General features: G+C 37.3%; 1 protein-coding gene across 1 annotated transcript; it reads left to right on the top strand.

The window, feature by feature from the left end:
* Positions 1-10,059: 10,059 nt before the first annotated feature.
* Positions 10,060-45,049, top strand: MYSM1 (Myb like, SWIRM and MPN domains 1; the record flags this gene model as incomplete). Its single annotated transcript, XM_084243187.1, has 20 exons — positions 10,060-10,142; positions 14,969-15,044; positions 16,583-16,653; positions 18,161-18,238; positions 18,332-18,355; positions 19,674-19,752; positions 22,373-22,471; positions 24,485-25,245; positions 26,374-26,504; positions 27,561-27,664; positions 29,069-29,146; positions 30,769-30,857; positions 33,284-33,338; positions 33,670-33,720; positions 34,409-34,483; positions 35,039-35,227; positions 35,960-36,092; positions 43,521-43,626; positions 43,806-43,863; positions 44,891-45,049. 20 exons carry the CDS (start codon positions 10,060-10,062, stop codon positions 45,047-45,049), a joined length of 2,499 nt encoding a protein of 832 aa, XP_084099313.1.
* Positions 45,050-72,089: the final 27,040 nt, after the last annotated feature.

Below are 72,089 nucleotides of genomic sequence, written 5' to 3' on the forward strand. Positions count from 1 at the left end.
CCTGGAGGGAAATTATTAGACCCCCCACTTTTTTTTTTAATCATGTTGTAGTTTTAGAGTCTGCCAACTCATTGAGCAGGGGAGGATGTGGGCATAGTGGATGATCTCAGCCGTAAAGTGAGTGGTGAGACCTTGCTATTATCTCAGGCTGCAAGTGGCCAACAAAGGGCCCTGCTGACTAGAAATCACAGACACGTCCTCCCTGGACAGGCAGCCAATGTCTTCTCAGCTGCACCTCCCAGACAGAGCTAGTGTCCATTCGAAGGAGGGCTTTTCGCACAAGGACCTACAGCAGATGTTATGGTGAAAAACTGAGGCAGTGAGTACAGAGCTCTGCCTTGGTCAAGAGCAGCTGTTGCCCGAGGCGGTCAAGAGCAGCTGTTTGCCCTGTGCAAAGCTATCAGAGTGCAATTTATTAAGGTTAAAAACTAAGCCTCAACTCCTGACCCAGCAGGCAGGTTTGGGAGGCTTGAATAGATAGGGAAATGAATAAGGTTGCCTCAGGGACAAGGCCATGAGGACAGACGGCCATGTTCAGAAAAACCAGCCCAGCTCCAGGAATGCAGAAACAGAGACTATATTTCCGTGTCAAAGGCAAGCGCCCCAGACCAGACATCCCAGCAGAGAACTGGTGCAAACTGGCACCCTAAGTTAGAAAGCCCATGAAAGCAGAGTATAAGAACCTCGAATCCTCCTTCGGGCTCAGACCTCACCTGTCTCACCTTAGCAGTATTTTTCAATAAATCCACATTTTCTGTTCTCCACTCTGTCTCTGGTGAATTCTATCACCCTCGTGCCTCTGGTTTCACCCTGATATTTCTCCCCACTACAAGACCCTGGACTAGACCTTCCCATGTGCATCACCTGTTTCATTTCATTTCATATTATTTCAGCCTTCCAATAGCCTTCTGTCACCTGGATCTTTACCTACCATTGAGATGGTAAAACTGAGATACAGTGTAGACAAGCACCACTGAAAAGCAAAGCCAGCATTCCATCCTGCTCACTTTTTGCTCCACCATTCGCTCCATCATGCGAGCAAACATCACCTTTTCCATTCTGAGAATCCACCTAAGCTATTAAGTTAGGATAAGTCATGAGCAAACAGCATGGAAATAGGAAATCCCTGCAGCTAGTGTATAAGTTATGGGGTGTCAACACTCTCTGGGTGGCACCTCAAGGTTCTGGGCTGCCTTCCTGAGGCCCAGGACAGGATGGGAAGATGTGGATCTCTAGGGAGAGGGGGAAATGGAGTCCCTGTTTTGGGGCTAATGAAGTGTAACCACTGCACCCCAGGCAGTGGGGCCTTCCAAGGTCTTGATTCCTTTTATGCCAGGTCCAGACTAAGGCTGAAAATTCCTAGTGGTCATAGTAAATTTTCAAAGGCTTAGTTGGATCAGTAAAAAGAATGCCTCAGAATCTTCACTAATGCAGCGAGGTCTGTTTCCAAGACATGGGGCTTAGAGGCCAAGAATCTTACTGAATATCATCTGGGTTGCTCAACAGAGGGAAATCACAGCAAGTTCAAGGTGTCGGTGACTGTGATGGAAATGGGCTTCAGTGAGCATGAAATTAAATCAAATAAAAGCGTGGAAAACCTTGAAAAATCCCTTCCTTTCTTAAATGAAAACCACAGAAAATGCATATGAATAATTCCTTGATGTTTAATTTTTTCTCTCAAAGTAAATCCTTTCAAAGGGTTAGAAGATTTAAGGGCAGCATGTGGCCTTCCAGACACACCCCACGTGTAAATAATTAAGCCAGTATCTATACTTTCAAAATTATTTTTACTACCATGTTTACCTAAACAATGACTTTTCAAAAGTGACCCTTGGTTTTCTTATAAATGTGATAGAACATGATCTATGGCATAAAGACAAACATACATAAAACATTGTGGAAATATTCCTATACTTACTTTAACTTCTTGAGTTAGTTTGAGCCTGGTTAATATATTTTGTTGATACTGAATATTAGTAGGTCCATTCCATAATACTATGCAGGGCTCTAAAATGAATGCTGAAATTCTCATCCAATGAAACATTCTATGTCTGAGGAAGAATATTACAAGTTATATTTACGTGGGTAAAGAGAAAGATCTGCTCAGTTCAAAAAATTGTATTTGCTGAACACCTATGAGTCACACAGGTGCCAGGAATTGCATCAAATATTAGAAATAGTCAAAGCTGAACAAGTTAAAATACTGCCTGTTGTGCTCCCCAACTTCTGTCCTCCAAGCTCAGGCAGGAAGAGAAAATGACATTTTAGGCAATGATTTTCTTTTTAAAGATTTATTTATTTATTCATACAAGAGCTGGGTTACAGGCCAGAAGTGTGGGAGGTGACAGGATTCACCAGAGACAGAGTGGGGAACAGAACAGGCAGACTGACTGAAATACACTGCTGAGGGGAGCAGCGGGCTAGTTAGGGGAGGTCTTTTGTGCCACATGGGTAGCTCCCTGGCTGGGGATTGAACTCGTACTGCTGAGGCTGTGGCTAGTTTCATGGGTTGCATCTTTTTTTTTTTTTTTTTTTTTTTTTTGTCTTGAGAAATATGCTATTTTATTTATTTATTTATTTTTTTTTTAGAGATTTTTTTTCTTTTTTTTTTTTAAATAAATTTTATTGTTATATTCCCCATACAATTGTAGCCCCCCCATTCTGACCCCAATCCCTCCCCTCCCGCCCCCCTAAAAGTGTCTCTGGTTCATAGTTTTTTGTTGATTTTGATTTTCACTATCTTATAGTTATTCATTTTCCTGGTCCCTTATTTAAGTTTTCTAGATTCCTGCTATGAGTGAGACCATCCGGTATTTTTCTTTTTCTTTTTGGCTTATTTCGCTGAGCATGATCCCTTCCAGCGCCATCCATGTTGCTGCAAATTGCATGTGTTTATCTTTTTTGAATGCTGAGTAATATTCCATGGTATATATGTACCACATCTTCTTGATCCAGTCATCTATTTTTGGGCATTTGGGTTGTTTCCAAAGCTTAGCTATTGTAAACAATGCTGCTATAAACATAGGGGTGCAGGTGTTCTTTGGAATTGATGTTTTGGAGTGAGTTGGCTTTGCAGGTGAGGGAGGGGCGCTGCTTTCCTCTCTTCTCCTCTTCTTTTATTGCAACTTTCTTCTTCAGGCAGCTTGCCAGCATCAAAGGTTTTTCTTAGGTGTCCCGGTTTTGTTTTGTTTTTTTATTCCCCATACAATTAAAACCCCCTTATTTTGACCCCAATCCCTCCCCTCCCCGCCCCCCACTCCCCATAGTGTCTCTGGTTCATAGTTGTTTGCTGATTTTGGTTTTTGCTTTCTTATAGTTATTCTTTTTCCTGGTGCCTTATTTAAGTTTTCTAGATTCCTGCTATGAGTGAGACCATCCGGTATTTTTCTTCTTCTTTCTGGCCTATTTCGCTGAGCTTGATCCCTTCCAGCTCCATCCATGTTGCTGCAAATTGCATGTGTTTATCTTTTTTGAATGCTGAGTAATATTCCATGGTGTATATGTACCACATCTTCTTGATCCAGTCACCTATTTTGGGCATTTGGGTTGTTTCCAAAGCTTAGCTATTGTAAATAGTGCTGCTATAAACATAGGGGTGTAGGTGCTCTTTGGAATTGATGTTTCTGTGTCCTTTGGGTAAATACCTAGGAATGGAATTGCTGAATCATATGGAAGCTCTATGTTTAGTAGGTCCAGAAATCTCCACACAGCTCTCCATAGCGGTTGGACCAGTTTGCACTCCCACCAACAGTGCAGGAGAGTTCCTTTTTCTCCACAACCTCGCCAACATTTGTTGTTGCTAGTTTTTTTAATATGTGCCATTCTCACTGGTGTAAAATGGTATCTCATGGTAGTTTTGATTTGCATTTCCCTTATTACAAGTGATGTTGAACATTTTTTCATATGCCTGTTGGCCATTTGCATTTCCTCTTCAGAGAAGTTTCTTTTTAGCTCTTCTGCCCATTTTTTGACTGGATTATTTTCTTTGTTTTTGTTGAGTCTCATCAGCTCTTTGTAGATTTTTGTGATCAGTCCTCTATCATTAGTGTTGTGTGCAAAAATGTTCTCCCAGTCGGTGGGGTTTCTCTTATAATTCAAGTTACTTTTAAATCTCTCTTTGCATGTATTTTTTTTTTTTCATTTGAAGCAGCCATTTGTTATGGGCTTATAAAGTAAGTTTTCTGTTTTTTAAAATTTGGGCCTTATTTTTCCAGGTGATTCACTCATTCATTAAACAAGCAGTTAAGTGTATATACCAGGCATATCCACAGGTATTGGGGATAAAAAGAACACAAGCACGTTGCCTGACCTTAAAAAATGTTGAATAGTAGGACAGGCAGATATGTGAAAACATAAGAACACAAAAGCGTTGCATATGGTGTGAGAGAAGGATTCAGGGCAACAGCCACAAATTCCAGATCAGATGTAACCCACACAGTGTCTGTTTAGTACAATAGGGTTTTTGAAAATCATGAATTGGTTTTTACAAATTAATCTTGATTTCTGGCTTCTCTTACAAGAAAAAACCAGAAGATCTGGCAACTCTGAGCCAGAGTTCCAAAATGGCAACAGTAGGCTAGAGCTGAGTCAGAAGCCACCCTTCAGCCCTTTCAGAGGGAAGGTGGGAAGGAGAGGAGGGAGACAGAATTGCTCTAAGAATGTGGAAATGGGAGAAGCAATGCAGAGGAATATTTTGTTTGTGGTCCATGCTTAACTAACCAGCTAACCATATACAAACCCATCAAGTGCCGACACTTCCATCCCCTCGTTCTGCCCAGAATGAGGTCAATGTCTGTCAATTGACCATTGTCTCAATGGTCAATCAATGTGAGATGCATTAGAACATTCTCAAAGAGTTTACCATTGGAGGAGACTATTATATAGGTCATTTTACAAATGAGGAAGCAGGAGTCTAAAGAGGGTGACTAATTTGCCTGATGCTAACTCAAGTCTATAGTGGCTGACAGGTCATATTAAAGGCTGGGGAGGAAGGGGCATTGTGACACAGAGCAGTATAGTGGGCATCTGTTGTTTGCCTGCCCAGAATCCATTTCTCCTCTCTCTGGAGACAGTACCTTTATTTCACCTGGGGAGCCTCCTCTCTTTCTTATTCTGTTTTGGTCCTGGTGAAATGGAGTTCACTTGTTTCTGGGATGGCATGTGACCCAGGCCTGGCCATCTTTACCCATCCTCCTGCAGTTATTGAGGAGATGGGGGTTGAGAAGACAAGATGCATTTCCGAATGATGCTGTTGATACCCAACCTAAGGTAGCACAATGTAAAGAAAAGCTTTTTCTTTTTCAATTCCTTGAGTAAATTTCTTAACTACTTTGAACTTCAGTTATCACATCTGTAAATGGAAACAGCATCTTTATCTCAAAGAGCTGTAACAAAATAATATATGTAAAATGCCTGGTACACAGTGGGAGCTCATTAATGTTGGCGTCCTTTCTTTTTCTTCCAAATAAAGTCAGATGGATGTAGCATTACTGTAATTAAAATGTAAGAAGTGCATTGGCAGACTTTCCTTACAACATATTGAGAACAGCTTTTTCAGTAGCTACCTTATGTGATTTCAGGGAATTGGGGAGGGAAAATAAAATAAAAAATGTGGCCTGCTTTCCTGGAACAATTCAAGCCCTACCCAGTGCCTGCCAAGCCTAGCCCATAAGTCTATGTCTGCACCATCTATTATCTCACCTCTCTATAGATAAAGTGGTTTTTTTCCCCCACTCACTGGCCATTTTATTTTTAAAAATGTTACTCTTTTAAATCCTTGGCAACCATTAGCTGACAGTTTGGATCATAACGTAATAATAGCGTTAGTGAGTACTTGCATGACACTTCCCTCTTTTAAAGCACTTTACAAATCTGAGCTAATTAGCATGAATGCAAACACACCAGCTTTTTATGGATTAATATTTCGATTATACTTTGCTTTTTCAATAAAAATTCAGTGATCTTTTTTCACCAGAATTGGGGAAAAACGAGAAATGGATAAGATGCCTATCCAATGAATTCAAACACAATGTAGTTCAAATAAGAGACAGACATTGTATTGACTCAGTGATCCTCTAGCATCCTCTGGTTTGTAAGGATTTGCAGGTATGACATCTCCTCCTAATTCTGTTTTTAAGATCAACAAAGGAAATACAGTGTATTAATGGGAAATGGAAAAGGAATATGTAAACCCAAAACAAGGTTCCAACCTTTAATATACACTTTCTATCATTTTTAAACTTAAGAATGTCAAAGCAATCAAAAAATTGTCTTCTTGTGATTTATCCTTAAACCAAATGAGAAAGTACAAAGTTGGCTCACACTACCTGAAAGGCTTGTAAGATTGATGTGGCCACCAGCCAGTCCCATATTTCCTTACCTTGAGAATTACAACCACCACATGTCTATAAAGCTCACATCAGTGTAATCAGTTCATTCATTTTCTTCTATGGGAAGATAATTCACAAAATGTGAAGGTTACTTTGTGCATGTGGAGTTTGAACAAGGAGAGTCAGAAACTTTCCAATGTAATAACTTGGTGCTATTAGTCATGGTTTTTTGTGACCATATATTCAACAGATATTTGAGTGCCTGCTATGCAGCCAGTGCTGTTATGGACATAGGAATAGAGCAATGAAAAAAACAAAATAAAAATCTCTTCTTTCATGGAGTTTACCTTATCATGGTATAAGTAGTTTAGCTAGTGGGATAGAAAATATTAGAAACTTTTCTCTACTTCTATTGGAACCAGAAATCTGTAATACTTCCTTCTTCTTAGACATTGCTTGGGAAGGCACAACCACTGTGAATTTAGATGGGTGAATTCATTCAGGCCTGAATATTCTCCCATTTCTTTCAGTCTACTTGGCTATCTCTGCTGTGACGAAGTGATTTCATCAAATTCAGAAGACAAGCTGATGTTCTTTATTTACAAGTCATGAAGGTCAACTATATATAACCCTAAGAGTATAAAACATATATAATACATACAAAAACTAGATAGACTGTCTGATATGGGAAAAATAGCACTAGTTTTGATGCTATCTTTGGTGTGACCTCTTGCTTCATTAATTCTAATCTAATTTTATATATGTCCTTTAGCAAGTTAGTGAAACCTCTCCTTTCTTTGCTTTAAAAAAAAGTAGTACAAATAATACACGAATAAACTTTCATTGTTCACAACTGCTATTTTGGTGATTACTTTAGAGTTTGTAGTATACATTTTTAATATATTACAGTGACAACAAATTTAAGTAATATTATACCACTTAGTATACAGCAAATGAATAAAATAACCTGGTAAAACATGTTTATGTTTCTCCCTTTCCAGAAATTGTGTTATTATTGTCATATATATTTCTTATGCATTATAAATCTCATGTTATATTATTATTATTTTGTTTAAATAATCAATTTCCTTTTAAAGAAATTTAAATATAAAAATAAAAATCTTGATATCTATTTACCATGTAATTATATTTTCTTGAGCCTTTTCTTCTTTTATGCAGATTCAGCTTTCCATCTGACATCATTTCATTCTAAAGGAAGGACAAAGAAGATGAATGTCCTTTAACATTTCCTGTAGTAACTATAGGTTGATGATGAGTTCTTTCCAATGATGTATATTAAAAGGTTTAATTTGGTCTTTATTTTAGGAAGATTTTTTACTAAATAATTATAATTCTCTATGTTGACTGAATGTTTCAGATGTGTGAATAATTTTTAAATGTTGACTTAATGGTTTTATTGCTTCTTCTTCATCTTCCACCATCACTTTCATCATACAGCTGATCTTACATCCTGAGTACAAACAAAGGTGAGATAGGACAAAGTAAGGACAGGTGGCATGTGATCTCATTTCATTCAAAAATACGTTGGTCTCTTCTGGTAGCTCCTGGCATAAAGTCCGTAAAATCCTTGCAATTTTCTATGATAAGAGCACTAGGAGCATCTCTTGTTCTAATATTAGGTCTTTGATCATGTCCCTGACACAGAGTTCCTAAAACCCTTGTAAATTCCTAAGTATCTGATAAGAACACTAGGAGCATCTTTTGTTTGGAGGCAACTCTGGATAGGATCCTGGATGGGGACTAGTCACCAGAAATACCAAACCATGATTAGAAACTTGAAAATTTTCAGTTATGCTGTCCACACTTCTAGAGAAGGGAGAGAGACTGGAAATCGACCTAATAGTTGGTTATGGCTATATACTGAAATGTCCATAAAAATCCCAAAAGTATAGGATTGGGAGAGCTTCTAGGTTGTGAACACATGCAACTCCACAGGGGTAGAAGACCCTGTGCTTGAGGCCCCCCCAGACCTTGACTCATGTATCTCTTCATCCGTATCCTTTATCATATCTTTCAATAAACCCTTCAGTGTGTTTCCCTAAGTTCTATGGCCTGCTCTTATAACTTAATCAAACCCAAGGAGGGAGACATGAGAACTTCCAATTTGCAGTCATGTTTAATAGAAATTGTGGGTAACCTGCTCCTGTGTGTGGCATCTGAAGTGCAGTTGGAACAGTTTCGTTAGGCTAAACCCTTAACCTATAAATTCTGACACTCTCCAACTTGACAGTGTCAGAACTGAATTAAAATAGGACAGCCACGTGGTGTAATGGATGTCATGGAGAATTGTGTGGTCACCAGAAGTGTCTGAAGTAAAGTACCCTATGAGAAAATAAAGAAGAAAACAAGGGAGTAAGTGCTGGATTTTCCCCACATCAAAGGAAAAACTGGGTTTTCCTATTACAGGCACCATGCATAATGTTTGTAATATACAGGCTAACAGTAGTCTTCATCCTTAAAGAATTCACTGTCCAGTGATGAAGACAGACAAGCAAACAGTTAAAATAATGTAAGTAATAGATGCTAGGGTAAAATAATCCAGAAGGCAGATATCTAATATCTTGAGATAATAAATTCTCTAAAAGAAGTGGCACTTATCTTTCACAGTTTCCAACAACACAATTTGTAGAAGATGAGTGCTCAGTGAAAAGTCAAAAAAGGCTGTGTCCTTTGACAGACATTTCAGCCTCCTGAGCCTCAATTTCTCGCTCTCTTTTTTTTTAAAGATTTATTTATTTATGCATACAAGAGCTAGGGTACAGGCCAGAGATGCGAGGGGGTGGTGAGAGGATTCACCAGAGACAGTGGGGAGCAGCGGGCAAGACCGGAGAGGTCTGCTTCGCCATGTGGGGAATCAAACACGTGCTGCAGAGACTGAGGATGGCTTCATATTGCTGTGCTTAACTCCTTGGGCCACTAGGGAGGCCCATGAGCCTCAGTTTCTTCATCTGTAAAGTGTGACTGATGATACCAGCCCTGACTATTTCACTGGGTTAGCGTATAAATCAATGGTCATGAGAGTGATTTTTAAAATTAATTGTAAAGATCTCTAAAAATAAAATATGCTAACACAAGTTATTCATAAACGCCTGTTAAATTTTAAAATAGAAGTTGTTCAGCAGTCTACGTAAGTTCCTTTTTTTTATTTCATACATTTTTTACATTATTTTTCATTTTTGCACAGTGTATGCATTTTCATCTTGGTTATAGTCCCCATACAATTCCCACCCCCCTTGTTTTGATCCTACTCTCTCTTCCCCCCTCCCCCTACAGGAGTGTCTCTGGTTTATAGTTGCTTGTTAAGTTTGCTTTTTACTTTATTATAATTAGGTTTTTTTCCTGATCCCTTATTTAGGTTTTCTAAATTCCTGCTATGAGTGAGACCAAGGGATGGGAGGGAAGGAGGGGAAAGACCTTTCTAGAGTTCCAGGAATATATTTTCTATTATCCCTATTTCACAAATGCGAGAAATGAAGCGCCAAAGAACTTGCCGAAGAGCACGATCTCTCCCAAAGCCCAAGGCAGGGACACGCAACAAGTCTCTACCTGCCGGCTAAAGTCAAAAGGACGTGCCGCTGGGGACTACGTACCCCCGGAAGCCCCGCCTCCCCGCCAAGGGAAGGGCTGAACCAGTGTTCAGCCCCGCCCCGTGACGTTTAGGCCCCGCCCCCAGGCCTTCCACCTCTCGCGTGGACTCTCGGGAGGACGGATGGGGTCAGGTCCCATCATGGCGGCTGAAGAAGCGGATGTAGATATCGAAGGGGACGTGGTGCCCGCGGCGGCACAGTCTGGGTGAGGCGTGGAGACCGGGTCTCGCAGGGACGGGGAGGGGTGTTTGTGCGAGGAGCTTACCCCAGAAAGGCAGCGGGTCGGGCAGGTGACAAGGGAGTGGAAGCCTATTCTCTGGGCCAGGATCTTCTGACGGCCTGGGAGGTGTCGCGCCCGTCTGGCCTGCCGGCTACTTCCTCTGCCTAGCAGGCGGGGATCCGGGCTAGTATCTCGTGCATCTTTCACCTTTGCCTGGATGCTGTGAGAGTGCCGACTTCACCTAGCACGTTACAGTCTTTAACAGTTAGACTCCTCCTTCCGTTATCTCCACCCCAGAATCCGCCCCCCTGCCCCCGCCAGACAATAACTAGAAATAGGGCGGCTCCTGGACGGGACCACAGCTCAGGGATCCTTGTTACCTCGCTCGCAAGCCTTGTGTCCTTCGGCGAATCATTTCTTCCCTACTGGCCATAGGTGTACTCTTCCTCCTATGGACAATTGTGAACAACTTGTGAAAGGCAGCTCAGCTGAAAGTGAAAGGACAGGACTTGAGAGTTGGACAGTTCTCGGTTCTCAGGTATTGGCTGGCTGTGCCAGTTGCTGTCAGTGTCACTTTGTGCCAGACATTTAGCTCGTCAGAGCCTCAGATCGTACATGTATAAACTGAGAATCGGGACGTGTATCTCATGGTGGTTGTAAGGATGAAATGAAATAATTATGGGATTTATTTTAGCTTATAGTAGGTGCTCTGTAAATGTTTTATTTTATAATCTGTTACTCTTCGGGGTGTTGTTAGAACCCAGTGAGGGGGGTCACAATTTATTTAATATCAATTAAGTAAAGCCAGTGTGGTTTTAAAGAACAACCTCCAGCTTAAGAGATCTAGTCCTTTGACTTCTTGCCTTCTGCGTAAGAAATTGTTATATACCACTTTTACAGTGTACTTCCAGAATCACCTTTTCGTCTAGACTGTTTGGGAACAGAAGGCCCCAGTTCTAAATTCAGTTGACTGTGTTACTTGTAGCTATGAACAACTCCATTAGAACTCTGTTAGTTTGAACCATGTGAAATTGCCAATCTGGGACCATTTTTGACCTATAAAATGGCAATTTCATATGGTTTAACCTAATAACAAGGCCTCTTTAAATTATGGAAAAGAGTACCAACCCTGCCCTTGAGAGACTAAAGTAAGGGATTTAAAGTTCTCCTAAACTCTAAAGCACTATAAGGATGTGAAGTGTAATTCAAATAGTTTCTTGAGGCAAAGCTTCCAAAAGCTATATAGAGAGTAGAAAGCCTGTAATAGCAATCATTGTTCACATTTGTGTAGCTGAAATTAATTTTGACCAACCACTTTTGCATAAATGATATAATTTACTTTTCCCAACAAGTCTATGAGGTAAGTAGGCAGGAATACTTATCTGCAGTCCAGAGAGAAATAAATTGGTCTTGAAAACACTAAAGATCACTGGAAAGCATTAACTCTATCCCTTTTTAATAATTTGGTTGTAATTTTTCTAATTGTGTATAAATTTTCTTCCTTTTCTTTCTTTCCCTTCCTATTGAGGTCTCTGGTTATACCTGTGATCATGTTAATCTCATTCAGTCAGTTTCACCAAAGTTATTCGTCCCTGATCTTCAGAGCCATTGCCTTATACAACTCCAAAGATCATCATTAACTTTATTTTGGTGAATGGCACCCTGTGATGTAGAGCTTATAGAATTTAGTGTAACTGGTGTTCCCTGAAGTATGGTGTTACAGATTATAGCAATTGTGGAGACCCTTGAAGGTTGTTTTAAAGAACACTTTTAAAACAAGAACATACTTGCTGAGTTCTCAGTACCAAAACTAGAAGATGGCCTTGAAACTTAAGTTTCCCTTTTACTTTGACCATTCCTTGTCATCTGCCTTTTCGTCTGTTTATTCTTTAAATCATAGTTTCCAAAGGATGTTGTCATAAGACTTTTACTAGCACATACAGTCCCTGGTGATACTACCTCTCAGGACTTAAATTTCCATCTGTTAGCTTGAACCATATGAAAATTTGCCAATATTTGATCCTTTTTTACCTACAAAAATGGCAGTTTCATAAATACCACCTAACACATGCTGTTTCTCAAATCTGTCAACACCCAACTCTCCTAAATTTTAGGATCAATTTTTCCAACTCTAGTCTGTCTGTACTTGGATTTTTTTTTTTTTTAAAGATTTATTTATACAAGCACTGGGTACAGTCAGAAGCACGGGAGGGTGAGAGAATTCACCAGAGCCAGAGCGGGGAGCAGATCAGGCAGAAGGACCGAAGCACACTGCTGAGGGGAGCAGCGGGCGGCAGGAGAGGTCTGCGCGCCATGTGGGACCCTCCTCGAACCGGCGTCTCAGAGGCCGCGGGCAACTTCGCAATCCAGCGCTCAACCGCTGCGCCACCGGGGAGGCCCTGTACTTGGATGTTAACACTGGTACCTCAATCTCAGCTTATAAATTTTCCCCAGCAAACCTGTTACTCCTACTCCCCTAATTCAGTAAATGGCACTATCCAGGCAGTCACCCAAGATAGAGACCTAGACTCTATCCCTTTCCTTGCCTTTCTCTTTCCATTCCTTTTATCCTATCAGTTATTTAGGATTTGTTTATTCTAAGTATTCTTTAAAAATAAATTTACTTCTTCCTATTCGCGCTACTGATCCACAGGTCTAATGTTCCTGCAGTTTTATGTCTCTATTCCTTATTTAATTACTTGCTCTTAACTGCTCCTTTGTCTCTTTGCCCCCTTTCTACTCTTTCTGGAAGTTAGAGCATTCTTCTTTACATTCAGATATGATCATGATATTTCTTTCAATCCTCGAATGGTTTTAGGATAAAATCCTTATTACTTAACTCCTAGAGACCTATGTGATCCTTGCCAGTCTACATCATTCATTCAATTATTCAACAAGTATTGATTAAGTACCTTTTAAATGTCAAACTTTACATATATAGAAGTTTTCAAAACTAAGTCCTTTCTCCCCAGAAGTAATGTTCTTATTGAATGAGACAGTACCCTTAGATATATGTCAAATGGAGGTAAGTGGAAAAGATAAAGGAGGAAGGTAAGATAGCTTGTTAGCTTTTATCTCTATACTTACATAGGAAAATCTTAAGTTCTGAAACAACAGGACCTCAGATGTCAGTGTGAATATAGTGGAAGGACTTTATTTGAAAAAGGGAAAAGCCACAAGATTGGCAACAAATTGAATGTGCCTGGGGGCCAGGGGCGAGGGGAGGGCAGGCTTAGATTCCTGGCATGAGAATCTAGAGGGCTGGAGATGTTATTGAGTGAGACAGGAAACAGTGGAAGAGTAGCAGTTTTGAGAGGAAAGATGATCCCAATCTGAAGCACGTTAATATGTGGTACCTATGGCGATTCAGGTATACAGAAGCATGCACCAAAGGTATGCATGTTGCCAATCCTTATTGAGGAACACTATCTAGAAATATTTCTGCAGTAAACTTGAGGTAATACTAGTCCCACCCTGTGTACTCTTGGCAGACTTACTTAGTTGAACAAAGGTTTCTTTCTGCTAGTATAAGTCTCAGTTCTTTATTTAGCATTTCTGGTAGCCTCTACCAAATCAAAATGTTAGAATCTTTTTGCCATCAGCAATTGAGGGAAATTATTGCTTTTAGCCCATTAACCCTACAATTTATTACCACTTTAGGACTAATTGAAGATTCAAAAGTGTAAACCTATTGATAGGTTTTTGCAGTTTAGAAATACAGAATTTAAATCAGTAACTTAAATAGGAAACTTTAGAAATTCAGAATATATAAAAGCAAATATTAAATTATGATAGATTGGGCCTCTCAAAACTTCAGCTTTTTTGCATATAAGGTAAACATTGTGACTTTAGAGAGTTCTTACTCAGTGAAAGGAGCCGGAGAATTAACAAAGTTCAATACCCTTAGGCATAGAAAAGCCCCCAAATAAGTCCTTTTTATTATATGAATTGTTATTAAAATGTTGCATTTTCTTATCTCTAGTCTGTATTATCCTTCAAGTATTTTCTCTTTTAGTTATATCATTTGTCTTCATTTTCAGGGTAATACGATTGATGATGGCTTTTATGCTTTAGATATAGCTAAAGGAATGTGTTGTAAAGTTGAATTTCTGTGTACATAAGAATACTCATCCAAAAAGAAAAATAATTTAAAAAAAATACTCATCAAAAGAAATCTGAAGTGGGCCTCCCCTGGTGGCTCAGCGGTTGAGCACTAGGGTGCGAGGCTGCCCGCAGCCTCTGCAGCACCCGTTCAATCCCCGATCCCCAGCCGCCGCCAGCGAGGGTCCCACATGGCGTGCAGACCTCTCCTGCCGCACAGTGCCCCCTGCTCCCCTCAGCAGTGTGTTTCGTCAGTCTGCCTGTACTGTTCCCGCTCTTGCTCTGGTGAATTCTCTCACCCTCCCATGCTTCTGACTGTACCCAGTGCTTGTATAAATAAATAAGTAAATCTTAAAAAAAAAAAAAGAAATCTGAAGTGTTGGCTCATGGGCATAGATGATATTATGGTTGCTACTGTGAGCTGTGGGAGTTTTTTTCTCATGAAGTTGTTTATTCTTGGGAAGCATAAGTGAGCTGTCAGTCTTGATGTTTACCAATTGAGACAGGGATGATTTAGAGTCCCTATATAGTTCACAGACCATAGAGGTAGTAGAGCAAACATCTTTGCGATACTAAATATGTTTGTTAAGGGGAAAAGGGAACTAAATATTATTTTAACATCTATAACTTGCCAATCACTGTGCTTTGTAAATTATATCCATTAATGATATGATATATCGGTTTCATACCCAATTTCTTAATTATTATAGAAGTGATGAAAATACAGCATCTGTTCTACAAGATCACTATCTTGATTCATCATGGAAAACTGAGAATGGCCTCATTGTGAGTATGTTATGAAAATGCCTGATGCATTAAGTTATTATTTATTGCCCAAAGTACTTTTTTTTTTTTTTTTTTTTGATTCTGGGTCTCAGCAGTCACAGGTAAATATTGAACATTTTTCTTACTATAAAAACAAAAGAGAAGAAACTTAGTCTTCTTTTGACTTGAAAGATGGTCTGTTGGAGAAAACACTTGGAGCCAGCCAAATTTAGATACAAATCTTTTCTCTACCACTTAACAGACTTGTGAACTTTAGTCTCTTCAAATGCTGGGTTCATTTCTTCATTTAGTAGCTAAGTACTTACTGTGTGCCAGACACTATGCCAGGCTTGGTGGGGAACAACTATAACCGAAATAAGCATGGTCCTGCTCTAAATATGTTTCTATTTTAAGGGAGTCAGTTATGTTCTAAGGGAATCAGGCAATGAACAAGTATACGAACAGATTCTATAAGATGAAGTGCATAAGCAGGATACTGACTAAGAGTAACAGGATAGGGAACCTGCTTTAGATAAAGCTGTCATTAAGGAAACTAAGGAGGGGACATGTAACTTGAAAAGTAAAAGAAAGGACTAAGTATGTGAAGAATTGAGGAGAAAGTATTCTTTGCCAAAGGAATTGCAGCATCAAGTCTCTTTTAATAGCCAGTCTAGAATGTAGTGGGAAAGGAGGGAAAGATGCTGTGACAAGTTTGCAAAAGCAAATGAAAGCTCTATTATACTCTTAGGAAGCCAGGGTAAAATTAGATCTGTTTAGAAACATTTGTAGTAATCCAAGCAAGATTTGGTGGTAAATTGGCCTGAAGTTGTGACAGAAGAGGTAGGGGTGACCAGACTTGGATTACATTTTTGAGGTAGAACTGTTTTGTAGATTGGATTTGGGGATTGAAGAGAAAAGAAAAGGACCTAGGATGATGCCAAGCTTCTAGCTGGAATAACGTGATAATAAGTAATGCCATTTATAAAGTTGGGAAGGCAGAGGGAGAAGCAGGTAAAGATACAGGATGGCGAATTCTATTTTAAATATATTAGGTTGAGAAACCTAGTAGATAGGTAAATGGAATTTTGAGTGGGTGATTGGATTTAACAGTCTAGAGCCTGGAGAAGGGACCTAAACTGAAAAGTTTGAAATTTTGATAGTTGAAAAATGAGTGTGGTCATTCCAAGAGATTATCACTTGAGGGGAAAAAGTAAATTGTGAGTTTTGGAAATTGGTAAAGTATCTGGCAAAATGCCTGATGTCTAATAGTTCTTTATCCATAATAACCATTATTACTTTATCATGAGAGGGAGCCTGAGTGTTCGAATTAAACAAACTCGAGGTTCTGTCTCTCTGCTTTTCTACTTAAGACTCTAGTAGTGCTATAGAGACATCTGTGAATTAATAATGCCATCTTGGTGTTATTGTGGGAATCAAGGATATGTTTGTGCGTTGAGTAAATTGTAGCTGTTATTTGGACTTACATATTTTCATTTAAGAAAGCACAAAAGATAATTTCAAAGACAGGAAAATATATTATTCTCTCTTTTTTTAAATAGCCTTGGACTCTGGATAGCACCATCAGCGAAGAGAACAGAGCTGTCATTGAGAAAATGTTGTTGGAAGAAGAGTATCCTTAATAATTATAAGGAAAGTAATGATTTCAGGATTGTAAATCAATACATGCAAAAATAGAATGTTACTAGATTGACTTAATTGGCCCCAGACTGCTATTACATAATATGTTGTCCCTGTAGACAAAAAACAGCATTTTATTCCTCTGCTTCTATTTTACTACTAAGTTTGAGATATGGTTCAATGTTTTTGAGTTTCTGTTGTCAGCCAATTCTTTATACAGTCTGAGTAAGTAGAAATTACAGTGTTTTAACCTTCAAGCTTTAGTTCAAGCCCAAGATCATTTATTTAATCCAAGCTTCCATTTTCAGTTATATAAGCTGAAACCCAGCAATGTCATTTTGTCAAGGATACAGAATAGAATATGAAAAAGTTCTTACTTTTTACTCCACCAGTTTACAAGTGTTATGTGGGAGGACGCTAAGTTAAATGCACTAAACAAATATTATAGGATGAATATTCTCACCCCTCCCCCCCCGCCAGAAGTTGTGAATCCTTATCCTTGATTCAACCAAAGGCCCCCTTTTTCTTCTGTATGGGATGTAGGCAACTTAGCTTCTTTGGGATTCAGTTTTCCTTTATGTAAAATGGGAGAATTGAACAAAATAAGTTCTGAGGTTTTATTTTTGATGATGTATTTTTAATTCTTTGTTTCATACTAAGTCTTTGCAATCTGATGTATATTTAAAACCCACAGTCCATCTTAGTTTGTGCTAGCCACATTTCAAGTACTTAGTGGTTGTACATGGGATGTCAGTTAATGTATTGAACAGTACAGTTGTGGATTAAGGTACACTTAAGTGGTCACTGGTTTACTTCGAGGTTTGGAGGCAGAAATAATGAGTATATTAATGAGAGCTGTGTGAGTTCTTAGAGGACAGGGATAACATTTTCTTGTGTCTTTGTCCTCAGCACTTAGCACCGAGCATTGTGCATGATATACACAGTATACAGTCATAATTTAAGTAAAGGAAATGTCAGATGAATAAGAGTATTCCATAGGCTGTTTTTGATAAGTTTGAGAGGGATGCTTCCTGGTAGATTTGATCTAAGTGTTACTTTTATTTGGGTATAGAATAATCCTGAATTCTTCTGTTACATTTTGAAATATGAAAACAGATACTCCTAAACTACCGTGGGCAACCAATCAAATTCATCTGTTATATTTTCCATATGTTTTAGGAAAAAATATTTATATAAAACATTGAAGGTATTTCTTTTTTTAGCCACTTCTAATAGGGAAGATAAGATACTGGTGTTTATGTAGCACACATTTTGGGGGACGCACTGTGCTGTGTGATTTCGCATATAATATTGAATCTTTTTAACCATGCTGTCAGATATACACATTTTTGTCATAATTTTTGTATACTTGGAAAGAACTTTGAGAGGAATTGGTTTAGCTGGAATTCATGTGATTTTCATGAGTAGATGATTGCCTCCCTATATAAGTTGTATAAAAATTATGACTATTATTAAAAATTTCCTTAATAATTACACAGGTATTACTTATCTAAAAAATCACTTCCAGAAAAATTCTGGCTTGAACAGAGGGAAGATGATAAAAAATACATGAAGAGGTAAAATCAATTTAAAATACTTTTGAACATTTGATTATATTTTTTAAAACTTCTTCTCAAGCTTCCTTGTTTTCTTTTTTTCATGTGGTGCAGTCTACAGAAAACAGCAAAAATCATGTATGTACTTATGTTTTATATTTAAAAACCCTTTTAATTAGCAAACATTATGGGAGACTTAAACAAAAATATAAAATTGAACTATGGAAAACATAAGTACCAAAGTATAAAATCAAAATTTTTGTTCATATGTTGGAATGCTACAACATAATTTTATGATGTTATTTATTTGTAAGAATTTCTTTCATGGCCCTACATAGGCAATTCCATTAGATTATGGAAAAGATGGCTTTGTGGGAAAATTTTAAAAAGCTACTATCTTTTAAGAATTGACTTGATTTCTATTGCCCTGCCACTTAATTTTCAGTCATTTTAAGTAGAATTTGTATTTGTGGGTTTCAAAAATTAACAGGTTGATATAATATGCTTTCCCTACAATAGGAGAAAATATGATGTTATATAGTATTGTTTTATAGTTTTGGGGTTTTTCTGTGTGTAGAAGAACTGGGATGTAGGATTAGAGGGTAGGGTGAGAGAATTCACCCGTGGCAGAGTGGGGAGAAGAAAAGACGGATTTACTGAAATGCACATGTAAGGGGAACAGCGGACGAGACAGAAGAGATCTGCTATGCCATATGTGGCTTAGCTCCCATTGGTGGATTGAACTCAGGCCAGAGCAGTGATAATGTTGAGACTCAACTCCTAGGCCACTGGGGAGGCCCTATATAGTTTCTAAAATTGCAAGTTTATAGGGTTCCTTAAAAAGGCAGATTTACAGATTTACAATTGCCACGAACCTGAGCCCTGAGCAGACTTTAACTTTTACATTTTGCTAAATAAACAACCAAAAAATGAAGTTGATGGGAAGATTAATGCCTCGCTTGAATTAAATTATTGAGCTTTGACACTATTTAATTTAGTTTCTTAAAGCAGTGAACATAGCATATATCTTTTTTGTTTCATTTTTACTTTTTTGGCTTAATATATACATGGATTTACATGCAAGTATCAGATGGTATTTCTGAAACCAACTTAAACTTTATATGTCTTTCAGTATTTGGAAGGTATTAACGTCTGCTTCTTTATTGACTTCCTTTGGTGTTTTTTAGTGTTATCTTCACTCAGACCTAAGGATTATGTCTTTTTGGGCTCCTGTCATCCTGAGCTAGAAAAGTATAGGAGACAGTATGAATTTGTTCCCCCACTACCCCCCAACCGCTACCATAGTAGAGGCTGCAGCCTTCTTCCTGTCCTTCCTTTTTTAATTCTTAGACTCAAAGTATTGATTTTAGCCCATGGCTATCTATAACCTTTAGCTGCATATATATAGAATGTTCCATTTCAGAAATTTTTTTGCCATTCCTTTTTTTCCCCTCAGGGTACACTCTCCTACAAAACCAGCCAGTTACTCAGTAAAGTGGACGATAGAAGAAAAAGAGCTGTTTGAACAAGGGCTGGTAAATAGAGCAATTTTTTAATTCATAGAAAATAATTCTGGAAACAAATATTGATAAAATTATATGGTTAAATTAATCTGGAGACTGGAAACTTTTTTAATTATAATGATCACACCTGTAGCTTTTCTGTAGTTAAAGTGATGATGTTTTAGTGTAATATAAGAGAATTCTTTTTAACTCATATTAGGTCACTATAATATTAAAGTAAATTTGGATCTGTATATTAGATGTCAAACTTTTTTTGTTGTTTTTATTAAAACCCAGGAAATTGAGCTATATATCATGTCATATTTACTTGACACCAATTAAAAGTGAAAATGATCTGTTTTTTATCAAAGGAAAATCATATATATTTGAAACTGGGTGATTAGCTGAATTTATTTTTATTCAGATATTTGCCCTCTAAATATTTAAGTCAAAATATGTTAGTGAATTCAGTTGAACACTATAAACATTTCAATGCATAAATGTTTCACTGAGCTCTGTTTAAGAGTCTGTAAGCTACATAATGGAAAAAAAATAAGTATGCCAATTTCTAATAATTCTAAAAATACCCTTAACAGAAGAAATCTTTAATAAAATTTTTTTTTCAATATCAAGAGTAGGTTATATATTTTCCTTTAAGGTGCATGTTACCTAATATTGCAGTAGTTAATTTTGAAATTATGCAAATTATATATAGAATATATCATATTTATATAGGATTCATCAGTGCTAATTGAAATAATTGCTTTCTAAAAATAGTGGGAAATAAAATTTGTATTTTTATAGTTCATCATCATTATGACATGTGTATTCTTGATGTTATATAAATGCACAAACTATATTGAAGGTTTTATCTTTTCCTGAGTTTTTTTTCCCTTAACTGTTGATGGTTTTATATTGGTTTTTCAGTTTTCTGACTTTAATCAGTCATTTGTATAAGATAACTGACAGCTTTGGAGATTTACTCTTATCACAACCCAGATCTCTCCCTCTCCCTCTCCCTCCCTCTTTCTCTCTCCCTCTCCCTCCCTGGCTTCTCCCAGACACACAGATACACATACATATGTTTACAAATTGCTTGTGAAATTTTAGGTAATTTTAGTGGCAGTTATGGTAGTTATAGGAGCCCCATTTGCATGATTCAAAAGGTACCTAAAGTAATAGGTTCTTAAGTCCTACTCTTACTCTTATCTCAGCCTTCAGTGTCATCTGTTTTACATGTATCCTTCTAAAGAGGTATTTTATTTGTATAAGCAAATGTATTTATTTATATATCATTATCTGTCTGTATACCTAAACAGACATTTTAAATTTTCACCCCCCATAAAAAACAGAACTTGTTTTTAACTTTATAACTCTGGTGTAGTTTGCTTATAAAATTAATTCCTCAGATTTGAGGGAACTATGTAATACTGAGATTTTTTTTCTTTACTTTCTTGGTCATAGAACTGTCCCTTTGCTCTATTTTGAAATTGTGAATGCTTTCTTTGCTCCTCTCGTTTGTGTCCTTTCCCAATTTTGTAAAGTCCATACCTTTACAAGCCCAACTGGTCACACTTTATGCAGATCTGTCCTGTCTACAAAAGTGTTCCATGTTGCCATTATCCCACTATAAGGATAAGTAATTTTTAGTTATCCTCACCGAGGTATTAGTTAAGAACAATCAAATAGCTAATTTACATTTACTGTTAATTTTTCAAGAAGTACTTTCAGTTTTACAGTTATCCATAAGAATGTCGGAGTATCTGAGATAGTATATAAATTAAGGTTTATCAGATGAGTGAGGTCTTTGAAGTGATATGCTACTAAAGGCCTGTAAACCTGGCCTACAGGTGTCAGCTTCCCTGAGTTGTGGCCCTTTTTTCCCTAATAGTTTTGAGAATTCTAAAAAAGTAAAGTTGTTGAGCTTTGTGAAGTAAAAGTTGGAGATACTGTAAAGTAGATTTAGGTATCAAACAATAGACTTAACAGGCAAAAATCCTTTTTCTCTTTCAAATTAATGTGCACTCCTTTTTGTACTTTAGAACACACAGGCACTCCCTCAGTTTGTCATTTTTTTCCACCACAGCTTCAATGTTAACAGATATAACCTTTGACAGTAGTGGGATATAGGGAGATGTTAGTTCCAAATCACTCCACTTGTGAGTCAGTCTTCTAAATCAGTTCACTGTGATAACTATTGAGAGTGGAACTACCTTCTGTGGTGCATGTAGTGTATGTTTTGTAACAGATGGCGTCTGGATTTAAAAATACAATTTTGAAGTTAGTGTCAAACATTTCCAGTTGCTTCTATAAATGGAAAATATAATATGCCTCCCTTTCAGGCTCATTGTCTTAGATTTGTAACATAGAGAACAATATACATATGTACTGTTAGGTAATGGAAGTGATACATCTTCTTTTAGATAGCTATTTATATTTTTTTTAAAACTAATTTCTATATTGTACTGGTCAGTTTTCAAAATTTCAGATTCCAGAAGAATGTGAGTTTTGATTTTAAGAGTTTTAGCTATGTAGGAGGCCTTATTGTGTGTTTTAGAAAATAAATAAGATGCATTTTTTTAAATATGGCAATTACTTGGAATATTAATGAGTAAGTTAATGAAAAACTATTTCTTTTCCACTTTGATAACAGGCTAAATTTGGCCGAAGGTGGACCAAAATTGCAAAACTAATTGGAAGTCGCACTGTTTTACAAGTGAAGAGTTATGCCAGACAGTACTTCAAAAATAAAGTAAGCAAAATATAATTACAAACTTAATAATTATAACATTTACAGTAAGTAAAACTAGTAAACAAATAGTTAATTCAGAGATGGAAGTGTTAATATTAAGCATTTTTACAGTGAAACTTTTGTATCCATTAATTACTGTCTTGATATTTATCTTTTAAAATCTCAAAGCATAGCTTCAGTATTTTAAGTGTTGCTATTAAATAGGTATTATGTTATTATTCCACTTAATTTCTAACAGTTAAGTAGAAGGAGAAAATACTAATGGCTCAGGATTATCCTATAAAGCAAGGCGTATTTCGAAGAGAAAATCATGTTTTATTGTTTTGAGGGAAATACCTTTTATTTTTAAATATTTGTATTATAGAAACTTTTTAAGATTTATCAGGGCTGAAGACCATGAATACTAGCATGATTCTGAAATCTGTTTAATAACAATGAAACTTTTATGGTTTGGAAGAATTAATCTGAATACTTTATATTCTATATCCTTAATATGTTCTGTTTAAACTCTATTATTATAAAATTTGGAAATGTATTAGATGAAGTTTGGTGTTTTGATAGATTTATTTATATACAAGATTTATCTAACTTAACAGCCTTTGGGACTATGTAGTAAGTAAAGGAATGGATACATCATATGTCAATCATCTTTTAACCAAGCGAAGGCATTTTCATGACAGCTTACCAAGATTAAGATGTTATAGGACAGAATAAAGCTTAGCTTAGTTACTTTTACCCCCATGTTTCTCATGTCAGTTTTTTTGTAAGACTAGGGGGTGGGAGGGTAATTTTTAATATTAAAACATTATTATGAATTATAATGCAAAATTTTATCTGAATTCTTAGGGATAAAACATTAGACTTAATTATTAGCAAGGTTGTTAAAAGTTGTTCTAGGGCCTCCCCGGTGGCGCAGCGGCTGAGCGCTGGGTTGCGAAGCTACCCGCAGCCTCTGCAACGCTGGTTCAATCCCCGGCTGCTCCCTGGCCATTGGAGGAGGGTCCCACTTGGCCCGCAGACCTCTCCTGCCGCCTGCTCTGCTCCCCGCTCTGGCTCTGGTGAATTCTCTCACCCTCCCACATTTCTGACTGTACCCAGTGCTTGTATAAATAAATAAACAAACAAACAAATAAATAAGTAAATCTTTAAAAAAAGAAAAAAGTTGTTCTAGACTATATGCACAATTCCTCTTTTTCCTCCTGCTACACTCTAGTTTTCTACATAGTAAGCCAGTTAACCCCAAATACATGTTCTGGGATTGTGTTGTGATACATGATCTATAAATAATCCCTTGGGGGAGCTGTCCTATTTGTGAGTATATCAGTCATGAATAAGATTTCTCTGAAACTTTGTATATAAAGATTTTATTTCAAGTCTTATGTATTTAGTGATTTTCACTCTCTTCTTCTTACTACATTACCAAATACAGCTGTAATTAACAAATATGGAAGAAATTGCATGCATTAAATTATAAACTTTATATTGGAGCGACATTAAATAAATCTGCAAAAAAATTATTTCTATTGTTAATGTATTTAAGTGAAAGATGATTTTAATTTCCTAAGATATATGAGATAGATTCCTTTAAATAAAGGCTATTTTAACATTATAAAGTATAATCAGTTTGCTTAGGTATCAGATAGTCTGAGAAATAAGCCTTTAAAATATTTTAATATCCTAGAGAATACTTTACTATGGCAGTTACTGGTTCATTCTTTATGGCTGTTCTGAACTGAGATGAAATTTTAAACTGACTATTGAAAAATATGTAGCATTTCTATGCAATTAATGATTATTTTGATTAATAAAAATCACCAAGCCTTGAATAAATCATTTGTTTATAGAAATTTGAAATGGTGACTTTTCACATTTAAAGTGAGTTGTAGGCATTTAAAGAAAAGTAAAATACAAATATAATATGCCATTGACATATATAGCATTGTATTTTCTCTGTGTGTGTGTGCACCAATGATTAAATCTTAATATTATGAAATTTTCATTTTGGTTCTTAAGGTAAAATTAGATGGTCCAGAGAAAGAAACTGCAAATCAGAAGAGCAGCAGTGATCTTCAGGTTAAAAATGAAGTTGTGGGGACAAAGTCATGGACACCATCAAATTTAAGGGGACATGCTGATCCCAACTTGAATGCTATAAAAATTGAGAAGTTATCTGATGATGAAGAAGTAGACATCACAGATGAGACAGATGAGTTGAATTCTCAAGTACCCCAAAAGAATCCTAGCAGTGATCTCTCAATAGGAATCCCTAATAATAAAATGCACAGAATCAATCAAGGAGAATTCATTGCTTCTCACAGCTGGGAACATCCCATTCCTAAATCTTCCAAGGAATATCTTCAGAATGTAAAGCATGGTGAAATGGAAACCCTTTCAAGTTCAGGAGTTACATTTTGTGTTGAAAAGCAGATTACCACTGACAAAAAATCAGTTGAATTAAATGACCAGAAATCTAATAAACTGGCAAAAAACTGTGACAAGCAGGATGGAAATGATGCCAGCCAGTTGCCTTCTCCAGAGTTTTGTGAAGTTCAGAAAGCTTTGAGTGATAATGCAATGTTTTCTCATTCGTCTTGCCAAGTAGAAGAAGAGAACCATGAGGAAGAAGAGCTTAAACCACCAGAACAAGAAATAGAAATAGATAGAAATATCATTCAAGAAGAAGAAAAACAAGCAATTCCTGAGTTTTTTGAGGGACGCCAAGCTAAAACACCTGAACGATATTTGAAAATTAGAAACTACATTTTGGATCAGTGGTAAGAAAGAATTATATGTTAGATGCTGTTTTAAAATTTATACTCAATAGTATTTTAATTAGACCCTTGCAGAATTTAGTATTTTATGTTGCTGGTGGTAAAGGAAGCTTTAACATATTAATATATTTCAGTAGGCAAGACTCAAGACTTATTAGTGAAACTTTTTTTGAAAGTTAGGAACATTATCATTTGCTCTTACCATAACCCATCTGAATATTCATTAATAGTGTTTAGTCCTGAAATAATAGATGATTGCCCTAAGAAGCAAGTTCTTAGGACAATTTTAGGAAGATACAGAAAACCCTAATGTACTAGAAGAGGAGGAGAGTGTTTTCCTTAGTATATCACGTACTTTCAAGTATGAAGACAACAGGGATTATAGAATGCTAGTTTTAGTAAATGGCTATATTGCAGGAATCAATATGTAGCTCATAGTGCAACATCTGGCATAAGTATTCAGTAATTTGTTGCTACTATTAGTTCTGTTAAAGTTTGTATTGTACCATCTAGCATGGTGCCTTAAGTATATTAGGTAAACATTATTTTTTAAATCCCTCGTTTCTTTCAAATAGTCTCAGTATTTCATGATATCTTTGGAATCCCCTGTGTTTCTGTTTTCCACTTAATATTGATTGGCATAATCATTAGAATTAATATAAAAAGTTTTAAACATTTCTAAGATAGCTTATAATTGATACTTTCCCGCCAAGCAAAAACTGATGAACCTAAGTAATATATTAAAAATTGGCAAAGTCTAATAACAAATACAATGTATTGTCAAAGTGTCCTTTTTAATCAGATTCCTTCTTGAATTTGCATCTGTAGATAAATGAGCTTCTGACTTCACAATCCTGAGATAACTGGAATCTACTGAATTAAATATTAGGGAAGAAGTAATACTTAAAGAAATCACACTATACTTTTATATTTTTGCACCATTTAAATGTTTGTTATTTAAGAAAAAACTACACTTGAATATCGTGAATTATTAGCATTGTATTTACTACACATTTACACATTGAGAAGGGGTAATTCTTTAAGATATTTCAAATATTTAAAGTTTTCCCCAGAAATCTTTTTTCATGTTTATATTTATCCAAAATAATTGTATTTCCATCTCTTAACTAGGGAGCTATGCAAACCGAAATACTTAAATAAGACCTCAGTACGTCCTGGCCTGAAGAATTGTGGTGATGTTAATTGTATTGGACGGATTCACACATACCTCGAGTTGATAGGAGCAATCAATTTTGGATGTGGTAAAAATAAAAACTCAAAACCTCTTTTACTCAACATTTTTATCATTATAAAGCATCTATTAATTTCTTTGATGGTTAGCATTCAATAGATTTTAAGAAAAGATATAGAATTCAGATGCTACAACATTAAAGAATATAATATTGAGATTGTGAACCAGTTTTTGTTGATTAGACTATATTACTTTTTACCTACAGTGAAATTGATTGTGTAATTTTAAAGGAAATATATTTGGTATAAGTAGTTGAAATAATATAAGGATGAAGTTCTTTGTCAGGTAAAAGTAAGATTACTTTATAAAAATCTAATAATAGCCCATTTAATTTTTAAATACTGCTAGAAATACTCTGTAACAATGTTTAAATAAGGGAAATGATTTATGAACCTCTACATTTAAATGTAAGAAGTGCCAAAATATTTTTCATGAAAAAAACTTCTCTCACCTTAGTTTTTCTCACATTTAAAGTTAAGGAAATATAATATTCACAGATAGAAATTGTAAGGTAATTAGAACTTTGTAATCCATGGTTTGAGAAGAGTATGTTCTATATTCTGTATCTGAAATGAAAAGTAACTAGGAAACTTGTCAGATAATTTCATTATATACAGAGATAGAATTTACAGTCTGCCCTGAGGTCTGACCTTCACGTTGGTGTCTGTTTGGCCAAAGCACTCTATGCTGGGACTGGCATTATAAGAAAACTAAAGTGTCATAGCTTGTTTAGTCACTAAAAGAAAAATGAAATCATGTTTTCTGTATTAGACTTCCAAAGTTAGCAAAATTAGCTTAGTACTCATTAAATCAGAAATTAAATGTATTATCTACTTCCTAATTATCCCATTTTATAAATTTTTCCTTGTAATAATAGCATTGCTTTCATTGTAAGATCTACCAACTAGCACAATAAATCTGGATTAACAGGATAAGAGAATCATAAAAGTTCAGGTATAAAGAAACTTAGAAATTAGCTTACAATTTATAATCAATGTAATCTTCCTATTTAACAAATTAGTTTCATAAAATAATAGATTGTTTTGTTTTTCCTTAATTCCAATAGAACAGGCCATATATAACAGGCCACAACCAGTTGATAAAGTACGAATCAGAGACAGAAAAGATACAGTAGAAGCGTACCAACTTGCCCAGCGTCTGCAATCTGTGGTAAGCTGTCTTTCTCACTAAATGATTGCTCCTAATTGTTGACACCCTGTTAAGGTGGCTCTGTAAGGCAAAAGAAAGAAACGAAAACTCAAAATTCACTGATAAACTATACAATAGTATAATGTTTTGCTAAAGTTGTCTTAGACTGCTTGGTTTTTATTTCTAAATTTAATGTATCTTTTAAAAGTATTATACAGTGAGGCTGTTTTTTCTTTTTGGTTATTGTTTAAAATTCTTACCTTGAGATTCAGCTTTTTGGAAGAGCTATTCAAAACATTTTAGCCTTTATTTTTTAATACTTGAGGTTAGTGAATTTGACAATATTTTAAAGTTCATGAGTTTTATTTAAAAAAATAAGTGTGTCAACAAATCTCCTAAGAGGCAAAGTCATACAGTGATCCTTTTGGTTTTACTGATAATATAGGTCAATCTGGTGATGGGTAAGTAACATGAAATCAGTGAGGATGATGGTGTAGGTATCTTTCTCAGTATTTAGAAGTGGTATAAACCACTTCTGCTTAGATTTATTGAAAAAGATGTTTTCAAATACAATAGCTAGAGATGGTGCTACTCATAGACTGACATCTAACAGCCATTTTAAAGGCTTCAGTATTGGGCCTCCCTGGTGGCGCAAGGAGTTGGGCACAGCACTGTGAAGCTACCTGTAGCCTCTACAACACAAGTTCAATCCCTGGCCAGGGATCTACCCACATGGCGCAGCAGACCTCTCCTGTCTTGCCTGCTGCTCCCCTCAGCAGTGTATTTCAGTCAGTCTGCCTGTTCTGCTCCCCACTCTGTCTCTGGTGAATCCTCTCACCTCCGCACCTCTGGCCTGTACCCCAGTTCCTGTATGCATAAATAAATCTTTAAAAAAAAAAGCTTCAGTATTGAGGTTTGTAAAACTTAGTATTAAGAATTCAATCAACCAGCTTGTAGTTTTTACTTTTTGTGTTAACTTGGCAATCTTTTCCATTTTAAGACTGAGATATAATTATTTTGCCTCTAATTACCACTCTTATATCTTTTGTTGTGTATTCTTGCAGGTTCTAGCAATATAAGTTTTCTACCACAGGTAGTTGAAAGTAAAATTATTTTATTGTTGTGGACTTTTTGATTTTGAACGTATTTTTGTCCTAGTGTTTTAGCTCCCAAATCGTAAAAGGAAGTGAAAATTTAAAAAGAAATCCAAGTAAAATACAGAAAATCATCACTGATTTATTTTTGAATGGGTGCTAACTGTTGAATGTAAAGTAGTAAAATTTAGTCAGATATTGCAATCAGGGGTTATAATCTTTTAATAAAGAAATTTTTAGAAAATTACTATTTTGGTTTAGTGTATTAATGTGCTGTGATTCCTTAAGAGTTAATCTTGCCACCTTTTGCTTTATTTTAATCCCATCACAGCGCACAAGGAGACGTAGAGTCAGAGACCCTTGGGGAAATTGGTGTGATGCAAAAGAGTTAGAAGGACAAACATTTGAGGTAATTTGAACTTTTTCAAATTGTTTATTAGTGAAGGTTTTATCAATACGTGTTTAATATCAATGTGACAGATATTATACATTTTGTGTGTGTGTGTGTGTGTACGTGTCTCAACCTGTGTTAATCTTTTTTGTTTAGAAGTCACCAGTAAACAACAGAATAGCAAGTGCTAATGGTGCAGTTAACTAAGTGTTTGACTCATTTTCTGAACATTGATTGTCTTTGCATTCTGGTTTCCAGCTCAAGAATATGTGCCAGGTGCCAGGAAGTTGGTATGCCCAATTCATTTTAGTAAACATTTATTGAATGATATTCTGATATACCAGTTAAAATACTGTCCCAACAGTAGATATAAATTACAAATAATGAAACATTATTTCTCTATTAAAAACTGTAGCCCTTAAAGGAAACATAGGCAATGAATGTGTGTATACATAAACATATTTGTGAAAGAACTGGCTTTGTTACCTTGAGCAACTACTTAACCTCACTACAGCTCAGATTTTTTTTTCTTAAAATGTGGATAATAATACCTCCTGCAAAAATTAAGTGAAATAAATGAAATTAAAATTTGTGAACATCTTTGTATTAGGTACTCAAAAGCCTTGTTTGTACCAGATACTCAATACATGTTATCTTCTTCCTCTCCTCTCCATTCCTTCCCCCAACCGCATACCTGAGCAGTATTCTAAACACAACAATTAGTAAAATATAAGTTTCTGCCTAGAAGGAACTTCTATTTCTAGTAGGAAAGATAAAACCTGTGGTAAGTTCCATGTGATTCGTCCCAAGAAATAAAAAGGTTATCCCAAAGAGTGATCAGGGATAGTTTCTCATAAGATAAGATCTTTTATGTGGGACTTGAAGGATGAACAGGAGAATCCCAAAATGTAGAAAACTAGATAAGGGCATTCCAGACTGAGAGAAAACATAAGCAAGGATATAGATGTGGAAAAATATCAAGCATATTCTTGAAAAAGTACAAAGTGCATTTGGGCTAGAGTGTAAGATTGGTAATAGAAATGGAAAGAAAAAGATATATAATTAGATTTGACTTACTAAGTGTTAAAACACTATTGTCGGTATTTTACAAACATTAACTCAATCTTCACAATAACACCATAACATTATTAATATTACTATTGTTGTTTCCATTTTAAAAATGAGGATAGACACATAGAAGCTTTTAGTAACTTACCCACAGTCGCTCAGCTAGTAAGCAGCAAAACCAGGCATTTGCCTTCCAGAATCTGTGCTCTTTGTCATTATACTTCATTGTTTCAATCGTGAAAGAAAATTCAACACAGCAGAATGTGGTGACTAAAATTGGCAAATAATAGGAAAGATTCAGGTGATTCTAAGTTTTTGAACCTGGATGACTGCTATCATTAATCAAAATGAAAATTTCAGCAGAAAGGGTAAATTTTAAGTTTGGTATGGCTGGGTATTTTGGAATAAATTGATACATTATTCAGCATCTCTGTTAGCAGGGAGGAGGAGACACTTCCACACCAACTTAGTCTGTCTTATTCTCACATGCCACCAAATCTGACTTTAAAAGAATATTTTTATTCTACCTCTTAGTGGTCTACGGACTCTGATCCACTGTTGTTTTGTTTTAGCATCTCTCTGCTGAGGAGTTGGCAAGAAGAGGAGAAGAGGAAAAATGCAAACCTGTTAAATCTTCAAAAGTGCCAAGATCAACAAAAAGGTATAGTGGTGTTACATATTGATAAATGTGCATTTTTTTTTTTTTTTTTAGCTACAGATAATTAGAAAATATGCAGACAAAGTATAAGCTATGACTGCATTCAGTAAGAAATGCAGCTAAAATTTTTGAAATGTTTTATTTCACTGATTATCAGTTTGGGAGACCTTAAGCAAAAGTTTTGTCAGGTACAGTGAATATAGGATCCAACCTGTGTTGTAAAGGGGGCCTTATTTATGACAGGTAATTGTTCAGCTCCTTAGATTTTATGAATAAATACCTCATGAAATGACTGGTTCTCTCTTTGGGTGGTGCTGATTGTTAGCAAGATTTTTTTTTAAATATAAAATTTGTGACATATCATTAAGGGCTCCCAAATAATGTAAATGTCTTGATTTTCTAGATCTTCATACGCCTTTCAAATGCTCTGTTAAAGGGACTATAGTTATTTCAGTGTCCCTTTATAAAGAGATATCCAAAAATACCATTAGATCATTTTCAATGGAATTAACCTCGATTATTACCAGTTATCTGTCCCTGAATATATTACTTAAATATTTTATAAGCCTTGGGTTCTCATTTATAAAATAGTAACTGTAACAGCTAATGTACATTAAAATTTACATACATGAACTCATTTCATTATAACAACCAAATGCAATAGGTAATATTCCCATTTTGAGGAAACTAAGGAGATTTTCTAACCATTACATTATCTATATCAACTTCTCTAAAATAATTAAAAGTTACAGGTATGAAAATATATTAAATGAGATAAGCAGTGTAAAAAATACAGTCATCCATAAGCTGTGATTCCTCACCTACTATTTAGACATTTTATTTCCTGAATCTAAATATGAGATTTCTATTGTGATTTCCAAGTCACTGTTCTAGTTGGTCACACTCTTTGAATTCACATTCACTTTCCTTATATTAGTCTTTATAGCTTTGAATCATCAACATTTCAGTAAGCTTGCTTTTCTGCCTCTAGTTACTAGTAAAAGTGTCTAACGGGGATAAGTATAAACCTCAGACATCTTTCAGTCAGCTGTATAATACCAGTTAGCCTATATTTCTTCATCTTAGTGTGCAGAAGTAAAATTATTGAAGATGTCTTGCTTGCATTCAAATAAAGTATATCTGAGTTTATGTAATTTGCTAGTTTCTACCATCATTCCTATAAAAATGAAATCTAGGTCTACTTAATGGCTTGTATTTCATAAACCCATAATTGTTCTTAGTAGTCACCTCTTCACTTACTGAAGGCTCACTAACCAACTTTTCTAGAATTTCCTCAATATTAAACATTTAATTACTTTGCCTCCGAAATCTGCTTTTGTGTGTGTTTTGAAAACAAGCTCAGTAATTACCTATTTCTAATCTTCCATCAGTGTTCTCATTCTCTGCAGCTCCTCAAAAAATGTTGACAGTGGGTTTATATCATGTGCTCTCTTTCTGTTTTCTATTGTATTTCTTACTGTATTTTCTTCTCTTTCTACTTTCTCATCTGTCTGGCCTTTAGTTTATTTGAATTAAGTACTTTTTAACTTAAAGATCTTACTTCATTCAACAGATGTTTTTTGAGTGCCTGTACTATGCGTCAAGCACTTGTAGGAATACAGTATTCAAAAGTCTTTCCTGGAGCTGTCTTGTTTCCAACAGGAACTAAATAGTCCTGCTCTTTTTTATTTGCATTAATGTGAAAAAACATTGTTTTTTGCTCTCTAAACATTTCCTTAAAAAAGCCTTTCATTTTTCTTGATAGATTTCTCATACTTCAGTTCTTCACCAGCCCAGACCTTTTTAACATTTCTGAGGTTTACACATGCTTTATATATCTCAACTTGCTTAGGTGACCCCTTCCCATCTTTTTTTGTTGTTGTTTACTTTTTTGTTTTAAAGTGGTCATAAAACTTTCTATGTACATTAATGTCTTTGGTAGATCTCTGTCATTTATTCATTCAGCAATTATTTATTAAATCCATAATCTGTGCTGAATATATTTTATTGTACTGGAAAATATTTTTGAAAAACTTAATCTTTCTTAAAATTTTTCCTCTCCATTCAGGGAAGTAGTTAAACATTTCATTGAACTTTTTGAAACATATTTATAATGTAGGACACTGACTAGCCACTTGTAATGTTCTTACAGTTAAAAGAAGTTAAAAAGAAATTAAGACAATAACTACTTTCTTCCAAAGGTCCTGTCATTTCCTCTCCTTCCTTTTTTATCAAATCCAAAGGAACCGTGCTTCTTTCAAAAGGGTCATGGTGGAATGTCTAAGAGATTCTTCTAGTTTATTGTTTTTTCTCATTCTACAAAATTTAGGTTTGGATTGATATATATATTTAGACTTATGAATAAATGTTATTTTCCTAATCCTAGTATTGAATTTACATTAGAAATGGATTTTTTTTTTCTTTTTCAGCTCATTTGATCCCTTCCAACTGATACCTTGTAATTTTTTCAGTGAAGAAAAGCAGGTACTACTTAATGCATCACTGAATGATCATGAATAATACCCTCCTGTCAGACATGAAATACTTCTTCTTTATATCCTTGTTTGAGGCATATGTATATGAAGGATTGGACTAGGCAGGGTATATTAAGGGTTAGAGGAATGATATGATGGAAAATAAGAGGGAATTTTCCCCCTGTTAGGGTTTTAAATGGTAATTTTAAGAAGTCTGGCTTGTGCTGAACCTTAATTGGTAATGAGACAGTAGGTAAAGGAGAAAAGGGTGGACAGCTCAGTGAGGGAGAACAAAATCTCTATTTTTATGCTCCCCCATTTTTTTTTTTTTTATATTTCAGGAACCATTTCAGGTGAAAGTAGCTTCAGAAGCACTTTTAATAATGGATTTGGTAAGGATAATCTATTGTGTTTACTTAGTTATTCTGATTTCTATTCTTGTGTATTTTTATTGCAGGCATAAGAGAAAAGTATGGAAGACCTGTATTTTGGATCTTAACTATCCTCTTTTACAAGGAATCTAAAAATAAGTCTTTTCTTTTGGAGAAAAGCCAAACAATTGCATGTTTCCATATTTTAGAGAAAATAAATTAATGTGAGTTTTTGCAGACTGTTTATCATCATTAACCCTGTTTTCATTTTCTAGTATCCTTTGTCTGCTACCTTCTAGATAACTGCAAGAAAGCACAACTCCTGTAATTTGGAGGTTCCTTTTTTGCACTAAACTACTGAGACTTCCAATAGTTGTATGTTTGTTCATGGAGTTTTTCTGTAGGAGAACCAAAAATGATTTTTATTTTGTACCCTTATAATTCCTTCCCTAAAAAGGGACAGCACATGGTATCTTAGAGTCTGTGAATGTTTGGTTCAAAGTTCTTAACTACCATCAAGGTAGATCAGAACTCTTAAAAGTCACTGCGCAATGGGCAGAGCATCTAGTTCCTCTACTATGCTATTTTATTTTATAAAAGCATAGTGACCATACTTGTGAATGACTCTCCTATGATAAGTGAGTTTTATTCTGATTTTTTGTCAGGTGGGTTTGTTTGTAGGACTAAATCTGTTTTGTATTTCTTTTAGCATGCTCATGTTTCCATGGCAGAAGTGATTGGTCTGTTAGGAGGAAGATACTCAGAAGTTGATAAGATAGTTGAAGTAAGTTTTCTCTTTAAACATTTTTGAAAATTACTTATTCCTCTTCCATATGATTTCAGTGACTATAATTAAAATACAGATTTTACCTGAGATAAAAATAAGAATGTGCAAATGTAGAGACTTTACTCCCAAAAGTGACTTAAAGTTCCATATATTGAGCTGAGGCCTTGCTGTCTCATTGCCTTCACCAATAAAATGTTACAACTCCTAAGATATCAGGAAGCATGTCCTGACCTTATTCTTAAACTTTAGTATGCATCATTCTGTTGAAATTATTATCATAAGTAATAGGGGTCATTCAAAGTGTATGTTTGTACAAGTATTTTATGAACTGACCTGGAAAACCAACAATTCTTACAGTCTTGTTTGAGTGAAAAATTAGATTCTGAGTACCTAGCTTAGTTGTAAATTTTTAGCTTACTGGCCGCCTATCATATAGGCAAATAAAAGGGTGGGCTTTGAAAGGTTTCTGTATCTATATATGAGAGAACTAAAGCATTAAGGTAATAGAATTAACAGGATTTTGGTTATCATGTAAGGATTAATCCTTTATAGGTTTTTGCTGCAGAACCATGTAACAGTCTGAGTACAGGACTACAGTGTGAGATGGATCCTGTCTCACAGACACAGGCCTCGGAAACCTTGGCTATAAGAGGCTATAGTGTCATTGGATGGTATCATTCTCATCCTGCCTTTGATCCTAATCCTTCCTTACGAGATATTGACACTCAAGCCAAATACCAGGTGTGTTCATAGGTCTTACATGTATGTATTCTGCAAATAGTTGTTTTCTCTCCCCTCTCATTGCTTTCTATTAAATATACTTTTAACTTTTCTAGCAAAGTACTGCATTTCTGATATCTTTACATCTGGAGCTTTTCAATAATTTGCATTTTTTCCTGACTACAATAATAATAATATGTTTATTTAAGCATTTAAAAAATCAACTATTTTGTTTAATACTAACAAGCTATCAAAGTAACCGTGATGATTTCTCCAGAGCCTTTAAAAAGTAATATGGACAAGTAGAATAGGGAGTGGCTATAATTGAAATAATCAGAAACATAATATATATTTTGCCTTTTTAGAAAAAAACAGTTTTGTTTTATATAGGTGAATGTTTTGCTCTAGGCAGCAGTTTGTAAATTATCACCATATTGATAAAGATTATAGCTGAAGGGTACTGAATATATTTTGTAAATATATTCGTGGCAAATGTGGAGTTTTGCAGGCCAGGTTATCTTTTTAAGGGTCATTTCAGGCTAGGATAAACATATTTTGGCCTGAAAAATTTAGAGTCTGGGATGAAGATACTCAACATTTCATTTGGTTGCTACTTAAATGTGAAAATTCTAACACATCATTTTGTTCTCTTTTGTTCTCTTCATCAGTAGATGTTTAAAATTTTGGTATGGATAAATACTGACTTTGAGGTTTATGTAGTTGAAGCTAATTACACTTTTCCTTTAATTGTAGAGTTACTTCTCCAGAGGTGGCGCAAAGTTCATTGGAATGATTATTAGTCCTTACAATCACAACAATCCTTTACCTTATTCCCAGATAACCTGCCTGGTTATAAGTGATGAAATTAGCCCAGATGGCTCTTATCGTAAGTTTTCAACAAAACAACTTCACCGTGTTTTTGCTTTTACTTCTTTCAACTTACAAATCAAAGAATTTACAGCTGTGAAAAACTATTTGATGGAAAAATTTGTGCCCTCAACTAGGAAATCACTGTTTGCATACCATATAGTACAGCCACTGTCTTCCCTTTTATGATATACTTTCAAATTCAAATCTCCACTGTTATTACCACGACCACTGGGCATAAGGCTTACAGTGTGGAGAAAAATTATGGCCAAGCAGTGTGTGTTTTAGGTACTGGAGACACTGCCATAAACAATTTAGACAAAGACTCTGTTCTCATAAAAATTGCAGACTGGCGTTCTTTGTGACGACATTCAAATGAAATGTAAAGAAAGATTACCACCTTACCACCAAGTCCATGACCTCCAATTTAGACTTAACAATGCCTGACTCTATTTTTAAATCTCTTAGTTTCCATTCTGTCTGAAGAAGTTGGTTTCACCTATCATATGATTTGATTCCTTTGGAATTTATGCCTGCTTGTGGTCCTGTCACCTCTGTCTGGATAGGAAATTAGTATAGCAGACTAGGAAAAGAAAGAGATAAGATCGATCAGTGGATGGAAAGGAAGAATGGGAGAAAACTATTGGCATCCCTAGTATGTATGTACTCTCTTCTCCAGTCTTACTAGAACTACTCTAGTTCATTGTTCTTTCTGCATACTGTTACTGCACATTGTATTCCTCCTAATGAGCTCCTTGAAGGCAAATATTTTATTGTTCTCATTATTCTACCTTCAGTTTTCTAGCACAAAACCTGGCATAAAATAGGTACTAATAAATGGAGCATTGGTTTTCTCTTTATTCTCAATGATGTCACTCAGATACGCTCTCTTTGGTAAAGACTTCCCAGTGCTACCCCATGTTATTTACTGTTGCTTTTATACTTTGTGCATCTGCAACAGTTGCTTTCCTGCCTTCATGGTCACTTTTGTTTTTACTGTAGTATCTCTTTAGTTTGTCTTGCTAAACTGTGAGCCCCACAGAATAGGAACTATGGCTTCTTCGACTTAGTATCTAGTGACTCGTTATCAGTTGCATTGCACCTAAGAGGCTGTCAGTGCTTTGTGGGGTTTTATTGAATGAATAGAGTATTGGTAATAACTTTAATTGAAGTGCCCACATTAAGTATAGCATGTAATATCAATGTTCTTTAGTATGCTTTTACAAAAAGTTATAAAAGGAAGAATTCATTAACTTGTGCTCAATTTAGTTTAATATTTTCAATCTGCTGGATTTGTGGAGTTAGTGTCTATTCTGATGCTGTCCAGTACAATAGTTACTAATTACATGGGTCTGTTTAAATTAATTTGAATGAAATGAAATGTATAATTCAGTTACTGGAATTCTGCTCTGGTCAAAATGAAGTACTAAGGACTATCTGAAACAAGCAAAACTGGATAATATATATATATATATATGTATAAAGAGCATGGTTGTTAGGACATAACATCAACCAATGAAGGAATATGATTGCTGAGAAATGGGAAATATATTGTGACACCAGATCACTAGTTTACTGACTTAAGAGGTTCCAGGTATAGAAATCTACCCAAGAGACTGCACACTGTGAGTTGAGGTCATAGAGATGAGACCAAGAAGACTGAGGCAGCTAAATTTGTGGGACTTGGTACCCAAATCCAGAAGCCAACATAGAGAGCAAACTCAAACTGATTTATAGAAGGTACACATTTAGTATTTAGCAAAATACAGCTCTGCGTACTTTTGTGAAGAAACTGCATCATGCCTGGAAAAGATTCATTTGAAAGGATTAGAGGGAACATTCCTTGGTGCTCACATAACCTGCCCATTGGACAGCACACAAGCATTCAGTGTTATGGTCATTGCAGAAAGTTCTGTTGGGCAGAGTTGCCTCTTAAATGACTTGAGCATTATTAATACTGCTTATTAGGTCATAATCCTAGGACCTTTATTTTACTCCTCTAGGAAACCCTCTTGTTTAGAAATTAAGGTTTTTTAGAAGATGCAGGATACCTTGTGGTACAGTACTTTTAACTCGGGTTATTCACATATTCATTCAGTTTCCGCTCATTCATTCAGTCTGTTAGGTATTTGCCCAAATCCTATCTTTAAAATGTCTCCAATGGTTAAGCATTTTCTATTCTTATAATGGGCAGGGAATTAATTTTGTTCTGATATTTTAGAGGAAAAATGTCCAGTATAAAAGGAAATTTTTACTGGTTTTAGTGCCCTTTTTTTAGCTTAGAAAAATATTCTTTATATCAGTTAGAGCTGTGTATCATTTGAGTGTGTGGTTACCCCTCAGCATGGACTAAAAATACATTTATCTGTCTTTATTCTCAAGAGTCTCTCATCTGTATTTAGATTCCAGCTCTATCATTTATTGGTTATTTTACCTTGAGCAAAATATATATTAATATATCATTCTCTTTTGATATATCATTCTCCTTTGACCCTTCAGGTAGGTTGTAATGTGAAGTGTGTGGCAAATAATAGGTCTTCAATAGGTAGTTAGAGTTATAGCTGTTGTCTATGCTTGGTAGGTTATTAAAACATCAAGTAATAGAAGATTGTTACCAACAAACAGTGTTTAACAGCTCATGTAGTGTAATGTATTGTTCTTCTTAAGTTTTTGGAGGGAAGAAATGAAAAAGATTATTAGACTTGCTGTTCCCTCCTTTCATACATTTGAAAAAAATAGATGGGGGAGTAACATTTTTAGAGCATATGAACAATTGAACTGCACTTTTATTGTAAGGAAATGTAGTTACATGTTTTGTTTTGTTTTTTCCATTTATTCTGACCTGCTGGCTTTTTTTTTTTTAATAAATTTTATTTTTATATTCCCCATACAATTGCAACCCCCTTATTTTGACCCCAATCTCTCCCCTCCCCGCCCCCTATCCTCCATAGAGTGTCTCTGGTTCACATTTTTTTGTTGTTGATTTTGATTTTCACTTTCTTATAGTTATTCATTTTCTTGGTCCCTTATTTAAGTTTTCTAGATTCCTGCTATGAGTAAGACCATCCGATATTTTTCTTTTTCTTTCTGGCTTATTTCGCTGAGCATGATCCCTTCCAGCACCATCCATGTTGCTGCAAATTGCATGTGTTTATCTTTTTTGATGCTGAGTAATATTCCATGGTGTATATGTACCACATCTTCTTGATCCAGTCATCTATTTTTGGGCATTTGGGTTGTTTCCAAAGCTTAGCTATTGTAAACAGTGCTGCTATAAACATAGGGGTGTAGATGCTCTTTGGAATTGATGTTTCTGTGTCCTTTGGGTAAATACCTAGGAGTGGAATTGCTGGATCATATGGAAGCTCTATGTTTAGTAGGTCCAGAAATCTCCACAAGCTCTCCATAGTGGTTGGACCAGTTTGCACTCCCACCAACAGTGCAGAAGAGTTCCTTTTTCTCCACATCCTCCCCAATATTCATTGTTGCTAGTTTTTTTAATATGTGCCATTCTCACTGGTGTAAGATGGTATCTCATTGTAGTTTTGATTTGCATTTCCCTGATTATAAGTGATGTTGAACATTTTTTCATATGCTTGTTGGCCATTTGCATTTCCTCTTCAGAAAAGTTTCTTTTTAGCTCTTCTGCCCATTTTTTGACTGGATTATTTTCTTTGTTGTTGTTGAGTCTCATCAGCTCTTTGCAGATTTTTGTGATCAGTCCTTTATCATTAGTGTTGGGTGCAAAAATGTTCTCCCAGTTGGTGGGGTTTCTCTTTGTTTTTGTTATTGTCTCTTTTGCTGTGCAGAAGCTCTTTAATTTGATGTAGTCCCAGCTGTTTATCTTTGCCTTCACTATCACTGCTTTGGGTGATATGTCTGTAAAGATGTCTTTGATATGAATATCACGTAGTGTTTCGCCTATACTTCCTTCTATGTATTTTATGGTTTCAGGTCTTATGTCTAGTTCTTAATCCATTTTGAGTTGATATTTGTGTATGGTGTGAGGTAGTGGTCAAGCTTCATTCTTTTGCATGTAGCAATCCAGTTTTCCCAGCACCATTTATTGAACAAACTTTCTTTGCTCCAATGTATAGTCTTTGCTCCTTTGTCAAAGATTAGTTGACCATAAATCTGTGGGTTTATTTCTGGATTTTCTATTCGATTCCATTGGTCTGTATGTCTGTTCTTGTTCCAATACCATGCAGTTTTGATGACTATGGCTTTGTAGTATAGTTTGAAGTTTGGGCGTGTGATGCCTCCATTCCCTTCTCTTTTTTTTTTTCAGGAGAGCTTTGGCTATTTGGGGTTTTTGGTGATTCCATATGAATTTCATCAATAATTGTTCTATTTCTTTGAAGAATGACATTGAAATTTTGATTGGAATAGCATTGAATCTGTATATTGCTTTTGGTAGGATGGCCATTTTAATAATGTTTATTCTTTCAATCCATGAGCAGGGGATGTCTTTCCATTTTTTTGTGTCTTCTTCTATTTCTTTTAACAGTGTTTTATAGTTTTCTTTGTATAGGTCCTTTACCTCTTTTGTTAGATCTATTCCCAAGTATTTGATTTTTTTTTGTTTCGATAATAAAAGGGATGTTTTTTTTTTTATTTCTTCTTCTTCTGATTTATTGTTTGTGTATAGGAAGGCTACTGACTTTTGAATGCTGATTTTGTATCCTGCCACTTTACTGAACTGATTGATGAGTTGAATTAGTTTTTCTGTGGCGTTTTTGGGTTTGTCTATGTATATTATCATATCATCTGCAAATAGTGATAGTTTGACTTCTTCTTTTCCTATTTGGATTCCTTGTATGTCTTTCTCTTGTCTTGTTGCTCTGGCTAGGACTTCCAGTATTATATTGAAAAGCAGTGGTGAGAGTGGACATCCTTGTCTTGTTCCAGATCTTAATGGAATTGCTTTCAGCTTTTCACCATTGAGAATGATACTGGCTGTTGGCTTGTCATAGATGGCCTTTATGATGTTGAGGTATGTTCCTTGTATCCCAAGAATTTCAAGGGCTTTTATCATGAATGGGTGTTGCACTTTGTCGAAAGCTTTCTCGGCATTTATTGATATTATCATATGGTTTTTATATTTCTTTTTGTTGATGTGTTGGATAACGTTGATTGATTTTCGGATGTTGAACCATCCTTGTGTCCCTGGAATGAATCCTACTTGATTGTGGTGAATTATCTTGTGGATACATTGTTGGATTCTGATAGCTAAAATTTTATTGAGGATTTTTGCATCAGTGTTCATTAGGGAGATTGGCCTGTAGTTTTCCTTTTTTGTGTTGTCCTTGTTTGGTTTTGGTATTAGTGTAATGTTGGCTTCATAGAATGTGTTTGGTATTGTCCCTTCCTTCTCAATTTTTTGGAAGAGTTTGTGAAGGATAGGCACCGATTCGTCTCTAAATGTTTGGTAGAATTCATTTGTAAATCCATCAGGTCCTCGGCTTTTGTTTTGGGGGAGGTTTTTGATTACCATTTCAATTTCGCTGCTTGTAATTGGTCTGTTTAGGTGTTCTATTTCTTCTTTATCTAGCTTTGGGTGATTGTAGAGTTGTAGGAATTTGTCCCTCTCCTCTAGATTGTTGAACTTGTTTCCATATAACTGTTCATAGTAGTTACTGATTATTCTTTTGATTTCTGCTGTGTCCGTTGTGATTTCTCCTCTTTCATTTATGATCCTGTTTATTTGTGCTTTCTCCCTTTTTTCCTTCGTGTGTCTGGCTAGGGGTTTGTCTATTTTATTGATTTTTTTCAAAGAACCAGCTCTTGGTTTCATTGATCTTTTGGATAGTTTTTTTAGTTTCGATTTCATTTATTTCTGCTTTGGTTTTTATTATTTCTTTTCTTCTACTGGGGTTTTTTTGTTGTTCTTTTTCTAGATCTTTGAGCTTCAAGATTAGGTTGTTTCTTTGAGTTCTTTCTTGTTTCTTGATGTGAGCCTCTATTGCTATATATTTTCCTCTTATTACTGCTTTTGTTGCATCCCATACATTCAGGAGATTGGTGTCCTCCTTGTCATTCAATTCAGAGAATTTTTTAATTTCTTCTTTGATCTCCTCATTAGTCCAGTGGTCTTCCAGTAGTGTGGGTTTCAATCTCCATGAGGTAGGAGAGTTCCTTGCCTTCTTTTTATGGTTTATTTCTAGTTTGATGCCTTCATGGTCAGAAAAGATGGTTGGTATGATTTCAATCTTGGTGTATCTGTTGATGTTTGTCTTGTGCCCCAGTATGTGATCGATCCTGGAGAATGATCCATGTGTGCTTGAGAAAAATGTGTACTCCATATTTTTTTGGGTTTAGTGTTCTATAGATGTCTGTTAAGCTGGCTTTTTATTTACTCGAAAAGCCTTATGATGACAAAAACCCAGAGAGGCAGTATCCTAACTTTTATCTCTTACTAAATATAACTTCATATGCCTATAAACAGATTTTTAATTTCTCTGTGTCTCAGTGTCATCCATAAAGAAGGGGGGTGGGATAGGCTGGGGAGGCAGGGACAATAACAGTGGCTAGTTTATTTAAGTGGCCTCATATATATTCAGAACCTAATGTCTGGCATATGGTAAGCATTATATAGGTAATGTTGTTTTTACTGTTTTGGCCTTTGGTAATGAAGCAATCAAATTTTTCTTTTAATATACTGTAAATACATATAAATGGGGATTATGAAAGATCCCCATGTGAGGAACTTCCAAGTGGATTCATCCTTTACTAGTATTTTTTTTCCTAGTTTGTTTACATGATGTCCACCCCTTGGACTCCTTGCCTACAAAGTAGTACGACAATTTTGACTCAGGGGCAGTTGCTGCTAATCCAGAATTAATCCTACTCCCTGTCTTGTCTTAGATTGGCATTAGTAAGGAGGTAGAATGGGTGGCCCCAGGCGGGCAAGCCTGGTAGGCTAGTTTGAAAATCCAAGCTCTTCTGTTTTGTTAAAATCTAAACAGGTTATTTAACTTCTCTCAGGCTCAGTTTTCTTACCTGTTAAATATGAATAATTCCGTTCTTTATACCATTGTCTTAAGCTTAAATAGCCTACATAGAAAAAAATCAGTAGGGTAGAATTTGTATTGGTTTGTATCAGTCCCAGTTTAAACCTGTGGTTCTGACACAATTGTTAATAGTACTCCCTTTCACTCAGAAAGTCTCTTGGTTTGGATGATAAATTATGTGATCATTCTACCTCTCACATTTCCTTGCATAGAATTGTCAAGCAAAGAGCACTTTTACTTTTCTTTATTATTATTAATTGCATGGTATTAATATGCTTGGTTCAGCCAGGCAGTAAATATTTAATGAATGTCTACATGTTTAAAGTGCTGGTCAGCTGGACTGCCAAGATGTGGTGGTGAAAATACTGAAAAGAATTTTAATTGAAAGGAGATTGGATATTTAAGAAATAGTAAAAATGTACTTTATGCTTTTCTAGGTTTACCTTACAAATTTGAAGTACAACAGATGTTAGAAGAACCTCGGTGGGGATTAGTGTTTGAAAAGACAAGATGGATAATAGAAAAATACAGACTCTCCCATAGGTATGTGCTGTGGTTTGAGATGGTTACATATTTGCAGCATTTCTCATTAAATTATGTTTTAGGGAAAACCCAAGTTAAAAATAAAATTGTGATGTATGGCATCAACCATAGTTTATTACAAAACTGATTAGTTTATAGTGTTTTTTTTCATTGTTTTGTTTTCATATTTCTTCCTACAGTAGTGTCCCCATGGATAAAATCTTTCGCCGGGATTCTGACCTGACTTGTTTGCAGAAAGTAAGCTGCCTTCATTTTAATTGGTTCCATTGTTCACAGATTCTAAAGCTATTCATCTTGATGTGTTTTCCCATGATGCCTAATGCTTTGTGGATACATTTTCTGTGTTTCCTTTATAGCTTTTTCCCTTCTAAAATTAATTTCTAGGAGATAATTAGTAATGTGTTTTGTTGCCCACACTTGCATATAGAAATAATACTGTTTTAGAATAAATTTGTCAGTGTTAGCTGATAAATTTCTTCACAGATTATTACTGTGCACAATGGAGAATATTTTTCTCATTTTTATTAACTTCAAAAGTACCGTGTTTCCATTTTAGCTTTAACAGTTGATCATTTTAAAAAATGGTAATATAAATCTAACAATTAAATTTAAATGGTTATTTTATTTAACTTTCTGGTAGGAAATGAGTTCTGAAATTTTTTTCAATTATAGTGCTGATACGATGATTAGTTTAATGAGTTAAGAGTTAAGTTTAACAAGTTAAGACCAATATAGACTAGCAACATGATTTTGGTTTTATTTTTGTTTTTTTGGTAGCAACTCGGGAATAGAAAATTTAAACATTCTTTTTAATATCTTTTGCCCCTTCTATGATTGTCACTCTCTATGTTCAATTGGAATGTTAATATGCATATTTCTCAGGAATAGACCAGTGTCCCAGTTTTGAAATAGTAGAGTCCTATGCTTATATGAATGTATATTTCCATCCTTCAGCATTGTGTTGTAAATGTAACTACTAAAAAAGGAAAGCAAAATCACAAAGTTGTCCATAGTAGAAAGCATCAGGTTGCTTTTATAAAAACTAGGGGAGCTAACATAAGCATTTCTCAACATAACTTCCTACACCCATCTGTCGGACACAATTTCAGGAGAATGTGTCCTTAACATTTAACATATAAGGAGAACATTTCTCATGTGAGGATTAGAAAGTGTGAGAACTAGAAAGGGATAAAATAATGATAGCAATGCAAACCCTTTTCCTACTTTTTATGTATTTAAATGTAAAACTTCTCTTTTCAACTAGCTTTTGGAATGTCTGAGGAAAACCCTGAGCAAAGTGGCCAATTGCTTCATTGCTGAAGAATTCTTGACGCAAATAGAAAATTTGTTTCTTTCCAATTATAAGAGCAAGCAAGAGAATGGAATGGCTGAAGAGAACTTTGCTGTGGATCCAAAGGAATAATTAATGTAATTCTTTTAAAGTAAGACATTTTAATCTTGACCTGATAGATCCTACTTTCAGGTTACAGCTTTGACATTATTGTAATTTAGCTAACACTGACACAGCTTTGATAATTTTTCTCCACTTACCAGAATTAAAACTTTCCCACCTATGTGGCAAGATGAACTTGTTTGCATAGTGACTATCAGAGTTGTGTAAACCAGGCCACTACTCTGCTGCAATCCTACTGGGGCCAGTGAGCACTGCAGTGCACTCTGAGGGGCAGTCTGCCTTACTGTTGTGTTGAGGCTGATAAGCGGAATCTGTCTGTAGTTTTTGTTTCTCCCTCATTTTTGATAGCTCATATCTCATTAGGAAAACTTGCATTTGTTCTTTCTGTTTTGGTGAGATTTCTTTATGGTTGTAAATGAGATATGAATGGTGGTCAAGAAACATTGTTAACATAGCTGAGAACTGCTGGTTTAATTAACTAAACCTAGAGATTAAGAGAAAGCATGATGAGAAAATCTTAAAAATAGAGAAGAAACAGAATCACATTACCAATTTATAAATTACAGATACTGGCTTCCATTTTATTTTATAAGATACTATAGGATATGCCATTTTATTAGCTGCCTGAAACATTTTGTATGGATTTCAGATACAGTAATCAATTCCTTCTGTATGTCCACTTCCATTAATGTGTGTAGTAAAACCTCATTTAACTGGATAATGGACAAATTGCAATAATGTTTACTAAATCAGATATTTAATTTTAATTAAAAAATAAATACTTCACGGACGTAATATATATTTAGCCCAGTTCATATACTTTCTGAATATAGAACAGAGGTCAGCAAACAAACGTTTTATGTGAAGGGCCGCTTAGTAACAGGCTTTCTAGGCCACATAGTTTCATCTCTATCAGACAATACTCTCTATATATGTTATTCAACCTTTTAAAAACGTAAAACCTTTCTGAGCTCATGGACCTCACAAGAAACAAGTTGTGGACCATTATTTTCCAAACTCTGCTGTAGAGAATGAAAACATTTACAATTTATTATCAGCTACATGAGCCTGAGACACTGAAAGTTCTTGCATCATCTTCAGACAATAAGAAAACTCAAAATTTGATTTACGTTTAAGTACATTTTCAAATAAGTAACCATGCTGCCTGTTGTATTTTGATGGATTTTAGCTTATTTCTATTAACTATAGAATTGGTTTATATCCATTCTTCAAATATCCTTATTAAACAGTTTTATTACATCTAAACTAAGTATGATTCTGTATTCATGTTTTTTGTTTTGGTTTTTGGTTTTTTCTCATTGTAATCAACATCCAGTTAAGAATAAACAGTATTAGAAGGAGCGACGAACCTGTTTTAGATGACCTGAATTTTGTCCAAACTTGTGATTTGTGATGGGGGGTTAATTTATCTTCTCTGGGTCTAAGTTCTCATATAATTGAGATCTAAATGATTTTCCTAGTATCCTTTCAGGTCTAAAGTCCTATGGTTCACTCCAACTGTTGATTGGATTATTCACTTAGAGCTTTATATTTTGAGAGGGTATGGTTCCCAAATTAATAATTGGGATTTTTTTTTTGTTTGTTTTGGGGTTTTTTTTTGTTTGTTTGTTTGTTTGTTTGTTTGTTTTTGGTAAAGAAAGCTAGTAGTATTTCTCACGTCTCTATATGCATTTAAGACAAACCATGGAACATAGTTTATAAAACAGTTACTTTGGGAACCATGGTCTAAGAGCTCTAGACCAAAAATCAGGAAACCTGAGTTCTTACCCTAATTCTGTTATCAACTTTGCTTTGTGTTAATGATAAAATCACCTGGTGTTATGACTGAGTATTCCCTTACAAGCACAGAAAGTTGGATGTTACAGAATACAATAATTCTTGCCTTTGTGCTCTTCTTATCTTTAATTTCTTTCTGCATTGTACATCAGGAACAGATCCTTTAAAGTGGTATTAATTGACTTTCTTGATTGACATTTCCCTGTAATATTGATGAATTTGGGTGATGGAAATAGTAGAAATTGTTCAAAGTTCTATTCTCAAATCTGGCTTTCTCTATAGTGGTTAACAACATTTATGAGGAACTCAAAGATAGTCATCTTCAGAGCTTAGAGCTTTGAGACCCCAATTTTTAAAATAATATCTTACTGAGTATTTTCTTCTGAAGACAGAATATATTCCTTATAAAACAAATTTTTAAAAACAAGTATAAATCAATTATTATAATCCTACTACCTAGAAAACCAGCTACCATTTTAGTATATGAATACGTCCCCATTTTTTAACTGTAATTTTAAATCATTAAAATCTTTGATCTTTTCCTCCCTCCCCACTCATTTATATTCTCCATACTTCCTTTTTTCTTTTATAATGTTCTTAAAATATTTTTATTTTTGTAACTAGGTGCCACATTCCTGTCACTGTCAGCTTTGGGCTACCAAGGGTAGTTGGAACCAAGACCTTAAAGAAGCACAGAGAAAGTCTAGAACCAAGTAGTAGTGTAATATAGGAAGCTCAGGAGGCAGGATCTCAAAGGAGCCCTACTTTTAGTTGTGTTCACAGGAGTGAAGATGGGACTTGAAAACATCTAAGCCTCTTGGATGTGAGGACATCCCAATTTTGGTTCTGATTTTACCTACACTCTCTTCTACCAATAGCTTGAGACTTACTCTGGAGTCATACATGAAATTTGGAAAATTAATTTCACCCAAGTGCAAAGAAGAAAGCACATACTTTTTTATCATGAGCAGCTGCCTCATGATGGTTAATACAAAAGAAAAGTGGACTTGCACTCCAGTTTACCAGAAGTATAATATTTATATTACAAATTAATATAGTGTTTTGCAATATTTCTAGAAAGTCACAGTGAAGAATAATATGTAATGTACTTTGGTTTATTTCTGACATCTTAAGTGGTTTTATATGTGCTATTTCCCCCATGTCCTGTTTTCTCTATTTTTTTATTTAAAGTATAATTTTTGCTTTTGATATCTTCTGAATCTATTTTTAAGATACCTTAATTCCTTTCTGGAACAAGTCAGAATATGTTATCTCCCCTAAATCATGAAAATATTCCAGAGAATCTATGATTATGTCAATGGCCCTGTACCAAACTTGAGGTAAAATTCGCTTGTAATATCTGTTTGTTTTTTTTTTTAACTTTCTTACTTTGATGTTGATAAATATGTTCATAAGAGCATTAATTTTAGGGGAAAATGCCTGATTTGGAATCTTTGAGATTTTCTGAAATAGTGTATTAAGAAGTATGTTAAATAAGATTTTGTAGTCTGTATTCCTGCTAGGTTACTACAGAACATTTATTTCAGCCTATGAATTTTAAAATAGTATTCAGATTCTAGCATGACTTAAACAGATTGGTCATATATAAACTTGTGGATTAGATATATAAATTGTTTATTATAAATGTTTACTATGATTGATAAACCTGTTACTGTTGTTTTCCCCAAATGTTGATGTTTATGGATTTCTCTTGTTAGTTTGAATTTTGGAATGTTCTATAAGAAAACAATGATTTAAACTATTTTGTACGTTTGAATATGATGCCACATTGTGTATATCTTTAATATAGAATGTTGTAAATATTAATGTTTGTATGATTATGAAAGCTTTTCCTCAAAATGATTGAACTCTCTTCCCATACTTAACTGTGACATATATTATCTGATTTTAAGCTTTGGGATTTTATTGTGCAGTAAAAATTAAGGGGAAGCATTGTGAAGATTCTATTATAAATAAAATTTTGAAAATAGAATCATTTGCTTTCTCTCTGCATTATTAACAGTGAACACATTGAATTTGCAAAAAATGTCCCATTGAATCAGCAAGCATTAGTTGAGCCTCTGTTACATTGAGCATTGAGGTGAGTAAATCTTGGCTTCTGCCCACAAGAAGCCTATTGTCTAAAAGTGGGAGACACATAAAACCCAATAAGGGTTGTTAAAATACTAAAATGCAAACTGCAATTATCAATTCCTGTAAAAGACTTCAAGGGTAATAAGTGTGTAGACAAAGGAGAAATAATTCTCTAGAATGGGAGCAGTAAAATTGATTTCTTAAAAGAGATTGTCTTTGAACAGCCTGGCAGGGTTTGCTTCAGTGACATTTGGGGGAAGGTAGTCTAGAGAGAAATTACCTTAGCCTTAATGTGAAAGTAAGGAAAGAGAAATAAATATTTAGAGAATGGTAAAGAGTCTTTAGCCAGCAGGCAGGGTATATGGAGATGTTAATTAAGAAAGAAATATACTTTCAGCCAGCTATGCAGAAATATAAAGTGAATGAAAATCCACCTTAAAATCAGAATTAACTCATTAAATGGTCTTTAATTTTCCGATCTTCTTTTTCTAAGCATTTTAACTCATCAATTTAAAAGCAGAATAATAACTATATATCTTTAATTTCTGTACTTTTATTGAAGACATCCTTATCAGTCCATAAACATCTGTTTTTTGCATATGCCCATGGCAGTCTGTAGTGTAGAATTGCCATGATTGATTAGTTTTCAGTTGATGAGCTTTAAGTTGTTCCCATTTTTCTATGAAAAAAATTCTTTTTGGGGGCACATTTACTGTTGCTCCCAATAGATTCCTAGAAGCTTAAGTGCTAGATCAAGATCTATGTATACTTTAAATGTTAGTAGGTGCAGAAAAATTATTTTCTACCAGCTAACTTTCCTGAAAGTCATTTAGCCCCATTCATTTATTTACAAAGCCAGTTTGAATTCAGGCTTCTAAATGAAAATAATTTATGTGGCAAAGTACAATAAAAGATCCTAAGAATTGTAATTCCACAGGGCATTTATTTCTTTGGAAGTTCATTCCACTATACAACTTGTTGTAGATTTCTTGTTAATTAGACATTTGCTATAATTTTCTAACTGTGGCACCATCATACTCTGCTCACGACTCCAGATGAGCATTGTCCCACAATCCTATTTGTACTTTAATGGTTTTTCTTACTGTTGCTGATGTGTTTCTACATCACTGATTCTCAATTATCTTTCCATAGAATGCTAGCTTAAATAAAATATTGTTGGTATTTGCTGAGATGTAGTTAAATAGAAAATTTGCCATTGCCTTCCATTTTTTTCTGTTATCTAAAACAAACCTTATCAGCAACTAATTGTTACCTTATCAATAACTAATATCTGTTAACTGGGTATAATCAATGATTTCTTTCTCACCTCCCCCATTATCACATCAAAATGCAGAAGAATTGGAGAGTTTCAGAAAGCAAGTTAACTGCATAGTTCACCTTATTGAACTTTTTATTTTGTTCCAAAACACCTAATAGGACTTAGCAGAAATTGTGGCGTCTGTGCCATCAATAAGTCACCAGAAGACTGTCCATATCAGTGGACACATCAGACTCTCTTTGTGTTGACCATTTTCAGAATAGAACTAATTTGCTAATTGCCAAAAAAAAAAAAAAATGAGTGAACTAATCTCCCACCCTGCCTCCCCCAAAGAATTTGTTTTTATGAAATTAGTTTGCTTTTATGCAATGTTTCATTAGAGTCCAGCACCATAGAATTAGAGTGTATGTAAGAATGATTAAGGTAGGTGCTTTAGTACACCATCCTTAATTTTCAGTGTGCTCACACAGCGGTTCTTTTCTCACACCAGCCCATGGCAGGTGTTCTGACTGGGTGATTTTCCTTGGCAGCTCCAGTAGATAATTTAAGTACCCAGGTTCCTTTAACATGTGACTGCCAAGCTGTAACTCCATAGCCCAAGTGTCATCCCATCTTTCAGTACAAGATGAAAGAAAGAATGGAGCATCACACACCTATTTTGACAGTACACACTTGGATCACATACTTGAGTTGGAAGTACACACATTTTGCTCGCGTTCTTTTGGCAAAAACTAGTCATATTGTCCCACTGGAAGCAAGGCAGTGTTGCCAAATGGAATCCTGATTGAGCAGCTGCTTCTGTACAAAATTTACACATGGAAGGAGAACAAGAATTCTTGTTAATGGCTAGCCATCTCTATTGCAGATGGCTATGCTGATTGTATAAAATGTTACAAATATGTAAGTGAGCTTTAAGCTGCTTGAGACCCCAATTTCATATAGAAGAATGGACATTTTTCGGGCCTCCCAGGTCGCGCAGCGGTTGAGCACTGGGTTGCGAAGCTGCCCGCGGCCTCTGGCCTCTGGCCGCGGGCAGCGCCGGTTGGACATGGTGCACAGACCTCTCCTGCCGCCCGCTACTCCCCTCAGCAGTGTACTTGTCTCTCTGCATGCTCTGCTCTCCCCTCCGGCTCTGGTGAATTCTCTCACCCTCCCGCGCTTCTGACTATACCCAGTGCTTGTATATATAAATAAATAAATAAATAAATCTTTAAAAAAAAAAAAAGAATGGACATTTTTCTATGAAGCCAGAGCCTTAGTATTAAAAGAAATGGTTCGCTTACACCCTGTAATCAAAATATGTTGGAACTGGAAAGGACTTTGGAAATGTTCAGGCTTGAGGCAGTCTTATATTCTAATGTGAGGAAACCAAGATCCACAGAAATGAAGAAACTTAACCCAAAGGAAGAGAGCCAAAGCAGTAGCGAGGTAATCTCTGGAAATTCCCATTCTGTTGGCCAAGCATGTGAATGAGTCCAGATTATTGTCAATTTCATGGCATAAATAACTAGTCTGAAGATTTCATGTGTCATTTGAATGTAAAAAATAATTTGTTTTAAAATACAAAATATATGTTTTAAAAATTTGTCTTTAAGAACGGCAAAATCTAATGCCCGGATATGAATTTTATTGAAACATTGACTAAGGAATTTCTGTTAGAAGTGATATAATTAATGAAATGTAACAGCTTTATCTAAAACTAATTTTATAAACTTTGAGATTAGCAACCCCCCAAATCCTTGCTGTTTGCCTTATATATTCACAAAACTCCATTTGTTCTTCAATCTTAATGAAAATGTTAATATCTAAGCCACTAGATGGTGCTCTGTCACAGTGTATGAGCAGGGAGATCTCAAACCTGTAATGTTAACTTACAAAAATCAAAAGATTGCATATATGGCTGAAATTGTAAACACTGTAAAATTGCAGTAGTTCAGCTCCTTGACATTGTGTGATCTAGTGGTAAGATTCCTTGCTTCATAAGTCTCAGTTTAGCTGTTTTCATTTTTGAAGTTACAGCATCCATTCATTTATACATAGATAAAATACTAAATACTTTATATACAGTATCACATTTAATTCCCACAGCTACCCTGCAAGAACAGTTTTATTATCCCCATTTTACTTCTTTTTTTTTGTAAAGATTTATTTATGTATACAAGAGCTGGGGCCAGAAGTGTTGGGGGGGTGAGAGGTTCACCAGAGACAGAGTGGGGAGCAGAACAGGCAGATCTACCGAAATAACACTGCTGAGGGGAGCAGCGGATGAGACAGGAGAGGTCTTCTATGCCATGTGGTTTAGCTCCCTGGCTGGGGATTGAACTTGTGCTGCAGTGGCTGGTGATAGTGCTGAGACTTAACCACTTGCACCACCAGGGAGGCCCTTATTATCCCCATTTTAAACTACAGTTTTTAAGTAACTTACACAAGGTCTTGCAACCAGAAGTGGCAGACAGAATTCAAACAGGGTCATCATAAAATTCTAAAGCCAGAGCACCCATCCTCATGTTGTTGGTTTCAGAGCTGGAAGGTACCTAAGGAACAATTTAGTTCAGTCTCCTCATTTCTGCATGAAAGAACTGACCCCCAGAGATGAGAAGTACCTAGTCCAAGTCACAGCCCCAGTCAAGGCCAGACTGGAAAATCAAGTTCTTCCCATTGCCAGCACACCTGGATCACACCTCATGGGAGTCCCGGCCTTCTCAGGACAACCAAAGAAATCCTGTGCCAAAGATGCTGTGCCACGCTTTACCCTAACATGGTGGGTCGATGTTACCTAGACAATAGAAGAAATGGACCCAATATGCTTGAACGTGATTCTCTTTTTTCTCCATTACGGTCAAACCTGGGAAAGTGAATTTTTTTTTTAAAGATTCATTTATTTATTTATACAGACACTGGGTACAGTCAGAAGTGCGGGAGGGTGAGAGAATTCACCAGAGCCAGAGCGGGGGACAGAACAGGCAGACTGACGAAATACACTGCTGAGGGGAGCAGCGGGCACGGCAGGAGAGGTCTGCTGCCATGTGGGACCCTCACCGGTGGCTGGGAATCGAACCGGCGCTGCAGAATCTGCGGCTTCGCAGCCCAGCCCTGAACCTCTGTGCCACCAGAGGAGGCCCCTGGGGAAAGTGAATTTTTAAGACACCTTGCATTTTCAAAAGTAATCTCTCTCCATTCAGGCACCCTCCACCCTCTTTCTGTGAAGCACAAATATAATCATGCTGCTTTTCTGCTTTACATTCCTGAACAAATCAAGCTTTCTGAACCAAGCCCCACATGGAAGTTTAGAAGACCTTTATGATGTGTCTCTAGTCTCACCTCTCTCCAGCCCTCTTCCCCTCCCAGCATGTGCGTGTGTGCACACGCACACACATACTTCTATCCGAACAAATCCAAACACCTGCAGTTCCACCTGTGCAGGCCTATCCACACCTTTCCATTTGCTTGGATCTCCCCTCCCTAGTTCCACCATCCTCTTCTATGTGACCTTCCAAATTCAGACTCACTTCTACTTAGAAACTCACTTTGACTCTTCACTCCAGACTGGATCTGATTTCACCCGAGCCCCTATAACACCTTCTTCTTACCTGGATCACAGCCCCAGTCACACTGGCTTTTACTTATCTGCCCTTTTCCGATGCCCTCACTGGAATTGAGTTCTTCATTAGCACAGACCCTGCCTTCTTAAACTGTATTCCCGGGACCTAATGTAATAGCCTAGATTAAGAAAGCACTTAACAGCAATTTGATGAATGAATAAATGACTGACTGAATGAAAGAAAGCAAAAAAAGACAAGGCAGATCCTCATGGGAAATCAGTTCTATTACACACAGATGCCAGATTTTCTTGTTTTCTGCTAAAAGGAGGAGAAAAGAACTAAGGCAGGACTGTTCTGAAAAAATAAGCCCCAGAGTGGGGTGAGAGCTGAGAGCCTCAGAGAAGCAACATCTCTTCATTAGCATAAGTGCTAGGAGAGTTGAAGCAACTGATTAGCAAGGGCAGCCTGCTCCTGAAGATGCATTCTCCTGCAATTTCTTCAAAAACACAAAGGCAGGTGAGATTATAACATTCTAAATATAATTGCATTTCCTAATCAAAAATGCAACATAACTCGGATAATTATGCAGTTTCTGTATCTTTACCACTTTACACTCTGAATATTTTTCTCTCTGTGAAATGGCAGGATGTGCTCTAACATTTTGATATGCCTCCTTGTGTGCTTTTCCATGTGTAACAGGGTGGTCCCCAGGAAAGGGGGAGGTTCCAGGTTCCCTGCCCCACCCAAGGGAGGGTGGAGCTGAGCAGGGAGAGAAGCTGCAGAGGAGACTGAGGAAGGAAGCAGGATGGAGCCAGAAGGAGACCTGGAGGAGGCACATGGAGCCTAGAGACATGTGAAGAAACTGTGCTTGTCTTTTGGTCGTGGACTGGGTATACAGATGTGGGTGAGACCCGTGGGGAGGTGACAATGGTAGCTTTTATCTTGATGTTGATTTTGCTCTTTTCCTTCTGGGCTTGTCTGGTTGTTTCTGACCCTTTTCTGTGGGTCCCCACTGGAAGATGCTTTAGACTTGTAGCAGGCTTTGGGGCCTTGCTCTGGGCCAATCCCATTTGGATGGAGTTTTACCCACGAGGGGACGGGTAACTTTGGGTGCTTCATTTAGAAACTAGATTCTTTGCCTTTCCCAAGTCTGCTAAATTAGGCCTCACCTGTTTATCTGCTATTGTCACATAAGTCCACACAAAGGCACCACTTTCTCATGCTTGCTGAAGTTCCAGGGGGGCATGGAGGTGGTTAATTGTGCATGTTCAATCCATCCTCTATAACTGAGTCCACGATGCCTTTCCTTATCAAATTCCCTTCAATGAGCACACATAATTTTTCATAATTGGAAAAACAATCAGGAGAAAGGTGGACATTTTTCAAGTTGAACCTGGGACCGACTGTAAACAGGTACAAGAGTGACGCGGGAGTCTGGCATGACTCAGGGAGCCGGGAGGGCGGGTGCCACCTGCAGGACTGGACGTCACCTACCAGAGCAGATCTACTGGTGCTCAGCCACAGAGTAAGTTGCGCCATTCTTAGGGAAAGGACCTGTTTTCATGCCATGGGCATTGTCCCTCTGGGGAAAGTCCGACTTCTCAGAGCAGGCAATCTGGGTGTGCAGAGTAACCCAGGGCCTGACCCAGTGCCCAGGTGCCCCTGACCTTGGACACTGGAGCTGCCTGACTCCCTCCTCCCACGCTCAGCCCTCCACTCCATTCCAGGGCTAGTGCTGACTGTCATGGGGGCGGGGTGGGATATAGGGCATCTTAGTATCTAGTCAGCTACGGATTCTGCTCTGACTCACACCTCCACCCACGTCACCATCCAGTGGGGAAGGCCCCACCTTCAAGCCCAATTCTGGTACCTTCCCAAACATACTTTTTTTTTTAAAGATTTATGTATTCATGCATATAAGAACCAGGCTATAGGCCAGATGTGCGGGAGGGTGAGCAGAACAGGCAGATCCACTGAAATATACTGCTAAGGGGAGCAGCGGGTAAGACAGGAGCGGTCAGCCATGCCACATGGGTATCTTCCCTGCCAGCTGGGATCGAACCTGCACTGCAGAGGCTGTGGACAGCTTTACAATGTTCCGCTGAACCGCCTGCGCCTCCAGGGAGGCCCCCAAATATACTTCTAAGTCAAGATTTTGTTAGGCCTGCCACCAGAGCCTGCCATCTAAGCCAGAACCCAAACCTGATAACTGGATACTCATTACCATCTGCCCATCATCCCTGACATCCCCTTTGACGTTTCTGAGACACATAACACTGCCCACATCCACCAGAACCAAAGTGCTCTTCACCCAAGCACATTCTCGGTCAACCCAGCAACATCATCCCCACCCCTGAAGGCTTGAGGTCATGATTCAGGAGAGAAAGAAACATGTTTTACCCGAGACAGCTCTCCCAGGTTCCCAGCTTTACCCTCCTCAAATAGATTTTTTTTTTTTAATAGAGGCATGTTTTATTTATTTATTTGTTTGTTCGTTTGTTTTTGTTTATACATGCACTGGGTACAGTCAGAAGCGCGGGAGGGTGAGAGAATTCACCAGAGCCAGAGCGGGGAGCAGAGCAGGCAGAAGGACCGAAGTACACTGCTGAGGGGAGCAGTGGGCGGCAGGAGAGGTCTGCGCGCCATGTGGGACCCTCCTCTGGTGGCCGGGGAGCAGCCGGGAATCGAACCGGCGCTGCAGAGGCTGCGGGCAGCTTCGCAACCCAGCGCTCAACCGCTGCGCCACCGGGGAGGCCCTCCTCAAATAGATTTCAATCCCTAGGTTAAGAAAGACGAGGCCTGTCTTTCTAAAACTTTCTGGAGGACATCAAAGATTGATGATTTCTTCCCAAAGTCAATAGACACATTTTCCTGTTGCCTAATTTAGACCTGATTTGGGGAAGGCCTTAGGTAGACCTTGGTAAGCCTATTTCGCAGTACAAATTTGGAGCATCTGAGCCTTAATAATGGGCTTGTATTTTTCATAATCAGCTGTTACTGGCGCTACTAGTAATTAATAGAGTGCTTTCTACATGTTAAAGAGGGTGGGGGGACAGGGAGCAGCAAGGCAGGTAGGGAAGACATCCAGGGAAGACACCTTCCTAGCTGCTGTTCTATTTGTGGTATTAATGCTGGGACTGCCCAGGTTTAAATCCATCCCCACCACTCAGCAGGTATGTGACCTTGGGCAATCATTCTGTGTCTGTTTCTTCATACATAAAATGGGCTTACTAGTACTGCCTAACATCAGCTTGTTGCAAGGATTAAATGAGTTAATACATGCAATACCTTTAGAACAGTGTCTGGAATGAAACAGGCACTCATTAAATGTTAACAATTATCTTAGTTGATCACTACCATTATCATTCTTTTATTGAGTATACTGTTTTTAATCATTTTTTAATTTTTTATTTGTTTTTTCATTTATTATTGTTTTGGGTTTTTTTTGTTTTGTTTTGTTTTGTTTTTACATTTTAGAAGGACAGGTTTATTAGGAAAAGGAGGAAGAGAAAGTGAGGCACCTGCACAGTCACAGGCAGGCAGGGGAGTTGTCGGTGCTGCTTTGCAAAGGGAAAAGGTTTGTGAAAAGAAAAGATAGGGCAGTTGTTATTTAAAACACTGTATCAGTAAAGTTTCAGTGTGGAAAACAGAAGCCACTGTAGGTGTTTTTTTCTACCTTTTTTTTTTTTTAAAGATTTATTTATTTATGCATGCAAGAGCTGGGGTACAGGCCAGAGATGCAAGGGGTGAGAGGATTCACCAGAGACAGAGTGAGGAACAGAACAGGCAGACTGAATGAAATACACTGCTGAGGAGAGCAGCGGGCGAGACAGGAGAGATCTGCTGCGCCATGTGGGTAGCTCCCTGGCTGGCTGGGGATTGAACTCGTGCTGCAGAGGCTGCGGATTGCTTCATAAGTTGCATCTTAACCTCTTGCACCACTAGGGAGACCCCACTGTACATGTTTCCTACAGAAAGGGACTTAACACAGGAAATCAGATGCTTAAATAACCCTTGGAAAGGGACAAATGTGTGGGCTGCAGTCAAATCTCCAGAAAAGATCACCCAGGGATACTCATGGACCAATGGAGGGAGCTGATCTCTGAGGCCTCCAGAGAACCTGCTGGAATTAAGGCCCCTCAGTGTTGCAGTAAGCACCGTAATTATATTGCCTCTAAACACTGGTAAGCCTAGGGCTGTGACCACCCAGGGCCAATCAAGGATCCCTTGTCTCAAGTGGAAGGATCCTAGAAGGAAGCTATGCAGAAAAGTGTCATCTCCACAGTTAAACTTGTAACAACAGCATTAAAAGTGCAGGACGATGGTTTCCCATCATTTCTACCTTCTAGTTTCCCGAAGGAATGTCTAGATGGCAGAACCTAGTAGGGAGTGGAGCCCATGAAGTAAAGTTGTTAACATTCCAAGTAGAGGGATCTATCTGGAACAGATCAGATGATGATGGACAATTCTAGGGTAAGTGAATTGTCAGGCTTTTATGCCCAGCCTCTGTGGCTGTCACTTATGACCTTGAACACAGAAGGCATTTTGGAGCGTAGGCCCTGGGCACATATGCCTGATGGTAGACACCTGGATCATGGTGTGGGCATGTGTAAGTGGGTTCACCTGAGCCTGGAGGCTGGGGATATACTGGCGGTGTCACTCAGGCAGGAAAATGGCTATGGTGGAATGGCTATGAGAGGACGAATGACTACCGATTTGCAGGACCATGAGGCAACACCAAAAAGAGCCTAAAGAGAAAAGCACACAGATTAGCCAGCCTCCTGACCCCTACTTCGCCTTGCCAGTCTGCAGACTTGCCCCACAATAGTTGGTGTAGAAAGAGCATTAAAGCGTGAAAAAGCCACCGAGGGCTCCAGGACTTTTATCTGTCTGCCCAAATTGATACAGTCTGCCTTGTGCTTGCTGACAATACTACCTGCAATCTGATGCAAGCCTGCGTGAAGCCCCCTAAGCAGAAGGCACATCCTCCGTCTAGGGAGTGGACCCCACCTGAGGGGAGAAGTCACTTCTGATTTCTGTATCTTAAGCCTGATGAAAATAGAGAAGGGGTGACTGTCTGAGCCCAAAGAATGATCTAACTGCCTTGGGCTTCTCCATGAAATTGGGTCGCTGTAGTGAGTAGAAATACGTCAGAAAAGAAAACAAAAAACATTCTTACAATGCTTGCTTTTCAAGTGATGCAGAAAATCCAGAAGCCTCAAAGAAAGAAACCCAAACTTTTCTGTGGTAAAATAAAAATCCCAGCAACAGGTTGAGAGGAAATATTTGCAATTCAAATGAGCAGCTAATATCCATAGCTGCTGCGAGACAATTGAACTGAAACTCCAGCAGGTCACCTAAAAGCTTTTCGCAGGCTGGTGTGTTGTGTATGCTATATTTTCTGGTGAAAAGCACCTTCCCCCCTCACCCACTTGGAAAACTATTAACATATTAAGAAGCTTGGTAATAAGGCCTTTCCTTGAATCATTAACTGATTTTCCTGCTGTGGTGGATACTGTGGCTCAGAGTCATATATTTAGGACAGAGGCTCCCATCTACCCAGCGACAGGACAGCTAAATCTTGCACAAGAAGCAGAAGCTCCTCTGCTCCAAGATACACTGCTTCCCTGGGAGGCAGCCTATGTCCAAAACCAGTGGATACAGGAGAACACATGCCCAGCACCCTTGGGCCAGTCAGCAGAGCCATGCCAGCTCAAGACATGCTCCTGATTCTGGCCAGCGCTTCTTCACTTTTTCTTGTATCCAAAGAATTCTGTCCACTTCACCCTTTACAAGAATTCGTCCAGAGGTTCTTCCCAGGAAACTTCCCCTGTGCAAACTTCAGAGTATTGGAGACTGTGTTTTGGGGAGCCTGAATTATGCCACTCTCCTGTTGAGGGTACATGGATTTTTCCATAGTGATTTGTGTTGACTTAGTTCGTCCATCTTAACAGCATCCCATTGTCCAAACACAGCACAATTTAGCTATTCTTCTCTTTTAATGGACCTGTAGGATATTTCCAATTATTTTGCCATTATAAACAATGTCACTATTACCATTTTTTTTCATAAATCCATGAGCCCATGTGATTTCCTTTTGAATGTATACCCAGAAGTGGAACTGTGGTGTCCAAGGGTGTATAAAAATATGGATTTAATTACCAAACTTCTCTTCAGCGTTATATTGTTCAACAATCCTCCCACCAGCCTTCCAGCAGAGTGCCAGCTTCTTCACACCTGACCAGGTACTGTAAGACTTTTAAATTTGCAGACTTGCAAATCAGATGGGAGGGAAATGACATTTCATTGTTGTTTTAATTGCAAACTTCTTCATGACTAGTGAGCTTCGGGATCTTTCTGTCACTGTGAAGTTGGTCCCATTGACCTCTCTAGAAATGTCTTGCTCATGTCCTTTGCCTGTTCTTAAATTAGTTGTTTGGCTTTGCTTTTTGGCTTGAGCAGTACTTTACTACCAAAGTAGTCATTTACTGGTCATACACACTGCAAAATTATCTCCCTCTCTGGTTTCTCTCTTAATATTCTTGGATTTCTTTCCAAGTAAAACTTTTAAATTTTGAAATAATTAGAAATATTTTTCCTATTTATGATGTGGTTTTAGGAAAAAAAGAAACAAACCAAAAACCTGGTTGTCTACCTTAAGATGATAAATCTGTATTTTATTTTCTATAAGATGTTATTTTTGTAATTACCTCATCCCATTTATTGAATAGTTGTCCTTTTCTCACTGACTTATCATGTTCCCTGGGTCATATACGAATTTCCCATATATGTGCAGCTCTGTTTCTGGCTCACCATTCTGTTCCATTTGCTGATTTATCCCTGTGACAAATCACTTCCCCTTTTATGTTCACAGCTTTGCAACCTTTCTTGTTCTACAGTCTGAATCTTCAGAGCAACACAAATTTCTTTTTTAAAGATTTATTTGTTTATGCATACAAGAGCTGGGGTACAAACCAGAGATGCGGGGGTGAGAGGATTCACCAGAGACAGAGTGGGAACAGAACAGGCAAACTGGCTGAAATACACTGCTGAGGGGAGCAGAGGACGAGTCAGGAGAGGTCTGCCTGCGGGTTGCTCCCTGACTGGCCAGGGATTGAACTCATGCTGCCGGGACTGCAGATGGCTTTACAGTGCGATGCTTTAACCCCTTGCACCACCAGGGAGGCCCAGAGCAACACAAATTTATGTGAGGTGTATTAGGATATTGTCCCTAATACCACTCCCCATGAGTCACTGGAGTGAGGATCAAGGGAAATTTTTAATGAAATGAGCCCATTATAACCTTGGTAATGTAGATAAAGATGGAGAAATCTAGGCTAGCTCTGTGATAACCAGTTTTCTGTGTATTTCATATTACAGTTAATTTTACTTATAATTCTTCCTCCAGACTATGAGATGTCTTGGGTATGAGAAAATTACATATTTTGTGGTGCCCTTCCCCCTGACCCCCGCCTCTAGTGCCTAACGCAGGCACACAAATGGCTTTCCAGTAAATATAAAGCTGGAAGTCACTCCTACCCTAATCTGGCTCTAGTTTCCCTAGACCACACATCCCAATGCTGACAGCTTAGTTTTTACAAACACTAATTTGATGGTATCCCTGTACTCCATTTAACCATTCAATATTCTATTATCATTAGGATAAATTCCAAAATCCTTAGCTTATCACGACCCCTTCTGTTTTCAACTCAGTTTTCCTTTTTGCACTCATCACTACTCATTCCCTGTTTGCATCCTACATCCCAGCCTCACTGAACTATGCACAATTCATAATGTATGCTATCTCTCAACATTCCATACCCACTCATGTATCATTCTTTCTGCCTAAAATTTTGTTCCTTCTTTCTAACTAGCAGAATTAGCATGTACTTCTCCAGCAACTTTTACCTGACTTCCCCAGTCCCAACAGAGGACTAAGTCTCACAGCACTGGTTGACTTAACTCCAATGCTCTTTGGATATGATGTTGTTGTTCTCTCTCTTTCCCACTAGAGGGGGCTGAAATTGATCTCTTGCTCTAGGGTCTAGTCCAGTGACTGTCACACTGTAAGAATTTAGTAAGCATTGAATGGGTAGATGGAGGGATGGATGATGCACAAATGGATGGAGGGCTAGGTCCTATTCCACATGGCATAACCAGCAGCTGGAGTGACAGCAACTCCACGCCAAGCTTTCTTTTCATATTCTTACTTCTGTGTTACCTATCTTTAAAACCAGTTTCCTAACCTGCCAGGTTTCCCAAATTATAACGACAACTGCAGAGTGATACAAATGGTGATGATATACCCCAAGAGAACCAGTTACTCACATGAAGGGCTCTGTGCCCAGTGTGTACAAGGCAGTAATTTGTCGAATGGGGTTTTTTGTGTCCTAGACTGAATGCTGCAGAACAAGCTAATGAAATCTACATTGTAATTAGGGAAAATATTCCTGCAGCAGGTTGAGAGATAATTATTGTCTAATTGTATTTTTCCCCAGTATTTTAACCCAATGGTCTAGAAAAATAATTTAGGATTGTGATTTTTATAATTACCCTTTTTGAGAAGTCTATTCAGAATTCTACCAATCATCTAATAGGCTTGAGAGCTAACTTTAGTTTCGGCCCTATTCTAAGGGCTTTGTGAGTATTATATCACTTAATTATCTCAAAAACCCTGTGAGATAGGTCCTATTTGCCTTATTTTATACATGAGGCAAACTAAGGCTAAGTGGGTTAAGAATCTTGCCCAAAATTACCCCTGGTAATTGGGTTGAGTTGAAACAGTCTGTCTGCTACCAATGAGCATGACATTATCCACTTATCTGTCCCCACAATTCTCAAATGCTTTACTCATTCAATTAATTTAGAAACTCTTCATTGTTAAATAGTGCCAAACATTGTTTTAGGTGCTGAAGATACAATATGGTACAAAGCAAAGTCTCTGTTTGCATGGACCATATGCTTTAGGGTCAGAGGCAGACAAATAATGAATACAAAATATATAATAATTAATATTTATCAGATATTGTTAGATGCTTTGAACAAAGAGAGAATGTGTAGGCAGTGTAGGGAGAACTATTTAGAGAATGGATGAAACTAGATTCTAGAGCAGTGATATCTTGCTCTAACTGGAGCCCCACTCTGAGCCTGAGAGCACAGGCAGAAAACCTGTTGGGAAGGGCTGTCAGGAAATACACCTGTACACCTGTGAGGGAGTGAGAACAGCAGGATCTGACGATGGAGAAGTGGAGCCACATGTGATTGCATCTGAGTCCTCCATGACATACAGAAAGCTTGCGACTGAGAGGACTCTCCAGGGTTGTCAAAATTTCATTCCCATGTCAGACTTTAGTATCACTGGAAGGGCCCATGGCAGTTTCTGTAGTTAAAGACAATGCCCAGTGAAGGGCACTTTGTGGAGCCTTAGATGTTGTTTCTGGATGGTGGGTTGTCCCTGTTAATCCTCTCTTGATGGTTATTGACAGATAGCAAAGAACTGGCCAGCTAAGTCTCCATTCTTCATCTTTCAAGCCAGGAAAATGATATCTCTGCCAACAGAAGGAGAGTTGCTATAAGAATCAGAATGACTAAATGGTCATAAATGACCCTATGGAAATATAAGGGAATACACAGATTGAGGTTTGAAGCTGTACTCCAGGAATGTATATAGTATTATAAGCTAATGGCAAATCAATAAAATTTCATTAAAAAAAAGAACCATAAGAGAGAGTAAATGAAAGCAGATCATATATGCTATGGGCTTGTATAGATTGTGTGGGAAAAACAAGTGAAATGATGTGGAACAACAAGAGATATAGAAAAACAACAAAGAAGGAGACAATATGTGTTGAATGATAACATTTATTTTAAAAAGACCTCTGTTTGTATCTATGGAGAAAGGTAGATGGAAGCATGCTCACCAAAGTGTTGTCTGTGGATGCAGCAGCCACCAAGAGAAGAGGAGCAGCCGGGCTGCAACTGGCCTGGAGATGCGCATAGAAGGGCTTCAGGCAGATGTGATGGAGTATATGGCCTGTAGAAAACAAGTTTGAAAAGACCAGAGATTATTTGCTATCCAGACTTGCTCTTCTGCAGGAGTCAGCAAACCTGAGTTCAAACCCTTCCTCTACCACAAACTAGCTGATTGAGCTTGCCCAAGGCAAGGTCCCTGAATCTGGTCTTCATCTCTAAAATGGGGATAGTAATTCCCACCTTGATGAGCTGTAGTCAAGATTAGACACAGGTGCTTTGGACACTTATTCATGGGGCCACTGTCATTAGCCCAAAATGGTCACTTGACATTCCTTTTCATTCTAAGCATGGGGCAAGGAGTCAGAAGAACAGCTTCCCTGGGCCAAAATCAACACTCCAGGTTGTACCAGCTCCCACAATGAGCACGAGGTCTGCCTGCCTGCTTCCCCAGAGCTAGAGGGAAAGTTTATCCATCTAGAACTCCTCCATGCAAATCAGCAGTTCTCTTAGTTTAAAATATTCTCATCGAATACATGCACACAGCTTAAAAACAAAAAAGAATGATGAAGTGTCTAATGAAATAGAGCAAGCCCTTTTCCATGTCTTGGTGCCACATTCCAAAGGCAATCTCACTTAACTCATTGAGCTATCTTACCAGATAGCTACCTCCATATTTCTGAACAATATGCTTATTTTACTGTTTTCCTATTTTATCAAATTGTATAAAAATTAGACTTCACCTATTTATTGTATTTCTATTATGATTCGAGCATTTGATACTCTGATATCACCCTCTTGCCCCTCATTTGCCCCATAGTGTTTTTTTTAAAGACTTATTTATTTATGCATACAAGAATGGGGATACAGACCAAAGGTGTGGGGGATGAGAGGATTCACCAGAGACAGAGCAGGAAACAAAACAGGCAGACTGACCAAACACACTGCTCAGGGGAGCAGCGGGTGAGACAGGAGAGGTCTGCTGTGCCATGTGGGTAGCTCCCTGGCCAGCTGGGGATGGAACTCATGCTGCAGAGGCTGAGGATAGCTTCACAGTGCTGTGTTCAACCCCTTGTACCACCAGGGAGGCCCCCCCATAGTATTACTGAACCTGAAAATCAGGGTTTACATGATAATGACTGTGTAAATTTAGTTAATTGTTTTCAAACTCATCAGCTCTTCCATCTACCTATTCTTTGACTGTTTTTTAATCATTCTCATATTAAATACTTTATATCATTACCTTCTTTTCTGTTTCATCTTAGAAACATCTCCCCAGGATCTTCTGGCCTCTTGTTCCCAACCAGACAGGCTCTCCAACTGCCATCTAATAGTTGCTCTACTAAGCAGAATGCTGTCATCTGAGTTTCCAGTCTTTTTTCTCCCTAGTATTTTAGGAGCACATGGCTATAAAAGGAACTTGATGGGAGGGTGTATATTTCCTCTTTGGAGCAGCCTCTGGATTCCATATGTATTTGTGACTGGTCAATAGCAGGAGAGCCTCCTTCCTGGTCAGGTGCTTTATGCCCCTGAAGTTAAATAGGTGTAACCACAGTATCACATGCTAGTTCATGTATTTAACAGATATGGACTAGAATCAAGGTCCTGGTCCAAAGATCTGAAATCAGTAAGGCAGGGACTCTGCCCTCATATTTCACTAGGGAGAATACATAAACTGGCCATGAAATAATGTGATCAATGTTATAGTACAAACTCCATAAAGTCCTAAAAGAGCACCCAAAAAAAAAGAAAATAACCTCCTCAAAAATGAAAATAAAAACAAAGGAGACTTATCCAGCTTGTAGGACTCTTAGGAGGCTTCCTAAAATTGAAACTGCTGAAACTAAATCTTAAAATGAGAATGCATATTATTGGTTTCTACACTACAGTATTAAAAAATCTAAGATACTTTGGAAAATGTCTATAATTATTCTAAGACACTAAAGTCCCTCCATGTTCTGCAACTGTGTCTAAATCTCTCTTACCCTCTGCATTTCAACATTTTCCCCAAGGACTCGGTCAGTGGTTTCAAAATTTCCCCCAGGGACTCAGTGTCTGACATGTGGTAGGCTCTTAACAGGTAGTTGTTGAATGAACAAATGACAGATGTAGCATTATAAATTAGTGGAGGAAGTTAGTTCTTTATAATGAACCTTTAATAAATGATCCTGGGGCTATTAAGTCCCAAAAGAAAATAACAAAATTAGTTTCTTGTTTTACCTTATTTTCAAAAATAAGTTCTTGATGGACCAAAGATAAAGATCTTTAGTTTTTGAAAACAATACAAAAGACTGTCTTTATGATATCACAGTAGGGAAAGATTATTTAAATAGGAGGACACAATGCACAAATCATAATATAAAGACTGATGAAATGAACAATATCCACTATCACTGTAAAATGAAAACTTTCTGAATAACAAGACACTTTTCACAGCATATTATTGCAATTTTCTTTTTCATTGCATTTTAAAGTCCATGTTTGTAGACTGGACAGACTGATTCTAGCTGGCGGCTTTTCCATTTACTGGGTATGTGAGCTTGGCCAAATCATTTAATTTCTCTGATTTCAAATTCCTCCTCTATAAAAAAAGAATGATGTCATTTTGGAGCATTAAATTATGTGATGAATGCAAAATCTTTACAGAGCACATGATCCATTTTAATTGCCCAGTTTACTGGGTTTTGGGATTTTCAGAATAAATATGTTACAATTCCGTTCTTCACCTCTTCTTCTCACCCTTGAAGAACTTATACTTTCCGGGGCAGTTTAGACAAATAGGAAGATGTTTAACTGTGGGGTGACATTGCTGTCACAATTCTCTCTACTTTGGCCTCTTGTAAATCTAGAGGCAGTGGCTCCCCAGTGTGTGGGGAGCTGTTTTATTAGTCCTGTTCCTCAGGGCTTTATCACAGTTCTCATGTCCTCCCCATGGCCTCTCTTCCCAGGTGATCTTATCCACCATGCAGTCATGAATATCATCTTTATGCTGACAACTCCAAACATTTCATCTCCAGCCAAGACCTGACACATGCAGTTGAAAGTCTAACAAACATCTCAAACTTAGTATGTCACAAACTAGACTCAATCTTTCTATGTCCCTAAATAAACTTCTCTACATTAGCCCAGTTCAGCCCACTCAGTTAATTCGGTTATTCATGACAAAGACCCAGGGTTGTGATTGATAACTCCTTTCAAAATAAACCCTTCCACTTCCTTTCACCTCCACTTTAATCACAGTAGTCTAAACCATGACTGTCTCTCACCTGGTCTTCTGCTCTAAGAAGACGTCCTAGATTCCCTCGTCATTCTTCATTTATATTGTTTTAAAAAAGCAAATTTGATTGATAATTGCCTACATGAATTCCTTTTCTTCCAGGACTTTCCCCTTGCCTCTGCCTAAGTCAGGCAGTATAGCTTTATTCCTTCCCTGTGTTTTTCAATTTTAAAATATCTATTTATTTTTATGATTATTGCATATATTCATCTCACCTGAGATGCCTAAATTTCCACATGGGTAGAAACAATGACCATTTTGATCCCCTTCTTGTCCCTTCCTGTGGCTCTTATAGCCAGGAGAGTTTCCTGTGCATGGCAGGGGTTTACTAGCATCCTGGCCACACAGGAAATTTTATAGGGTGTTGTTAATGGCTTGATATTTGTGTCCCCTTGAGGTTCCTATGTCACAACCCTAACAACAATATGATATTTGGAGGTGGAGTCTTTGGGAGACAATTAGGTCGAGATGAGATCATGAGGGTGGGACCACATGATGGGACTAGTCGCCCTATTAAGAAGTGACACCAGAGATGCACTGAGGAAAGGCCAGCTCTACAAGTCAGGAAGCACCCTCGCCATGACCAAATCTGCTGCCACCTTGACATCGGAGCTTCCAGACTCCAGAACTATGAGAAATAAATGTCTGTTTTTTAACTTAGCCAGTCTATAGTATTTTATTACAAAAGCCCAAGCTAACTATGACAGATGTTTTATAAATATTTTGATTTGGGAGCTTTGAAAACCTATTGAATCAGAACCTTTTGAGGGTAAACTCAAAAAAAAATTGTTTTTAATGAACTCAATAATGATCCCTATTTAAACAACCTAGTTCTGCTCTTTGAATCCTATTAGTCTAGAGAAAAGTGACCAAGATTAGAAATCAGAAGACGTAGGTTTGAATTCTGCTCTGTAAATTACTGGGTATGGCTTTTGGGGAAGTCATGTAATTATCTCCAATCTTCAGTTACTTTTTTTGTAAATGTGGAATAATAAAAACACCTGTTTCTATGCATAGCTGTGAGGATCCAAAGCACACATATTTTAAAGTACTTGGTTAGAATTTAGAATTTTGTTAGAATTTTCACTTGTTAAACATCTCTTCTTTGTAGGGCTTGCCTCATCATACTTCTGAAGAAGGACTAATAACAATAATTCACTGAACCCTTTGCTTTTCCAAAGTTCTGGGCCATCATTATTTAGATACACATCATAACACACCCACAACCTCACTAGCTCATTTACTGCTGGGGAAGAAACTGAGCTCAGGCAGTAGCAGCAGAGCCGGGAGGAGAAAGGTTGGCCTCACCTCCATGGGGATGACTAGGGCTGAACTTTTGGAAAGTAACAAGAAAAGACCACAACTAGGACTTGGGGAACCTCTGGGCAGTTTCTTAACTGCCACGTTAAGTTTCTTAATTTGACATTCACATGCTAAATCCTTTGGAAACATACTCAGATATTTTGGGCAAGGTGAAATCAAGAAAACTGGATTCCCTAGCTAAGGTTTAATGAAAAAATGAAATGAACATGCAAATTTAAGCAACTTATTATGTAAAACTGGGAAACCCTCTTATCCCTTGGCTCTCAGGTATTTTTATATGAAGCAGGTGGTGGACCTGATGGAATATGTAAATAAATGAATGAATGAACCCAGTTGCTTACAAGACAACTTTTTGTTTTGGTATATAAGCCCCAGCAAATACCCAGTCACCCAGATACTTTCATTTTATGATTCCTTCCAGATTGTCTTAATTTCCCCTATTTTCCCTCACTTCTCTATCCTCACTATATTGAATTGATTTAGTACCTCATTATTTCTTACCTGGACTATTTCTCCAGCTCCAAATAGGTTGTCTCTCTTCATTCATCAATTTATTCCTTCATCCATTCATTCATCTGAAATTATTGACTGAAGTATCTCCTATGTGTCAGCCATGGTTCCCATTATGGAATAGTGATAAAAAAAGACAAAACCTCAGGCTTCATGAATCTTACATTGTAGCTCGTGAAGATGACCAAAACTAGTTAACAAGTGCATAGGAAGTATCATTTGAGGTAGTAGAAAGTGTTATTTGTTTCAAAGGATTTATTTATTTATGCATACAAGAACTGGGGTACAGGTGCCAGGGGTGTGGAGGGTGAGAGGACTCACCAGAGACAGAGTGGGGAACAGAACAGGCAGATTGACTAAAGAACACTGCTGAGGGGAGCAGTGGGCAAGTCAGGACAGGTCTGCTGCACCATGTGGGTAGCTCCCTGGAAGGCCAGGGGATCGAACTTGTGCTGCAGAGGCTGCAGACAGCTTCATAGGTTGTGTCTTCAACCCTTGCACCACAAGGGAGGCCCAGTAGAAAGTGTTATTAAGAGAAATAAGATTGAAGGAATAGAGGGTCATGGGGGAGAGTTCTGTTTTATTTAAGGGAGTTAAGTAAGAACTTTCTGAGAAGGAAGAATTTTAGTAGGAAGCATTTAGGAGGATACAGTGAAACAGTAGTCTCAGTGAAGATCGATAGAGTACCATTCCAAGTAGAGGGAGATACCATGTGAGGTCCTGACTTGTAGACAAGCTTCATCGGTTCTAGGAAAGCAAAAGAAGACTGTTGTGACTGGAATGGAGTGAAAAGGGGAGGAATCATAGGACATGGGCTTGAGAGTAGGCCGGGCTAAGATCATACAGAAAAAGAGCAAGATTAATGATAACTGCAAGTCTTTGAGTAACTGAAGAAATGGTGATGCCATTACTGGGTGGGGAAGAATGGAAAGAGTACAAATTTTCAAGAGTTCTGTTTCCACCAATTTTTATAGGCTTAGTAGATAACCAAGTGACATATCAAGTAAGATGTTGGATAAATAAGTCTGAAGCTCAAAGAAGAGGTGTGGGTTGAAGATGTGAAGTTGTAGTTTTATCAGATGTTATTTAAAGTGATGGGACACCAGAGAGTATAGATTAGATGGAAGAGATGAGAGGATTGGCCATGAGGGAAGTACAAAAGCTCAAAAACTGGAGGAGAAGGTAACTGAGAAGGAGCTGTTAGGTTGGTAGGGAGAACCAGGAAAGGGTGGGATGTGGGAGTCAAGACAAGACAGTATAACACGAAAATGTCAATGGTAGTTGTGGCAGGTTCTGCTTATTTTAGTAGAGTATTTAAATCAATTCACATTTCTCAGTCTACTAAGGAATCTGTGTTGACATCTCCAGCACCTTGCATTACAACACTTGGCGATTTCCTGAGTGGGATGTGAGGGAGGAAGGAGTATTGTAGGAGGGAGGAAGGAGTTGTGTAGCCGTGTTGAATAGGGGAAAGGACTGAAGCATCGTGTGGGTGGTTCTCCTGGCCTTTCCTTTCTCCAGATTTAGTGTTTTGGCAAACAGTGCAATCCCACATTCTTGAGATTGTGGTGGCCACCATCTTGACCTTCAGTGAATTCAGCTTGGGAGTACATTTTGGACTTTGGTTTTCTCCTCCTCTCCCAGTCCTGTGGGCCCTGTGCTACCTCTTTCTGTGTTTTTGGTAGGGAGGTTGCCTTGTATTAATTTTCCTAGTGGCTCTTCACTGGGACCTAGGCTTCTCTGCTCTGGGCCCTGCCTGTTTGGCTAAGCATTTTTCTATAAAGGGATGGTTGATTTCAGCATTTGATTGGGATTCCATATCCTTATTTTCCCTACTCCTTTCTTTCTATTCCTATTAAGCCTCTCACCAGTTAAAAATCACAGGCAGGGCCTCCCCTGGTGGCGCAGCGATTGAACGCTGGGCTGCGAAGCTGCCCACAGCTTTTGCAGGGCCGATTCGATCCCTGGCCACCGGCAAGGGTCCCACATGGCACTACAGACCTCTCCTGTCTCACCCGCTGCTCCCCTCAGCAGTGTCTTTTGTCAGTCTGCCTGTTCTGTTCCCTGCTCTGGCTCTCGTGAATTCTCTCACTCTCCCGTGCTTCTGACTGTACCCGGTGCTTGTATAAATAAATAAACAAATCTTAAAAAAAAAATCACTGGGCACATTAAAGTTTGATAACTTTGCTTTTATGAGCACAGGTGGCCATGAATCCTTAGAGTGGACAATGTGACTTTCCCCCTTAATGGTTTGGATTCCCTGGGCACCCTTCAGTTTTGTCTGGCAGCAACTGAATATTTTTCTTCCATCTTATTTTACATTCCTAGTTACTCTGCTTTTTCTTTGCTTTATTATTCTCTTCTGATAGAAATTCAATTTGTAATTGGTTTATAGGGAGTTTCAAATTGGTGTATATAAACATGAAGCAGTTTTATTTTTTCTGAGTGTTGCTTTCAAAGTATGTTGTGTTGTTTTTCTTCTCCCACTGGGTAGTGGTTCCCTTAATGGCATCTTAATCAGATCACTTAATTTTCAACAACTTTTGACTAATAGTATAATGTGGAGCTGTTTTATAAAGCTCAATTCTTTTTAAAGACAATGTTTTTTCCAAAAAGCATAGTTTTCATTTAAAAAACATTCTAATGGTGGGGCCTCCCTGGTGGTGCAGGGGGTTGGGCACCGCACTACGAGGCGATCCGCAGCCTCTGCCAGTCACAGAGCAACCCGTATGGTGCTGCAGACGTCTCCTAACACATCCACTGCTCCCCTCAGCAATGTGTTTCGGTCACTCTGCCTGTTCTGTTCCCCACTCTGTCTCTGGTGAATCCTCTCACCAACACCCTCATCTCTGGCCTGTACCCCAGCTCTTGTATGCATAGGTGAATGATTCTTTAAAAAAATAAAAAATAAAAAAACATTTTAATGGAAATTTTCAAAGATATACAATACCATAGAGATGTCATTCATTTTAAGCCTCTGTCTTCTATCAGATTCAAAGCTCTCCTCCTTTGGGCCAAGTTGGGGCTGTTGGCAGCCAGCTGTCAAGGGGCTCATTCCTGAGCTGCCTCTGGAAAGCATTCTGCTCCTTTTGGAGATTTGATCATCTCCTCTGTGCCTACCCTATTTTGGCAATACCATGCATTTCTCTAATGCTTGTGATTCTCTCTTCATCCTCCACTCTTTTTTTTTTAAGATTTATTTATTTATGCATACAAGAGCTGGGGTACAGGTCAGAGGTACGGGGGGTGAGAGGATTC

The sequence above is a fragment of the Talpa europaea genome (genome assembly GCF_964194135.1).
Source record: "Talpa europaea genome assembly, chromosome: 9".
Lineage (NCBI taxonomy): Eukaryota > Metazoa > Chordata > Mammalia > Eulipotyphla > Talpidae > Talpa > Talpa europaea.